The sequence below is a fragment of the Carcharodon carcharias genome, chromosome 14, assembly GCF_017639515.1.
Source record: "Carcharodon carcharias isolate sCarCar2 chromosome 14, sCarCar2.pri, whole genome shotgun sequence".
NCBI classification, from domain to species: domain Eukaryota; kingdom Metazoa; phylum Chordata; class Chondrichthyes; order Lamniformes; family Lamnidae; genus Carcharodon; species Carcharodon carcharias.
In genome coordinates, this window is record NC_054480.1 from 138,021,271 (window position 1) to 138,093,359 (window position 72,089).

Consider the following 72,089-nt stretch of genomic DNA (forward strand, 5'->3'; position numbering starts at 1 on the left):
GCTACAGAATAATGCCAGGGCCAAGTTTATGACCAGAATAAATTATCTTTATATCTTGCCTTTAGCATAGCAAAATTTCCCAAAACACTTCACAAGCTGGGGTTGGAGGGGTGGGTAGGGCAGATTTCAGCAGGAATGAAGAGAATAATTAGGAGACTTGATCTAAGCTGTGATAGATGAGGCAGGTTTTTAAAGAGTATTTTGAAGGTGAAGAAAGATGGAATGAGATAGAGGATTTAGGACAAGAATTCCAGACATCAATGCCATGATAGCAGGGAGTGATATAGGGTATATATTAGGTCAGATTCAGGGTGCATTGTGTTGCTTCACACAAACTTTGTGTAAACACTCGATACAACCTTTGAGCTGAATCTTCATCCCAAGCAGAGGCAGGTTTAGAGGCAGGCGTGCTGGCAATTTCTTGCTGCTGGCCAATGTGCCAGTCTGCTGGTATGTTTCCACCTTTGGATTACTTCCAGGGAGACAGTTTCTAGGAGTGATTACTACCAGTGGCAGGTGGCCTATTAGGCCAATTAAAGTGCCAGTTGAGGGCACTCCATACACTGCTTGTTGAACCCTCTGATGCAGCTAGAGCCTGTAGATTGAAGAATGGCAACCTCTTGGTTGCAGGCCTGGAGAGGCCAGAGGCGCATCCTGCAAAGCAGCCCAGTGTAAACGCATTGGGCCACATCCACAACGATAGTGTGGCAGCTGTGGCCACGGTATATCTTGTTCCATGTCCATCTTGAGGCATCCTCGCGGTCGCCTACCCACAGTGGCAGTATCCATCTCTCCCAGTGAGGCTGCCAGTCGCCCAAAGCCTCAGGTTCTACCATTGGTCCTTTCAGCTGCAGAATTTGCCCACCAACCTGAAGAGATGGCACCTTCTTGAAAATCTCCTTCATCATTCTGTCAGAGGCACTTCTGGGTTCACGACCTGGAATTCAGCTTGGCGTTGGGATTGAGACACTGGAATTAAAATTCAGTCCTTTGCATTCACCATCCTATTTGACCTTGAGTTAAGCTTTCAATCACATATCCTCTACATCACCAAGAATACCCAATTCCTCCTTAAGATTGCTCAATTCCGCCCCTGCCTTTGATTATCGGCTGCTGAAACCCTCATTCATGCCATTGTTGCATCCAGATTTGACTATTTCTTGGCCAGCCTCCAATTTTCCATTCTCAATAAACTTGAGCCCATATTGTAACTAGCACCAAGTCCTGTACACCCATCATTCCTGTGCTTGCTAACCTACACTGGCTCCTAGTCTGGCAATACCTTGATTTTAAAATTTCCATTCTTATCTTCATATCCCACCATGGTCTCACCCCTATCTCTACAACCTTCACCAGTCCTGCAATCCTCCAATATCTCTTTCAATTCTGGTCTCTTGTGTTTACCCAATTTTCATCTCGCCACGATTGGCAGATGTGCCTTTGGCTGCTTAGAACTGTTTGACAATGTTTTTGGTCACTTGTCTTAATATCTTAGGTGGCTCTATGTCAAATAACACTTGTATGAAGGGCCTTTGCACATTTTCACTTTCCTGGAGGGGCGAGTTAAATACAAGTTGTATGTTTATAACCTTCCTGTTCACTATGATGCTGGGTACAACCTTATTTTTTCATTAATGCTTGGTAAACCACTATTCACTGTAATGCTGGTACAACCTTGGGAGTTTAATGATGTTCTGCAGAAGCCTTGGTGGGTGCTGTGATTCTGTGGCCATATCCAGGTCTATGTCTTTTTCACGGGATGGTGTTACTAATGATTGCTTTGATAGTGAAGGCGATCATGAAATTACAAAGCTAAACAAATGATTCATCTACTAAATAAGATGATTAATTTTCAGAAATGCATAAGACATTGACAGGATAGACAATCTTTTTTGTGCAATGTGACAGGATTTCCTAGCCTTCTAAGTAAATCATTGCTGCTTTCTTAATAACTTTGTCTACCATCCTCTTCCTGGTCACCCTATAAATTTGTTAGGTTTGTACCTCTACTTCATATGCTTTTCCTCTTTTATTGTAATTTTCCTTTTCTTTTGCCCTTTTGCGAATTGGCTGTAAGCTTTGTTGCTTGGTATTGAGAGAATTTATTAATTAAGCAATACAAGAATAATGCAGACATGGAAAAAGAAAAGCATTTGTCCTGTGAAATCTGCTCCTTTGAAGGTTGAATGTATCCACTGTCATGGATATAAGTACCAAATAAGTAAAACTGCCTTGAGACTCACCCATATATGTCATGCAACCAGTTTTACAGAGCAAAATATTCTAGGGTAACTTGGAGTGACTTACACCATTATTTGCTCTGCACTAAAATTTCTTGGGACTTTTGCACTGCTCCACTGCTATCCTAGCTGATTCTTTAAGGCAAGTAATATAATTCCAATCCTAATAAAGTCAATGATGATCACTGTTTTCCTTAATTTGCACTAATATTTATGCTGTTGTCACTAATGGATTGAAAAAATATTGGTGTGCCACAGGGATCATTGCTGGGGCCACAACATTTTACAATTTACATAAATGACTTGGATGAAGGGACCGAAGGCATGGTTGCTAAATTTGCTGACGACACAAAGATAGGTAGGAAAATAAATTGTGAAGAGGACATAAGGAGGCTACAAAGGGAATTAGATAGGTTAAGTGAGTGGGCAAAGATCTGGGAAATGACATATAACATGGGCAAATGTGAAATTGTCCATTTTGGCAGGAAGAATAAAAAAAGAAGCATATTATCTAAATGGTGAGAGATTGCAGAGCTCTGAGATGCAGAGAGACCTGGGTGTCGTGGGGCATGAATCGCAAAAGGTTAATATACAGGTACAGCAATTAATTAGGAAAGCTAATAGGATATTATTGTTTATTCGGAGGGGAAATGAATACAGAAGTAGGGAGGTTATGCTTCAGTTGTGCAGGGCGTTGGTGAGATCACATCTGGAGTACTGTGTACAGTATTCGTCTCTTTATTTAAGGAAGGATGTAAATGCGTTGGAAGCAATTCAGAGAAGGCTTACTAGATTAATACCATGAAAGGGCAGGTTGTCTTATGAGGAAAGGTTAGACAGGCTTCGCTTGTATCCACTGGAGTATAAAAGAATAAAAGACGACGTGATTGAAACATATAAGCTCCTGAGAGGTCTTGACAGGGTGGATGTGAAAAGGATGTTTTCTCTTGTGAGAGAATCTAGAACTCAGAGTCACTGTTTAAAAATAAGAGCTTTCCCACTTAAGATAAGAGATGAGGAGAAACTTTTCCTCCCAGAGGGTGTTGGGTCTTTGGAACTCTCTTCCTGAAAAGGGGTGGAAGCAGAGTCTTTGAATATTTTTAAGGCATAGGTGGATAGATTCTTGATGAGCAAGGGGGTGAAAGGTTATTGGCTGTAGGTGGGAATGTGGAGTTGAGGTTACAATCAGATCAGTCATGATCTTCTTGAATGGCGGGTCAGGCTTGTGGAGCCGAGTGGCCAACTCCTGCTCTTAGTTCATATGTTCGTTTGACATTGATAGTTTGGCAAAGGCCTGATTTATGTCCTGGAGGCACTCAAGCTGCTATTTTTAGACCACAGCCACATTTAAAATTAGCAGCATCTGTATTTCCACCTGTTTAAAGGTATAAAGTCCAGCTGTGAGTATGGCTGTGGCATAATGACCTGAATCCAGAAATGTATGTGATTTCACATAAAAGCAGAGACTTTTAAGGTATGGCAGGGAGAGAGAAATCAGCCTAATTGACTCTTTGCTGGGATAGAAATCGACAGGCATTGGTCCTCATTCAAGTGACGATTCTTCACGTATCCATCTGGAAGGGACAGCCAAAGCCTATTAGACGATGGGAGGTGTTATAGCTGAGTCTAATCCTGTTCTGACCCAATATTCATGCATGCATTTCCAGCAGTGGTTAACTAGAAAGGGATCAGAAGAAGATGCTTGGCTACTTTTCCCATAACTCAGTTACATCGTAATCAATTATAGAAAATCTACTGCTGGCTGCCAGAACAATTTGGAAACTTCCTGTTTGGGAGATATACAAGTTAGAGAATATGAAAGGAAACAAAACAAATAACAGGGAAGAAAGAAATTTTTGAGTTTTTTTTTTGAAGCTGTATATTTGTTGCATTAATGTTACAGTAAGAGATGCACCCTTGAAACTGTAATTACTGTAATAATATAGGATTGGTTGGACAAATCGCAATGGCCACAAGATTGCAAAAAAAAAGACATCAAATCTTGGTCCATTTTCAAGCTCTTATGAAGCTTGCCCTTGCTGGTAGAGTGGCCTCAAGAAAGTGTACAAATTTCGACATCGCAAAACACTGCATGCTGTTCATTGGGCCTGTGGATTCAATCACAACCTCCTGTCTCTGTTACTGAGTTTCCATTTCACAAGTGGAGCTTTGTATATTTGATCCTCGCTAAGTACACATATCCATAGCTCCACTTTTCTCAACTGCACTTCATAGCATCATATGCGGCCAGCTCACAACTTCATAAAGAAGGTATTATTGTCAAATTGATACCTGCAAGTATAGAAAAGCATTAGATTGACATTTTTGTTATCAGTTGTGCACCACATATTTCTTTGAATATTTGTATTGTAGGCATGGGAATCACACAATCCCACAGTCCACTATTCCAATCCTGGGATCAAATCATCGTTGAGTGCACAATAGTTGCAAAATTAGGTTGATATTGCTTTTTGAAGAGCCATTTCTGACTTGATCAGCCAAATGCCCTCCTTCTGTGCTGTAGTATTCAATGATTCTACGATGTCTTCAATAATTCCTCCCCTTTCCCCAGAATCTTAAATTGGTTCCAGGCTCCAGAACATGCATATTTCTTCAATACACGAGGAGAAATGAACCAACTGTATCTTGCTGAGTGGTGCTGTTAATTGCATTACATTCAAGGGCCATCTTTCTCCCTTACTAAACTTAGTGAAACAAGACTTTTACAGCAGCCCAATTCTGGCATGACTGATTTAATACCAGGCTTCAGCTCACCTACTTAGATGCACTAGAGTCATATCACTTTATGTTATCATCCAAAGGCCAAGCAATAAGACATTCTGTGAAATTACTGGGACTCCTTGAAAAGTTGTGTTAAGATGTTAACATCTCTACCCTTGTTGATCAGAGGGGTTCTTATCAGATGAACAAACTCTTTTTATTTTCAAATTAAACCAGTGCTGCCTACACATTCTGTGTCATTACTATGATTTTTTTCTAATGTTCAAATCACTAATATAATAATTAAAAATCTCTGCATTGCTTTTAGTATAATTGGATAATAGTATACTTTGTTAAGCATAATTCCCTTTATTTTTGATTCTAGGCAACAGCGCAAACATGTGTAGGACTATTGCATAACAAGGCTACATGCTACATTTGGAATAACTGTATCATCAAGTTGCTTAATTATTTGCAGCAAAAGCTATAAAAACAACACATTGTTTGGTACTTTTCCTTTTAAGATGTTTCTTTCATGTTATGTCCCTTTTCTTATATGAGGCATTCCAAGTTCATGTGTTGTTTGGAAAAGATGGGAGCCTCAGGACATTTAACCAACCAATTTAGCTATACATGTCCAATCCAAGGTGGTCAAAATCAAAAGTCCAAAATGAATAACTTGCAAATATAACTAATAAAAATAATATTTGTTGACTTCTGTTAGAAATGTACAAGAATAATAGGCGAATACACACAGACTAAGAATGTCAACAAATGGCACCTGGTCAAACTGCTCCAGCCTGAGTCACCATGTTCAAGAAAATAGAAAATTGGGAGATGCAGTTAAGCTGATGCTATTAAGTTGACCAAATATATTTAGCTGAAAAAAGTATGCTTTTATTTAATTAAAATACTTAAAAAATATATTCAGAATTAAAATCTGGGATTGTGTGTTGAATTAATCTGGAAGTATTTTACTGTCAGGTTTAAATCCCATTTTGTTTCAAAATAGTATGCGATTATGTTGGTTCCGTTCTCTGTAATTGACACATCTGCATTTATCTGTCATCACAACGACAAATTTTCTGATTACAGGCAATTCGTTTTTTTCCTCCAACATTGAGAAGCTGAAATGAAGGCATATAATCGGAGGAAAGATTAAGTGAATCAAGAAGTAGTGCTTAGTTCATGCTAATTTTACATTGCAAATTGTAAGGAGGAAGAAAACTGAGGGATGGAGTTAAGCACTTCAACTGTTTGGAGATCCTGGAAAGTGTGTTATGGTAGCAGATTGTGCAGTGGGTGTTGATTTTAATACAGTGATGATGCAGAGTATGACAAATGTAGAGGATACCATATTTAGAGCTTGAAAGGAAAGTTTAATGGAGCAGTGAATACTGAAGAAATAGTGGGAATGAGATTTATAACCATAAAGTGTTAACAGGTTACAACACTATGCTTGTTTTAGAAGTGGGGTGGATCAAAATAATTTATTCTTAAATGAGCACACGTTTCACACAAAAAGAGTTTTTTAAAAAATTCATTCATAGGATGTGGGGATTGCTGACAATGCATTATTGCATCCCTGCTTCTTGAACCACAGCAGTCGTGTGTTGTAGGGACACCCACAGAGCAACACTTTCCCTAAGCTGCACAGCCATATGGTATTCCAAAGGTTTCTGTGCAGGCCATACACAAGTCAGTCCCTTCAAGTTATCGCACATGTGAGGCAGCACAAAAAAAAGGGTCCATGCAGTTAAACGAGTTGGGCGTGCCCTACAAAAAACCTGAATATATGTTGGCAGGATTTTGACTGAGAAATGAAAAACTGCAATATATTCCCAAGTCAGGACGGAGTGTGTGATTTTCAGGGGAACTTGTATATGGTGATGTTCCCATGCATCTGCAGTTGTTCTAAGCGGTAGAGCTCACAGGTTTGGAAGATTCCTTCAATGGGTCCCAGTATTGCTGCCCAGGTATCTAGCTTTGAACAGGGAACTGGAAAAACATCTGAAGAAAAAAAGAAATTGCATTGCGGCAGGGATAGGACAGGGCAGTGGGACAAGCTGAGTCACTTTCGCAGAGAACGGACATAGACAATACATGCTGAATGGCCTCCTTCTGCACTATCACTGTTCTATGTTTCCTATATTGCATCAGTGACTATCTCGATCCCTGTCAATCACTCAGGCCCCTCCCTCTTCTGTTAATCACACCACCTCCCTCCCCTCCCCCCAATCCCTCCCTCTCTTGGCAATCACTCCTCCTCCCTGCCCCCTATCGATCCCTCCTCCCCTCCCCCACCTATCAATCCCCGTTCCTCCCCCTTCAAGTCAATCCCTGTTCCTCAACTCCCCTTCCTCTCAATCCCTGCTCCTTCCCACCTTCTGTGAATTCCCCTCCTCTGCCTCCTGACAAACCCCCTCCTCCCTGTCCTGTCAATCTCCTTTCCTCCCTGTTCTGTCAATCCCCCTTCCACGCCTCCCTATCCTGTCAAGCTCCCTCCTGTCAATATCCCCTCCCCACTCTATCCGGTTAAACCCGTCCTCCCTCTCCTGTCACCCCCTACCCCTCCACGTCCTGTCATTCCCCCGTCCCTCTCCCTCCTGTCATCCTCCAGGCATGCTCCCACCCCACCCCCTCCTGCCAATCCCCCACCCCTCCCCCTCCCTGTCAACCCTCCCCTACCTGTCAATCCCACATCCCTCCCGCATATGGCAATCACACACATCCCTTTCCATTCAAATCCCCACCCCTTGCCCTCCTGTCAGTCCTCCACCCTCCCGCCTGAAAAACCCCACCCCTCCCCACCCGTCAATCATCCCCCCTTCCATCTATCTCTCCTCCCCCTCCTGTCAATACACCCCTCCCTTCCATCTCTCCTCCACCTCCTATTAATCCCACTCTCCCGTCTATCTCTCCTCCCCCTCCTGTCAATCCCCCTGTCCCATCTCTCCTCCCCCTCCTGTCAATCTCCCTCTCCTGTCTGTCTCTCCTCCACCTGCAGTCAGTCCCCCCTTCCTGTCTCTCTCTCTCCTCCCCCTCCTGTCAATCTCTCCACCTCTCTCCTCTATCTGTCCTCCCCTGTCTATCTCTCCTCCCCCTCCTGTCAATCTCCCTCTCCTGTCTGTCTCTCCTCCACCTGCAGTCAGTCCCCCCCTCCTGTCTCTCTCTCTCCTCCCCCTCCTGTCAATCTCTCCACCTCTCTCCTCTATCTGTCCTCCCCTGTCTATTTCTCCTCCTCCTCCTGTCTATCTCTCCTCCCCCCCACTGTCTATCCCCCCCCTCCTGTCTATCTCTCCTCCCCCCTCCTGTCAACCCTTCCTCCTGTCTATCTCTCCTCCCCCCCTCCTGTCAACCCTTCCTCCTGTCTATCTCTCCTCCCCCCTCCTGTCTATATCTCCTCCTGTCTATCTCTCCTCCCCCATCCTGTCAACCCCTCCTCCTGTCTATCTCTCCTCCCCCCTCCTGTCTATATCTCCTCCTGTCTATCTCTCCTCCCCCATCCTGTCAACCCCTCCTCCTGTCTATCTCTCCTCCCCCCTCCTGTCTATATCTCCTCCCCCCTCCTGTCAACCCCTCCTCCTGTCTATCTCTCCTTCCCCCCTCCAGTCTATCTCTCCTCCCCCCTCCAGTCTATATCTCCTCCCCCCTCCTGTCAACCCTTCCTCCTGTCTATCTCTCCTCCCCCCCTCCTGTCAACCCTTCCTCCTGTCTATCTCTCCTCCCCCCCTCCTGTCAACCCTTCCTCCTGTCTATCTCTCCTCCCCCCCTCCTGTCAACCCTTCCTCCTGTCTATCTCTCCTCCCCCCCTCCTGTCAACCCCTCCTCCTGTCTATCTCTCCTCCCCCCTCCTGTCTATATCTCCTCCTGTCTATCTCTCCTCCCCCATCCTGTCAACCCCTCCTCCTGTCTATCTCTCCTCCCCCCCTCCTGTCAACCCTTCCTCCTGTCTATCTCTCCTCCCCCCCTCCTGTCAACCCCTCCTCCTGTCTATCTCTCCTCCCCCCTCCTGTCTATATCTCCTCCTGTCTATCTCTCCTCCCCGCCTCCTGTCAACCCCTCCTCCTGTCTATCTCTCCTCCCCCCTCCTGTCTATATCTCCTCCTGTCTATCTCTCCTCCCCCATCCTGTCAACCCCTCCTCCTGTCTATCTCTCCTCCCCCCTCCTGTCTATATCTCCTCCCCCCTCCTGTCAACCCCTCCTCCTGTCTATCTCTCCTCCCCCCTCCTGTCTATATCCCCTCCTGTCTATCTCTCCTCCCCCCTCCTGTCTATCTCTCCTCCCCCCTCCTGTCTATCTCTCCTCCCCCCTCCAGTCTATCTCTCCTCCTGCCTATCTCTCCTCCCCCCTCCTGTCTATATCTCCTCCTGCCTATCTCTCCTCCCCCCTCCTGTCTATATCTCCTCCTATCTCTCCTCTCCTCCCCCGCCCCCCCCCCCCCCCCCCCCACCTCCTGTCTATCTCTCCTCCCCCCCCCCCGCCTCCCTCACGTCTCTCACGTCCTGCTTGCTGGTGACGTGCGGGCTCAGCTCCTGGAGCGGCCAGAGGACACAGCGGGGAAAGGAAGGAGCAGAGTGAGGGGAGCCGCCGGCTCGGAGTGAGAGAGAAAAAGACGCACGGAGAGAAGCAGCGGGAAGGCGCGGACAGGAAGAATGGGAACCAGGACGACGACGACGACGACGACGACCAGCCTGGGCATCCTGATGCTGCTGGTTTACAGCGCGGGCGCCTACACAGGTAAAAGGCTCCGAATTCCCCGCCGAGAGTTATACTCCCCCCTCCCCCCTCCCCCCTCCAAATATAATTCAAATTTAGTTAAAATAAATTGACAAAAAGAAACTGCGATTTTCCTCCGACCTTCTCTTCAGCCGTTGGCCGGACCGCCATCGTCAAATTGGGGGGGGGGAGGGGGCGCCAGTCTCCAGTCTCCAGTCTCTCTCTCTCTCTCTCTCCTTTTCAGTCACGAAAGGGATTTTAACCCATTTCTCATATTCACACGCCGCTTTTTGGTGGCCGCGGTGCCGTCGCCGTTTGGGTCGCTTTGTACCGGACGGACGGAGTATTTCACCGAGCGGCCGCCGCCGCCGCCGCCGTTGGTCTAACTGGTCTGAACCGGTTTCTGTGGGGGGGGGACGGACGGACGGACGGAAACCGGGCGCCGCCAAACCCGCCCTCTCCATTCCCGGCCGCCTTTCGAAATGGTTGGGCCCCCATCACCCCCTCCCCCCCCACCCCTTCACTCATCCCCCTCCACCCCCCCCCTTCACTCATCCCCCTCCACCCCCCCTTCACTCATCCCCCTTCCCCCCTTCACTCATCCCCCTCCCCCCCCTTCACTCATCCCCTCCCCCCCTTCACTCATCCCCCTCCCCCCCTTCACTCATCCCCCTCCCCCCCTTCACTCATCCCCCTCCCCCCCCTTCACTCATCCCCCTCCCCCCCTTCACTCATCCCCCTCCCCCCTTCACTCATCCCCCTCCCCCCTTCACTCATCCCCCTCCCCCCCTTCACTCATCCCCCTCCCCCCCTTCACTCACACCCCCTCCCCCCCTCACTCACACCCCCTCCCCCCCCTCACTCACACCCCCTCCCCCCCTCACTCACACCCCCTCCCCCCCCTCACTCACACCCCCTCCCCCCCTCACTCACACCCCCTCCCCCCCTCACTCACACCCCCTCCCCCCCTCACTCACACCCCCTCCCCCCCTCACTCACACCCCCTCCCCCCCTCACTCACACCCCCTCCCCCCCTCACTCACACCCCCTCCCCCCCTCACTCACACCCCCTCCCCCCCTCACTCACACCCCCTCCCCCCCTCACTCACACCCCCTCCCCCCCTCACTCACACCCCCTCCCCCCCTCACTCACACCCCCTCCCCCCCCCTCACTCACACCCCCTCCCCCCCCTCACTCACACCCCCTCCCCCCCCACTCACACCCCCTCCCCCCCCCACTCACACCCCCTCCCCCCCCCACTCACACCCCCTCCCCCCCTCACTCACACCCCCTCCCCCCCTCACTCACACCCCCTTCCCCCCCTCACTCACACCCCCTTCCCCCCCCTCACTCACACCCCCTTCCCCCCCCTCACTCACACCCCCTTCCCCCCCCTCACTCACACCCCCTCCCCCCCCCTCACTCACACCCCCTCCCCCCCCCTCACTCACACCCCCTCCCCCCCCCCTCACTCACACCCCCTCCCCCCCCCTCACTCACACCCCCTCCCCCCCCCTCACTCACACCCCCTCCCCCCCCTCACTCACACCCCAACCCCACATCCCCCTCACCGCCCCCCCCACATCCCCCACCCCCCCATCACAGGGCGCGAATTACCCGGCGGGGCATCGACACGTGGACCCGGGGGGGGGGTGGGGGCAGCAGCACCACCTGCTGATCGTTTCCTGGCCGGGTTCGAAGGGACCAGCCGTACCGACCGAAATTTGGAGCGCGAGTAGGCCATTCGGCCCCTCGAGAGCCTGCTCCGCCGTTTGATGAGATCGTGGCCTCAACTCGACTTTTTCCTGCCTAACCACCCCCCACCCCCTCCCCTCCCCTCCCCTCCTCTCCCCCACCACCCGGCCACCGCCACAACCACAACCCTTTGACTCCCTTGTTCACTCACATTCGCACTCAGTTTCCTTCTTCCGAGCAAGCTTCGACACCTTCGTTTTAGATTTTCATTTTGTAGGTTCCTATTTTGTGCTTATAGCAAAGCCAACGTGCTATTTCTGTGGACTATTATTTAATGGTAGATTTAAAGGTTTCTGTATAAAGTTAAGTATTTAATATCAATCAGAATCAGATGTTTTCTTGCTAAATTGTGACGGTCTGAAACAAGTGTAATAGCTAATTTCAGATATATTGATATATTTTAATAATGTAATCATCACTACAGAGTTCAGCAGTTTCTTCCTCAATCGTCGTTGAATCAATGTGTGTGTGATCACTTGGCTGGAAAACTTGTCTTAAAATGATCTCAAACAGGAATTGGGTGATTCCATGACTTGAGACTTTGCATGTGAACACACAGGAAATTGTTCTAGTTTGCTTGCTTCAGGGATGTTCAGCCGACGTTTCAGTGGGCTGATGCAATTTGATTTTCCATGGTGATGATTTTCTTTTAATTCAGCATAATTACTGTACTGTGTAGGGAAAGTTTAGCTTCGACTGTTCTGAGTTATAAATCGAAACTAGGTCAATAATAGCTTCAACGCAGCTTTATTTAGTAATCCTTTAGTGCGAAGGTCCACAGATGACAAACTAGTATTTGAATCTCTGTCCCTAGAGTATCTACAGTAAAAGTAGCAAAGGTTTTAGTACAGTACAGTCTATACAAGCAACTACTTACCCTGGTTTTTCTAATTAGCAATTAATTTAGAATGCTCCAAGAACTGGTAAATAATAATTTGGTTGGTAAAATGCTTTATTAGTAGTGAAAGGGGCATTGGAAACAAATGTACACTCACAATCTAATGGACCTCAGAGAAAGAAGTGTTCTATTTTTGTGTTGTGTTGTACTGGATAAGGTCAGTCCATATAAAACTTACTGGATGAGCTGTACTGATCCTGTTGTGAAAAACATTTGCTTGAATTAACTGTACAGACATGAAAATTTTGTGAATAACCATGAAAAATTCTATAATTTATCTTTCTGTGGATGTATCCTGCTGACTTCGCACATTACATGAGTTAGCTAGTATTTGTGGAGTGTTTTATCTTTTTGCCAGCTGACGTGTTTGAGAAATAAAGCTGATAATATCTATAAAAACATATTGAACAATGGAACAGTGTTGGAAACTGTAATGGTGCTTAGCTCTGCTTGTTGAACTTGTCAGCTGAGGGAATGCTTTAATTAGTAGCCCAAGAACAAATCACATCGGGATATTTTTGCATTAGGCTCCAATTATTTGAGGCTTTGACCCTCGTTAGCAGAGCGTTTGGGTCAGAAAGTTTGTGCCCAATTTTCTGGTGTGCAATTTTAGGTTGGAAATGAGGACATGTTGCTAGGGTTTATGGGCCTCATTTTAATGATTTAAAACACATCTGATGTTCAATTTTCTGACTGCATGTTGCCTCACCTATAGTGTGCGCAGTATCCATATATGAACTGGATGCATGGATTTTTAGGACCGTGGCAAGCTTAATAGTGTAATGACATCTGAGATACTGGAGTTTAGAAGAGTAAGAGGTGACTTGATTGAAATATATAAGATCCTGAGGGGTGTTGACAGGGTGGATGTGGAGAGGATGGTTCCCTCTTGTGGAAGAATCTAGAACTAGGGGTCGCTTTAAAAATAAGGAGTTGCCTATTTAAAACAAAAAAGAGGCAAAATGTTTTCGCTTGGTGTCATGAGCCTTTGGGACTCTCTTCCTGAAAAGGTGGTGGAAGTAGAGCCTTTGAATATTTTTTAAGGCAGAAGTGGATAGATTCCTGGTAAGCAAGTGGGTAATAGGTTATCAGGGGTAGTGGGAGGTTTCAGGTTACTATCAGATGAGCCATGATCTTATTAAATGGCAGAGCAGGCTCGAGGGGTTGAATGGCCTACTCCTGCTCGTTGTTTGTATACATGTCTAACTGGATATGTCACAGTAACAACTGCCACTGGTTCTAACTGCTGCAGGGTAGGCTTCAGATGAACACATAAAGACATTCATCCAATAGGAGAGTTTCAACAATTAGGGTTTTGTGCCACCTCAGGCTTGCAAAATATCCCAGGAAACTTGCCTTTTGGTGCATCTCCAATGTCCCACCATCAAGATCAGGAGAGTTGCCCACATATGAAGCTGTACCATTGTCAATAGTACATTTAGTTGTGCACTAGGGAGGAAGAAAGGCTTGTCAAGAGCACTGAGCCTTCATTCTCGGCTCAGAGCAAATACGACTCTGTTGGCACTTCACCGAAACACGTTTATTTCTCAAATAACTAAATAGATTTGTACACTGGCAGCTTAGTCATTGAAGTTGCAGCATAGTGAAAATTATTCCAAGCTCTGTTACAACTGCAGTGCAATGTGTTGTATCATGAAGTGATGCAACATTCCTTTCTGTGACTTCCTCTACTCCCACTGGATGATTCATGTACACTGTAATTGCCTGTGAGAATATTAACTGCCGTATGTTTGACTGTTGAGTGCTGTTAGGTGTTCAAGATTCAACATACGGATCAAAGTCTCCTTTGATCTAGGGTATGAATCTAAGTCAGAATTGTTCCTAAACGGTAGACTTTTAGCAATCAGGAACATTCTTTCTCATTGTTAGGCGTCGGTCTTTACCAGTCCAGCAGCTTCAAAGATCAGAAGCTTCGAAGTCTTGAAGTTGGGGGGTAGGAAGGTTGGAATTTGTAATTTTTGTGTATGCTGTTATTTAATTTTATTTATTGGGGCTTTTATTTCTATATAATCATATGTGGCCTACTCAATGGTTTACATATTTGTAAACCCAGGACCAAGTTCCAGAAGTTAACTGGATTATTTTTCTTTTTTATTGTTTTATGGTTATTGCTCATCCCGAATTGCCCAAGAGAAGGTGGTGGTGAGCTGCCTTTTTGAACTGCTGCAGTATATGCAGTGTTGGTACATCCATAATGTTAGGGAAGGATTCCAGGATTTTGATGCAGCAGCAGTGAAGGAATGACTATATTGTTCCAAGCCAGCATGTGTGTGGCTTGGAGGGAAACTTGCAGGTGGTGGTGTTCCCGTGCAGCTCCTGCCCTTGTCCTTCTTGGTATTAAAGGTCGTGAGTTTGGATGGTGCTGTCGGAGGAGCCTTGGCGAGTTTCTGCTCTGCATCTTGTAGATGGTACATGCTGCTGTCACTGGAAGGAGTGGATATTGAAGGTGATGGTGGGGTGCTGATCAAGCAGCCGTGTTGTCTTGGATGCTGTTAAGCTTAGAGAATTTTTGAAGTTGTATCCACCAAGGCATCCGGTATTCCATCACGCTCCTTACTTGTGCCTTGTAGATGGTGGATGGGCTTTGGGGAGGCAGGAGATGAGTTACTCACTGAAAAATCCTCAGCCTCTGACCTGCTCTTGGAACCACAATATTTGTATGGTTGGCCAGTGATATCCCCCCAGGATGTTGATAGTTGTGGCCATTCAGTGAAAGTAATGCCATTGAATGACAAGGGAGATGGTTAGATTCTCCCTTGTTGGAGATTATCATTGCTAGGCATTTACTTGATGTGAACGTTACTTGCCACCTGTCAGCTCAAGCCTAAACATTGTCCAGGTCTTGCATGGGAACACACTGTTTCAGCATCTAAGCATTTACAAATGGCATTAAACACTGCAATCATCAGCAAAGATCCACCTCTGGCCTTATTTTAGAGGGAAGGCCGTTAATGCAGCAGCGAAAGATGGTTGGGCCAAGGACAGTACTCTGAGGAACTCCAACACTGCACCCTGGGGGTGAGATGATTGGCCTGTAACAGCTGCAACAAGCTTCCTTTGTGTCCAACCAATGAAGAATTTTCCCCTGATTCCCATTGGCTTCAATTTTGTTAGGACTCCTTGACGCCCCACTCATTTAAATGCTGCCTTGATGTCGAGGACAGTTACTTTCACCTCGTCCCTATAATTCAGCGCTTTCCTCCATGTTTGAGTCAAGGCTGTTGTGAAGAGATTGAAAAATATGATATTCTTTACATTATGATTCTTACAGTTTAGAGTTAATAACCTCGAAATTGTATCTATTTTGAAATATAATTTTTGCCATTTAAGTTGTGTTGCCAGTTGTAATGCTGTTGTATCTGCGTCAGATAATCATAGGTTAAAGCCACAGTGCAGATCTTGAGCCATTGAATTGTGTAAATGTGAAGGTATAGAAAGGTTTTATTTTAAAATATGGTTTTCTGTATCTTATTCCTACATCACCCAGTCTGAAATTGCATTTAAGCTAATACTCTATGCAAGAACTTAGGCAGTGTTATATTTGATAATGCACTGTCTGAAAGCATAGTAGAAACAGATTCAGAGTAACCTACAAAAGGCAGTTGGATATAAATTTGAAGTGGAGAAAATTGCAGGGATATGGGGACAGATGAGGGAAATGGGACTAACTGACTAGTTCTCTTAAAGAGCTGGCCTGGGTCCACTAGTCTCCTTCTGTGCTGTACGATTCTATAGCGTAAATCTTGATTGTCATTAGTCAGAAGTTCCTTTGACGTCATGAAGCAACAGTTGGTGGAAAGTAAGATAACCCATCTTAATGTGTCAAGCTACACTAGATAAAATGTTGCAAAATAATTGTATTGTGTAATTTATGTCACGTGTTTTAAGTATCTGCCATCGGTGTCTTGGTGAATTCCAAGCCATATCTGTCCAACAGATTTTTGCTTTGTGATTTGGTATATTTGAAACTATATTTATAATAAACTTCATTTGTATCAAATTCTATCCTGTCATTCATATTTTTACCTTTAGTTCTTTGTACATATTTTCAGTCAAAATTCTTTCAAACGATGGGCTCATGCCCCATATGTGCTGGCAGCTTTCTGCCAGGAACTGCACTTAAGTGACCATTCCTTTGTGTGAGCCTCAACAGCAAACATTGGCTGATGGTGTCTTCAGCTGTGGACCTATCGTAACCAAGCTTATTGATGTCCATGTTCTTGGCAACATAAATGGTTCACTACAGGTTCCGCATGATGTATCCAATTTGGAACTTCTGAATTCTCGCCCTGATTTCTTTTCCATGGCTGTATCAGATTGTAACAACCAATGTTCTTAGGAGTGAAACACATACAAACAAGTGAATTAGGAGCAGGAGTAGGCCACTTGGCCCATCAAGCCTGCTCCGCCATTCAATAAGATCATGGCTGATCTGATTGTAACCTCAACCCCATGTTCTTGCCTACCCCCAATAACTTTTCACCCTCTTGTTAATCAATAATCTATCAGGCTTTGCCTTAAAAATATTCAAAGACTCTGCTTCCACCGCCTTTTGAGGAAAAGAGTTCCGAACACACTCTACCCTCTGAGAGAGAAAATTTCTCCTCATCTCAGTCTTAAATAAGCGACCCCTTATTTTTAAACAGTGATCCCTAGTTCTAGATTCTCCCACAAGAGGAAACATCCTCTCCATGTCCACTCTGTCAAGAGCCCTCAAGATCAGGAAAGATTGATAAAGTTAGTAAACTGAAAGATTAATAAACAAAGGGTCTGAAGGGTATGCTGTATAATTAAACTATAATTAAACCTGGTGCTTCAAGAAGCCTTCCACACAGCATAGGAACAACAGATTTGCAGGATTTGGCCATTTGGTCCTTGAACCTGCTCCACCATTCAATAAGATCATGGCTGATCTGGTTGTAGTCTCAACTCCATTTTCCTGTCTGCCTCCCCATAAACCCCGACTCTCTTGGTTATTAAACGCCCAATAAATTCAATGATCCAGCTCTTCCGGGGAAGAGAATTCTACATTCTAACAGTTCTGAGAGAAAACAAGTTCTCCTTTTCTCCATCTTAAAAGGGAGGCCTCTTATTCTTAAGCTGTGTCCCCTTGCTCTCGTCTCCCACACAATTGGAAACACCCTCCTATGCTATCAAATCCTCTTAGGATCTTATATATTTCAATAAGATCACCTCTCATTCTTCTAAACTCCAATGGGTCAACCTTTCATCATAAGAGAAGCCCTTCATCCCAGAAATAAGTCAAGTGAATCTTCTCTGAATTGCTTCTGAATTTCTGAACTTTGGGGTGTGAAATCCTCTGCCTTAGCTTCTGTACAGTGGTGCTATTAAGATTAGTGTATGCAAATTCAAATAACTGAACAAATTGAATTACTTTTTCCCATTGGATGACTTGGTCTGGTGATACAGTACGGCTATTTGCATATTTTGTCCATGCACTGCCTCTGGCTGCTCACTGTGTGTCAGTATGAGTGGATTCCTGAGGAGCGCTACTTGAGCTAATGTTAAGTTGCAGTTTAAAGAAATCTATGGCGAGAAATAGTCAGACATTTAAAAGTCCCAAATTTTAGAAATCTTGTGGTAGAAATTCAATGTTCTACTGCTATAAGTGTGGATGGATGTGGTGGTACTAACCAAAATATAACTAATAGGCAAATTAAAGCACCCAGAGATTTTATTAAGCATTGATTATAGCCATTTATCAGAATATAATGGAGAAAGTAGTTGAGAAAATTATGCCACAGAGTTTATGCATGCTGTGTAATATTTTTATGTTGGTGCTGTTTCATGCTTATTAAAAGTAAAAATGAAAACCCTCAAAAAAGGTGTTCCTCTAATCCTGATCTGTGGAATACAGTATCCACCTGGACCCTAAATGTTATGAATAGGGAAAAATGGAGCACTGAGACACAGTGGAAATGAAGTGTGAATTCAGAGATCAGAAGAACTACCAATCAGTCATCATGATCAGAGGATCTGGAATATAACTATTTGGAGACACGCAGAATGGAAATTGACAAAAATGGATTTGCCACACAAAGACACTGAGAAGGCAGAGACCACGAGGAAGGCCACAAATTAGTGGCACCAATGACTAAAGGACTGCTGCTACCACCTGGTGGCGAGAAGTCAGCATATTGCAGTTTTCGAAATATGCTAATCACTCACTTAATCTGCTTCCTCCTCATCCTTTTAGAAGTCTCTTTAATTTCTCTCTGGGTGGCAATCATTTTGTTAGCTTTCTTTTGGGATTTGTTTTAGTATAGTAGTAACCTAATCTAACTGGTGCTTTTTAGTCACATTTAAACTTCTCAACTTCTAATAGTTTTAAGATCCATTTTTGCATCACAATAATTCAATTGGATTTTATTCTTGCTTCACTTAGGATCGTAACACTTTTGATGCATAGAGTATTACGTTATATAGATCAATAGCCCAGAATCAAAACAAAACTTTGCTTATGGCTTTTTTGTCAGCAATGGAGTCTGCAGTGCAACAGAGTGGATTTTTAAAATGTCTTCCTGCTTAGCTGAATTATATGCTTTAATAATACCTTGTCTTTTGTTAAATGTTTAAAACCATAAACTTGGTAAAACAAGCCAAATCCTGATATCTCTTTTTGCTAAGACCCTAATGGTGCCAGGCTAATACAAACTGGCTATAAAATATGCACACACATGTAAAATGTTGAATGAGATGTCTTTGCAATCTGTGAATTATCACATTAATCATATCTGTCAGACTCAGTATTAAATTGAAACCTGTTTTTGTGTTTTACACTTGGTAACTTAAATCCTGTATTTTTGATGGACTAAAACCTCCAGTGGAACATAAGAATAGGCCTTTCAGCCCCATCAGGCTGTTTTGGATTCAATTAAATAATGATTGTACTTCAGCTCCATTGGCCTGTCATTGGTCCATATCCCTAACATCTTTACCAAACAATGCTCAAAGAATTGTGACTTTTAGACTGTTATGTACATCTAAGCCTGACTTGAAACTGGAAGTAAATTCCAATAACTCTTTATTCTGGATAGTTTCTGAATTACATAAAATAAATTTAAAGGTCTGCATTTCATAGAGGTTAATAAATTGTTGTGATCTTGCTCCTGCCACGTCAGTATCACAAGAATTCCGTGTTTCTCGTTGCTGTGTTCATTGTCTTTGCACATGACTGTATGAAAAGATTGGAATGGAATATACAATCTTTATGGGTATTGTAGTTATTAAAGTTGCGATTCAAAGATTGTAGGAGTTTTTTTTAGGATCATTAACAATATCTGGATTGCTGGAATTCTTCAACTACGTCCCTATGAGGAAATTGTTGCTTAATATTTGGCTTTGCCAAAAATGATAAATTTTATAGTCTGTGGAGGTAATAGCAAAGTTATGGGAAGATTATTATGACTTGGTTTCCTTGGGTACCCTTGAGTTTTGTTAAGGGCACAAGGTGACTTTCACAGCAACAGAACAAGCTGGTGGGCCAACAAGCAGCTCTAATTTGTGAACAGTGAGAGTTGAGGTTAGACTAAGAGCAAAGAGCATGTATTTATTTCTAATATTTTAGATGGCTTCTCTTGAACAGGCCATTGGTCAATATTTGGAAAAAAATACTGAAACTTATTACAGCAAATTTGGGCTTTGAGTCAGCACTTTTTGGCTGGAGGATTAAATAGTTAGAATTTTGGCGCTTTCATATAAGTAGAACACTTGACACTTTTCAATCACTCATTAAGGCCAAAATATTTAGCCAGTTTTCCCTTGCTTGAGTTGGCTAACCCCACATGAATGATCTTGGTTCTACTGGTTTTACCATCCTTGTTACTGGCTTTATAAAAGCTTTTCTTGCTCACAGGCTTTCTTTGTATTTGTTCATAGGATATAGGCACCACAGACAAGACCAGCATTTGTTGCTCACTCCTAAACGCCTTCACCCTTACAAGGATCAATTTTCTTTGTGATCTCTTTGGTTGTTTTTCCTCCAATAGTACAGAAAGTTGCTTAGCCTGAAGGTTCCCATGAGAATATTTTCCTCTGAATGACACAATGTGAGGCAAGTTACTGGAGCCAATGGTATCTATTAATTCCTGTCATTTTTTTTCCTCTGGTGTGCACTAATGCTTCCAGGTTTTCACTTAGGACTTTTTCTCTTACTAAATTACTTTCCCACACTACCAGCAGCCTGCCAGTGCCCACTTTTGCTTGTGTGCTTTTTCAACACAACTTGTTATCTGATCTCAACTCTGCACTCTTAATCTTGTGATATAAACTCTTTAGCCTTTGACTTCCTAATGACACTGAAGTTCATGGGAAATTTTCAAAGATTACCATCCAACACATTTACCCCTATGCAAATAAAAAAGGAAAGAAAATCAAACTCCAAGTTCTTGAATCTCATACAATTATTGATCAAAATGAGCCACCTTCCAAATCTATATACTCAGTTATGTTTTAATATATATATTTTATATTTCACGGTCTGTATGGTTATTAATTGAATTTATCTTATTGAATGACCATGCAGGCTTGAGGGGCTGAATGACCTCCTCCTATTTCTTATAATCTTATGAATTTCAACTCTCTTTCTATTCATAAACCAATCATCCTTAATTTGTAAATGATCAATATTACTACACACATTCTTTTTTCCAACAACTAAATATCAGGTGACAGCACAGAATTCAGCTAATTTATTCCATCTCCTCAGTTCATGCTTACCAGTTCATAGCATACAGCACCCCCACTTTTGAGATCATAACCACCCATTCATCCAACCCTACCACATCAGGATTAAACATTGCCGCACTCCCTGCATTATCTGAACAGTTTCTAGATCTACAGGTGTTTTTTTAAGGTGTTGTAGATTCTGTTCAGATTAGGTTAGTACATGTGCAAGAATAGAGATTATTTGACTTTTAAACTATAGATTACAGGATAAGACCATCAGAGAAATCTCTTTCCAAGAAATTCCTTTAATTCAAACAAGAATTTTATCAGTGACTGTAAAATAAGGGCAATATAAAGCTTAAACTTCAATCTTGCAAAATAATGACCTGTAGACAAGTAGGTAAAATTCATAGCATATTCTGTATTTTTCTCCCACATGATTACTTAGATGATTTTCTTTTTAAATCTGTTTCTACTTCACATATATGCTTTCTAATTTATGGGGTATTTTTGAATAAATGAGTGGGCCTCTGTCTTATTGTGCATTGGAACGTCCCAAGGACATGAAAGGTGCTATATGAATGCAATTTCCTTCTTTTCTGCTGTAAATAGGTAGAAAGCATTCAGGAAATTTATGGAATGAAAAATCAGATTTATTCTGTGCAGCATTAAAATTATTGTTATACAAGATACGTTGCACTGCAATTATTCTTTATCTTCTTAATATTTGTGTATTAACATCCATTTTATAATTTACTATGGGCGGAATTGTCCCAGAATTACACTGAGTCCAAGAGCATGAAAAATGATGTTTTACCTGCTGGCCACAATAGCGGGTTTTCGCGCCGTATTGTCCCATTCTCACCTCATAAAATATGCAGTCAAGGAAAACACGCCATCTTGCTGGTGGGTGGCCTCCAATTTGCCTGCCACGCCATTACCTCTCTGCTTCCTCACTCTGGGCGCTGTATTTAAACTGCAGCCAGGCACTCTGTTCTCAAAGCTTGAAGCCCAGGGCTGCTCCAGTGAAGACGTGGCCCCAAAAGCCAAGAAGAGTGCAGCCCCCTAATACAGTGACGCATCCCTGGAATGCCTTTTGGATGCCATGGAGGCCTGCTGTAATGTCCTCTACCCCCGCTCTGGTCACAGGAGGCCCATCAGTCTCACCACTCTGGTTTGGGAGGCGGTGGTCAGTGCCATCCAGTGCAAAAAATGGATGAATGATATCATCCATGCTGCCAGGGTAAGTCAACCATCTCGTCAGTCAACTCACTTACTCACAAACCTATCACACATTCACTGGCATCTCACTCACTGCCAGCTCAAGGGAGATCACCACTCTCTCACACACATGCCCTCACATCACCATCTGGAGATCTCCACCTCATTGTGTCCATGGTGTGCACTCCGCACATGCGCATGCCTGGCATCCTTCTCGTTTGACCTGGCATATACCTTGCTCATACCCTCTCCATCTGTCTTGTGCGAGATTTTGACCTGCGTAATCAACAGGAGAGGTCCCAGACCAGCGGGTGGAGTGCCGATCAGCAAGGTCCTCACCCTGTTCGAGTCATATGTTGGAACTGGCTGGAGAGGACGTGGACCATTCCTGTGGCGATGGTGAGATCAGCGGCAAGCATCTACGAGAAGATCCTGCACCAAATCATCCCTCTGTCAAAGCTACTCTTGAGTCCACTGTTCTGTGTAAAATGGCTGCCAAGCACTAATAACTTCCACTTCTCTCCTAGGTACATCTGACATGTCGCCCTCAGGCAACCTTGACCCCAGCTCCAGCGCTGAGAGCATCTCGGATGAGGAACCTGAGGGCAGCACCATTGAAGACCCGTCATGGCGCTCATCCACACCCTCTATCAATGCAGCAACACGCACCTCGGTGCGCCCCTAGAGCAGTCTCGGGATCACAGCCTGGTGAACACAGCACACAGTCTGTTCCACAGCAGTCAGAGGCAGGGGCATCTGAGGCACTCGGAGGACTGCTGAGTCAGATGAATGAGCCTCTGGACACTGTTCTCAATCAGTTAAAAGCAAAATGTTGCGGATACTGGAAATCTGAAACAAAAACAGAAAATGCTGGAAAAACTCAGCAGATCTAACAGCATCTGTGGAGAGAGAAACGGAGTTAACGTTTCAATTCTGTATGGCTCTGAAGAAGTCATACGGTCTTGAAACATTAACTCTTTTTCTCTCCACAGATGCTGTTAGGCCTGCTGAATTTCTCTAACATTTTCTGCTTTTTTTCTTCAATCAGTTGTTGGAGCTGCAAAGACAATCAAGGGAACATCAGAAAGGGATGTCTGATGCACTTCCCAGATTGCCCGGGACGATGGGGTAAGTCTGTCCGTCTTGGGTCCAGGGTGTTCAGGTCATGTCGATGCACCGAGGTCAACACTGACAGGCTGGCAGCTGCCATGGACATCTTGGTCCAGGACATCAGTCCTGCACAGCTCCATGGGCTGAACTCCATCGCTGATGCCATATATGGCCTCCAACAGGGTCAACGCACGAGGAGTGAGGGGAAGCTCGACCTTGCTCCGGCTTCACCTTCTCAAGAAGTCAGTCAGAGGCTGCTGGGCACCAATAGGGAGGAGGACCAGCAGTTTGACACCTGGAGCCATCCACACAGGTGACTACGGGAAGGTCCGGCTGATTGAAATCCCTCCCCCTCCTGTGACTCCAGCATCTCCAGCTCCACAGGCCGAGGAGGGTGCATCTGGCCCACAGCAGGATTCCCAAAGCGGGCCAGGGCCCTCCAGAGGACGCCAGCTAAAGTTGTCAGCAGGCTGTCTCCACTCCACTGGATGTTTTGTTGGAGGGGGGGGGGGGCACACTGAGATGTAGCGGCAGGGTTAGGAAGGTTAAGAAGTAGTAGTTGTGCTGCGTGGCACAGGTGTTAATCACTTGTACACAATGTTCACTGTTATAAATAAACTCCCAAGAATGTCTCCGTCTGTCTGCACTTATTGTGATGAGCAGTGTTTGTGTAGCTCAGGTGTGAAACCTTGGTCCCCACACTAGATAAAAGCAAGTGTCTCAGTCCAAGGCCTATTACCTGTGCAGTGTGTAACCTGCAGAGCAAAGTGATGGCCTGGTTTCATGCCCGCTGGACACATCAGTGATGCCTGCACCTCGATGGTGCTTGTCATTGCTACCAGAATGTTGTGGGTAGGCGTCACAGAGTTCAGTCATTCTCTGTGTGCTCTCAGCACCTTTTTGAGGTGGGGCTGGTCCCCCATCTCTTCAGCATCTGTGTCGGGTGACGGTGTGGCCCTGAAGGGTACAGGTGATGAAGGCTGCCAAAGGTTCAGGTTTACTTAAGTTTCACAGCTGCATCTCCATGATGTGACCCTGATTACAGGGTGCAAGCAAGCTGCCATCAGCCAGACAGGAGTCAGACATCCACAGATAATGTGAAGATCTATGGAGTGTCCACTCTGCATGTTGTCATCGTCCTCCTGGAACCTTGCGACTACCAGGGCTTCCGCTGCATCTCCATAACATAAGCCTGAGCACTGAGGGTATGTGCGCTGCCATCAGCCACACAGAAGTCAAACATTCACAGATGCAAGGTAAGGATGTCAGAACTTTCCTCGCTGCATCTTGTCATCATCCTCCACGAATCTTGCTGCCATTAGGGCCTCAGCTCACCAGACCAGTGCGATGGCCTCATTGCCGGCATTCCCGCCTTCAAGGACCTCATCACCGTTCAACGTTCTCCATCATTGGAGGAGATGTGCAGCTATACCATCTCCCCAGCTAGGTCGTCCCCATGTCGCAGCACCAGGTTGTGTGGCGCGTAAGATGATGCAGTGATATGCGACACCCACTGGGGACAGTATTGCAGTGCTTCACCAGACCTGTTGAGGCACCGGAACTTCATTTTCAATATGCGTGCCTTTTGCTTCCATCAAAATCCGGATCGTGGCATGAGTCTCATTATACCGTCACTCTGCTGCAGTCGGAGGCCCCCGCACAGGCGTCATCAGTCACATCCTCTGCGGGTAGCCCTTGTGCCTGAGGAGCCAACCCTGCAGCCTCTCTGGACCCTGGAAGATGTCAGGGATCTGAGACCTGCTAAGGATATAGGAGTCGTGGATGTTCCCTGGGAATCGTGCACATATCTGCAGGATGGATTTGTGGTGGTTGCAAACCAGGTGAGCATTCAGCAAGTGGAAGCCCTTGCGATTCACATACTGCTTGTTGTTACGAAGATCTAAGTGCCACATGAGTGCAGTCGATGGCACCCTGCACCTGTGGAAAACCACAAATCCCAGTGCTTTTGCTTCCTGGCTTGCCTGATCGTGGTCGAATTGCACAAAGTTCTGTGCCTTCATGGATGCACCTGTGGTTGGAGGCGTGCAAGCTCCTGCAGAGGTCTCCTGTGTACCCCTGGAAGGAACCACTGGTGTAAAAATTGAGTGCTGCAGTCACTTTCACGGCCCCTGGCAGCAGATGCCTCCATGTCCCCGTGGCGCTAAATCCTGCAGCAGGTGGCATGTGCGACCGACCAGTTCCCTGGACATGCTCATTCTTCGATGACACCGGTTCTCGATCATCGACAGGAATGACGAACACCGTCTATAGACCCTGGGTCTAGCGAGGCGTCTGAGTGATGGTTCGCTGTGGATCTTCAACTTCATCCGCGGGATACCCTGCCGCATCTTAATTTTGAGGGTGGTGCTCTTTCGTTGGCGAGCCAGGTGCCTCTGCCACACTTCTTCCCTGCTCCCTGTTAGCAATGAGGCTAAATCACCAGGCTCCATGATATTGATGTCGTCCTCCTACAGGATCAAAGAGAGAGACACATGGGTCAGCATATGTCTCCTAAGGACCTCTCTTGGTTAAGGTACCGGCTGCATCTCAAGACCCCTTCGCGTATGCCTCTTCCCTGATGTACTATGGGCAAAAGGTTGTGTACACTCACCTCTGAGCCTCTGAGTCCCGCTCAAAGTTCAGCTCGCCAGGTGCACACCTTTTAAAGGCAGTCTTAAATCGCACCACTCTGAAATCACGCCGATGTGGGAGGTAAGTTTGACGTGGCGGGATGATTCTAGCATGCCGGCACAATAATGAGATGCAAATGTATTAAAATTAAGTTCCTGATGTTGGACAGTGGGAAACGCAGTCCACCATTGACAGGCAGAGTGGACGATCACAAACTGGTTTCACAATGGCGTAAAACCAATACTTGGCCTTATCACCATATTGTCCGCTCATGGTGCCAAACACGCCTGCTGCCAATGGGAGTGTAAAATTCTACTCTGTCTTTTGCTTCACCACCACCACCACCCCCACCCCACCCCACCCATGCCACTTTTTTTTAGCTTTATGGACTTGAGAAAGGACAAAATAATCTCCTTGGTGTTAAACTATATGAAACCTAAAACAACATTTCTATCTCCAGTTCTCTGATACAGTAAAATCTTTTAGCCTGTGCACAATACTGTGGTGGTTGTTCACTGCTTCAATAGTTATACTTCAGTCTTAGCATGTGGTAATGGTCTTTGTGAAATTTTCATTATTTGTGCACTGAAATCCTTCCGAACTTAGTTTAGATTAGTTGAGTGTTGCACAAGAAGTGTTTGCTGAAAATGTTTTTTTTAAATCATGTACAATATGGATACACATGGCAAATAAGTCCAGTGACAACAGTGAACACTTGAGTGCTGCAAGTGCTGACGATCAACAGAACTCAATATATGAGAGCTGCTGAAGGAAAACAAATTACAAGCTGACGACATCTTTTTTATTAGGAAATTTAAAGGCCAGACTCCTTATATGCTTGTGTGTTTGAGGGAGTGGAGTGTGGTTTATGTGAGTACCTCATTTTGTAGCATTCCTTTTTATATGTTGTATGTTCATCCACTGAAACTTGTGGCTTAAGTTTTTATTCAATTTTCTGTTCTATTGCAAATGATCTTTTTGTTGCAGCTGGCTTTATAAAGTCACCGCTGTCTGAAGTGAAGCTAATGGAAGACAATGTAGAATTGAGCTGTGAGGTAATTGGAAAACCCACCCCTGAAATTCAGTGGTGGGGCGTAGGAGACAACGATTCAGAGGTCATGTCGCAGCTCTATGATGGTGCGCGACAACGGCGAGTCAAAATCAACTCCAGCTATAACATTGATGCCAAGAGTTCTATCAGGATCGTGAATCTAAGTATCGAGGACAGTGGCACTTATGAATGCAGAGCCAGTAATGATCCCTACCGCAATGATTTACAAAAGAGCCCAAAAATCAAGTGGATACGGTCCCAGGCGACATTAATAGTCATTGAACGTGAGTGGTGGTTGCCAAGTTGAGGCAGAGATGTTTACCAGTAGCTTAGTCCAAGTGCCTGGTATGCATTTGGTGCCCTTTTCATCATCCTTCCAAGAAAATCTCCTGGCACCTGCATTGCTGCCCTGTGATCAAAGCCACATCCAACCCTTTTCTACCCTGGCAGTTACCTGTTTTTATCCTGCGACTTGGCGCAAGGTTGTGAGATTGTTTTCCCAACTTTTGGATGTCAAAACAAAAATAATTGCAATTAACATATCATGACTCCCACTACAAAAACTCTGAATTGACGGTGGCCCAGCTGTCTAATTAAACTGATGAAGCACAATATTTTGGAGAACTGATGGATAACTACATGCTTTATATTTGTTTTATTTTACCCATGTGTTAAAAGACTTGTTCAGGCCTCTCCAAATAATCCTGGACCAAATTCTGTGATAAGAGATGTTAAATGTCTGGCTTACCACTTACTTTTCAGCATGGAAAAAAAAAACTTTTTTGTAATGTTGCAATCTCACACTCTTACTGGTCTTGCATTTTACCTTTACAACCAGAAGTTGGCAACTGAACAACTTTCTGGTACTTTAGGAAGGCATTGCATACATAACCTGTGGTTCTTATAAAGCCATGTACTTTCTCAATCACTGCTTTGTGATTGTGACATTTTGATGTGTGTAATGGCTGCTATGTTCTCCCTATCCTCCATGCTCCCACTTTGTGAGCTTCAAAGACTCCTTTATCCTCTCCTTGTCTTGGCCAATGCTGTAGTGCCCTTGCATTTTGCTGATTATGTTATAGTGGCTAAAATATTATAGTGCAAACCTTTTTAGTGGGGGGGGGAAACAGAATAAACAGGACCCTCAACTTCTCAGTGATTGGACATCTTGGTTATAACATTTTCTTTAAGACTTAAGAGCAGCAAACAAAACTTTCCTTAAGATGGAGATATTGTTGACATATTACCAAGGGTGCTTAAACAGTGCTGAAGATACATAACTTCTAAGTTTTACAGAATAGTTTTTAAGTACATTTTTAATAAACTTTGCATAAAGAGTGAATAAAGTGTAACCAGACTACTTTAACAGATACCTAAATGTCCTATTTAATTTGTGCAGGCTGGTCTTCATGGCAGTGGGGAAAATGGTTTTTTATCTCGAGTTTCATTGGCACATAGCTACAATAGTTTGATTGCTGTGATGCTGCAATTATTTTCTATTGGTTTTAAATATAAAGTGAAAATGCCCAGACCCTAATGAGATTTATTTATATATGGTATGAATTATTAAATTAGTTGGTTAACATTCTGGATCTATCTCATACTTTGTGGTCAGTGGAAAAACAACTTTTGATCATTATATAAGATAACGTGATAGATCTCGAAGAAAGAGAGATGCTTATTTCTAATCATGTTAGTGATAAAATATAATTATATGCCATTATATGAACAAAGTTGATTGGGAGTGACTACAATGTTTCCTAAAACTGAGAAATTAGATATCCATTGAATAGGTAGTAGAAGGAAGAGGTTTGCATTTTGCTGCTGTGATGAGCTTTAGTAGTGTACTTTCCACCCTTGAACTGATTAGTGCAAAAGATGTCTCAACAAAGCAATCATGTTTGTAATGCTAAAAAACACTTATCTATTTAGTTATTAGAGCAAGCTTTCACTTGACTATTGTTTTGAATTTTAAGTCATGTACTGAGTTGAAGACTGTTTCTTTATAGTTCATGTTTTTAAATTGTAACATAGTTCACATTACTTTGAGTTTTATTGTTATCTGTGCTTTGTGTAAATACGTTCTTACTATGAAGTGTTTAAATGTGGAAGCATACATTGGGTGAAGTATGGTAGCTTGATTACTCTAATGTTTTTGTGGTTACCCAGTCTCTGCATTCATAAAGTTTTCATTCAAGCCTGAAGCTTGTTCTATCTTTGCAACCAGACCCTATAATAGTTACGGATCCTTCCATCTTGGAGGCAGGGGAAATTTCAACAGAAACAACACTTCGCTGCAACCTGACAAATCCACCGTCTTCAATTGCGGGGCATGTGTGGAAAAAGGATGGCGAGAATATCTCATCCACCCGTGATGAAGAGGCTTCAACAATTATGGAATATAAGTATGTATCAATGCTTCCATTGCTGGCACAGCTCACCCAGCTGTTGAATAATTCCATGATTTAAAATGAAGAATCAGTAACATTTTGTTTCTTTTCCCCTATCATACAGATTCACCAATTAGGGTATTTTCTTCAAATAGTTCACTATTGCAGTGTTTTCCACACCCCCCCCCCCCCCCCCCCCCCCCCCCCCCCCCCCCCCCCCCCATTATTGTTCTCAAATTATCCTCCCTCCTCCCCCTCTTTCTGCCATAGGTGCCCTGAGTTTATCAACCCTCCAGAATTATTAATTGAAGAGTAGAATGTGAAAAGTATAAAACTAGGGACCACTAGTAGATACCCATTGACAAATCCAATAAGGAATGCAAGAGAGACTTGTTTACTCCAGTGGGAATATTGCTATTATGTGCAGTAGTTGAAGCGAATAGCCAAAATGCATTTATCGGGAAGCTAGATAAGTACATGAGGGGTAAAGGAATAAAAGGATATGTTAATAGGGTTAGATGAAGTAAGGTGGGAGGAGACTCATGTGGAACATAAACAAAGGCAGAGAATGATTGAGTTTAATGTCCTGTTTCTGCCCTGTGAATTCTGTACAAAGGGTCTTGTTTGTAACCTTCTGCCCTGTACTTGGTTAATTTTGAGAAGTGGTACCATGGTGATGGTGGATTGAGTCGTGCCATTAGTTCAACCTTTTTTCTGCTTAGCAGTTCTTTCAGTGTTTGCTACTTTTTTTCCTTGAAGTAATAATTTTCAGATAGTAGCATTAGTTCAACTGGTGCAGTGAAAGTAAGACTTGGGCCTGCTAGTAGTTTAGACAAAAGTGTCTTAAGGATTTTTGTCCATGAGCAAAGTCCCACTTTATCAAATATTAAAATTAATATGCAGCATAATCTGTACCAGGACGTTCAGTATAATTGCTCTTACATTTACTGCCACAACTGCTTCAAAATTGAACCGCAGAAATGTAAAATGTACTTACGTTTTGGGGACAGAGAGAAGAGTTTCCTGAATTTCTCTCTTTTCTCCACCCCCCCCCCCCACCCCCCATATTTCAATTCCTTTGTGCCACTTAACCAAAAAGATATTTTCACAGCATTTATAAATATTCTGGGTTTTGATCTAACATTGTACTGATTCTTGTTTTATTTAACAATCATTTGAAATTGTCCATTGGTACATGGTGTGCATTTGGTCCAGTCTAGTGTTACAACCACAGCCGATGTTAATTGCTGCGCAAACCAAATCTCAGAGGGAAACATGGCCTATGGGCCACAACCTTTTTTTGTATTCTGAAACCGAGAAGATGATGATGTACCAGTCTCAGCAGTAAGAGGTCCAGTAACGCTTTTTTACTTTTAATTTTTAAAATCCTAAGCTTTATTCACAAAATAAAAGAGAACTTAAGCACACAAGGTTACATATATACAATTAAGCTTAGTCATACAAAACATTGCCCCAAAAACACTCTACTTGATCAAATCCACAAATAAACACCTTCCAGGCAAGATTTCCTTATCCAGTAATATTACACAAGGCAAACTGCTGCAGCTTCAATAAAGGTGTACCACATGACCTTTACCCTCTTCTAATCTGCAGTAGAATCTATTTCAGAATAAAACTGCTTGCTACAGCCCAAGACTTTTCTGGCTTGACTAGATGGGTGATTCAAACTGCATCCTCTCTCAGCCCCAAAGCTTCAGCTATCTCAGCAGCTCCAGCTATCTCTAGCCATCTCTAGCTCAACAGCTATATCCAGCTGTCCACAGTAACTCTAATATACCTTTTCCCTTTCATCTCCATTCCATTACTCTCATACCTCTTTGGAACTCGAAACCTTCCAAATATAAGATCTTTCATGTTTTCATCTTGTCTTTGCTTTTGGGTCAATAAAATATAATATTCCCACTACTGTTTACTTATGGAACTCCTGCATTATGCAAACATTTTCCTTGATACCTCTGACTCCCCTTTGATATTCAAATAAACTCTCAACTTATCTAAAAACACAAATGTTAGATGTGACCTATTTACTTGTACCTCAAACTTAACACCTCTATCCGTTTCATGTTTCCAAACCCCTCCCCAGACACCCAGCCTTTTTTTCAGAATAACACATTATTAAAAATAACATCCATTCTCATACTAGTTAATATTTCTGTATATATATTTTTTCCCGAACTTGATCATTTGTTTCTATGTCTCCTGCTTTTTGCCTTACACTTTTTTTTTCACATTTTTTTTTGCATGCCTTCACGAGGGGTATGGGGAGAGTGTGGGAGTACAGCATTTAGATGGAGGATCTGCCATGATCATATTAAATGGTGGAGCAGGCTCGAAGGGCTGAATGACCTACTGCTCCTATTTTCTATGTATTGTCTCTGTACCTCCTCTACCTGGTTATTTAATTATTTTCCATACTCCATTCTATAAACCTAACACCAATTTTCCCACTGTTTAAACTCCTCTGTTTCATTGTTGCATGAAGACTTGGGTTCAGACTCTGGCTTCTTCAGCAAGCCTGTGCATTGCCACAAAATATAAATTTTTGGGATGGGGTGTGAAACAGGCCGCTTATTTCTAAATTGGCTTTAGTGACAACATTATGTAATATAACTAATCAAATGTATGCATGTGGATAAACATTATTAATATGGATAACAACTTTATACCATCTCCCAAACCTGTGACCTCTTCTACCTATATGAATAAGGACTGGAAGACACCACCTTCAGGTTCCTCTCCAAGTTCCACAATACCTTGACTCTTGTGCATCAAAATCCTGGGGCTGAATCTTCCCACCATCAGAGGGGTTGTGCGGGGTGGGCAGGAGTGAGCGGGAACCCGATCGGCACCCCGATCAGGTGCGCGCTGCCATTTTACGTGGGCGGGCCAATTAACACCCCCGGAAGAGCTGTGCCGGGTGGGGGGGGTGCGTGGGGAATTCCCTGAGTCGGGCCCTAGAGCGCAGAAATGCCGTGAGGTTAGCTTAAGTTTTGTAAAATGTAATAAAGGTTAAGAAAAAAAAATTTAAGGACATATCCCCTCATGTGAAACTGTCACATGAGCTGGGTCATGTCCAATAATTTTTTCAAAAAATTTTATTTAATTAATGAACCCTTCATGAAACCTCATCCCACCCATGGATGAGGTTTCATGAGAAATACAAAGGCTGCCTGGGCTCTTTCAGCAGTCTTCACAGCTTTAATTACTTTCTTAATGGCCTTTGACAGTTCGGCGGGTGTGCAGCTGAAGATGGCTGTGCGCCAGCCGAACTGACAATCTAAATGATGTGCAGTGACGTCAGGATGTCTGCCTGACATCACCACGCATCATTTTACGTGTCGGCAAGCGGGCCCCGCCTCCGCTCCCTGACGGGAAAATTCTTCCCCTGGAGTTTCCTACCATACAGTGAGAGGGCCTTCACCACATGGGCTGCAGAAGAAGGATCAGTATCACCTTCTCAATGTCCTTGTTAGCAATGCCCATAACCCCAAGAATGAATTTTTTTTTAAATTTGAACAATGTCTTCATTTTTTTTAAAGTCTGAAAGACATCCCTAGAATGTTAATTATTTTGAGCACTCAAGTGGGTTACTTTAAATTGATACATGCATATGTACATAGGTATACAAAAGTGTATCTTTATAAATTAGTATTTAAACATGTTCTCAGAGTAGAGATAGATGGAGAATCTGAAGACTAAAAGATAATTGATCACAATTGCTTAAGAAACCAGTGTTGTGATTAAAATAATGGGAAGTTTAATTCCTATCAATTATGGATTATAAACATTATTTGTAGTAATAAAAAAGAGAAAAACGATGTTTGAGGAGTGAGCTGGATTTTTTAAAAATAGAAAGGCTCAAATAAGATATCCGCTTTGCAGAAAAACCCAATTTCTAAATTTTTCAATTTACAATTTTCTCCATGTAAAATGTTTTATTACTCAAAAATTGAATTAATGGGCAATTTCAGTAGATAAACTTTGAATAAAAAGAAATAAACTGTAGATCTTTACAGCACTGTAGCTAGGACTAGAAATCAGGCCAATGCTAAAGGACGGGAACAGCAGGTGAAGCAATGAGACCTGACAGCAAATGGTCAGTATGGGAAAGCAGGGCCTGCCATCACTTGGAAGTGGATGGCTGAAGGCTTGTTATGGGATGCCATGGGCAGTAGAACCCTAGTTGGTTCCTGAAATGCTGCTAGACGACTTGGAATGTCTGTTGTTAGAGGTGGACATACTTTTGTTAATAGAACCACTGTTGGCAGAGCTAAATAGTGACAGCAAGAGTTTATCAGTAAATCCAGCTGTTCCTTAACCTCTAATGCTTTATTAGTTTGAGGTGCCAAATGTATTTAAACAAAAATGTTACTTAATGTATCTTGGTGAAATAGCAAAAGGCTGAGGAATAAATGGATTAAAAAATCAAATGCTGTTTATGCACAGGAACCATGAGAAATGGATTCTTCTGAACATTTTACATTTTAAAGGTTGATTAAAATCTCCAAAATAGATTTTGTCCCTTGCATTGTTTCTTACTGAAAGAGTTGCATTATGAGTGTTTTATCTGTATTGTAAAACCAAGATACTGTGGATGCTTGAAATCTGAAATAAATACGGAAAGTGCTGGTAAAGTTAGCAGGTCTGACAGCATCTGTGGAGAGAGAGAGAGACTGTGCTTCCTGTAAGAACTCTTATCCCATTCTCTCAGTTCCTTCCCAACCACTGTGGTTCACAGGGTCCTCCAACCCATCTCCCGTGACTCTACCCCCACACCTTCCCCTCCCTCCCGGAACCATGATAGGGTCCCCCTTGTCCTCACTTTTCACCTCACCAGCTTCCACATTCAAAGGATCATCCTCTGCTACTTCTGCCAACTCCAGCATGATGCTACCACCAAACACATCTTCCCCTCACCGCCCCCCTGTCAGCATTCCATAGGGACCGTTCCCTCCGGGACACCCTGGCCCAGTCCTCCAGCAGCCCCACACCTCATCCCCTTCCCGTGCAATCACAGAAGGTGCAAAACACGCCCCTTTTCTTCCTCCCTCCTCACCATCAAAGGGCCCAAACACTCCTTTCAGCTCTGCTTCACTTCTACCTCCTTCAATTTGGTCTACTGCATTCGCTGCTCCCAGTGCAGTATCCTCAATAACAGGGAGACCAAATGCATGCTGGGTGACTGATTTGTGGAACACCTCCGGTTTGTCCGCAGGCAGGAGCCAGACCTTCCTGTCGTTTGCCATTTCAACACACCATCCTGCTGTCTTGCCCACATGTCTGTCCTTGGCCTGCTGCAATGTTCCAGTGAAGCCCAATGTAAACCGGAGGAACAGCAACTCATATTCCGATTAGGCACTTTACAGCCTTCAGGACTTAACATTCAGTTCAATAACTTCAGACCATGAACTCTCTCCTCTATCTTCACCCCTTTTTTAAGATTTATTTTTATTTTTTATTTACTTTATAATTTATTTATTGTTTTATCCCCTTTTTTAACCTTTTTCCCCAACCACTGCCCCTCCCCCCAACCTACCCGAAAGGGCAATCTTTTACTTTTTCCAGGTTGTTATTTCACAGAATGCTTACCCTTGTACTGCTATTCACACATTCTGCTTTCTTACCTTTATGCCACTATTAGCACCTTCTTTAGCTCATACCGCTACCATTAACACTCCCTTTGTCTTGTGTCCATAGCATCTTTGTCAGTCTCTCCTTAGCCCCCACCTATTGCTGACCTTCTATCCTGCTTTACCTGCTCCACCCCCCTTAAACAGTATCAATTTCATCACATTTCTTACTTCTCTTTAGTTCTGAAGAAGAGTCATAAGGACTCTTAGGTTAACTCTGTTTCTCTCTCCACAGATGCTGTCAGACCTGCTGAGTTTTTCCAGCATTTTCTGTTTTTATATCTTCATTGTGTTGCTTGACATCTTCGTTACTTTAACAACATTTCTTGAAATATGCAATGAAACTGCACTCGAGAAGATGCCTTAGAAATTCTGTTTCTGTTATAAGATCTCGTGTATGGAGTAGTCACTTGCCATACAGGCTTCATTAGTTACAACTGGTATGTAGGAAAGTTTTTAGTTGAAACTTGTCCCAGATGGCGAGAGAATCAGCTTTAGATTTTGTTAGAAAATGTTGACATAGAGTTGCCTCCTTAATTGCATAAGCATTTCACCCAGAAAATTCATTATTGTTCTTGGTATATACCAGATTTGTTTGTGCTTTAGATGCAATACCTTCATCTGTAGCACTTTTTTTCTTCAGGCTGACTGCTGTTGATGCAAAACATTCAGGGGTGTACAGCTGCTGTTATTTTACTACACCTCCTGTCAATAATTCCATCCTTGTGAAAGGTAAGAGAATTTTTATACAATTCTTGATTGTTGTATGAATAGGCTAAATAAAAGTACAGGTTTGAGACCTACCCAACTGCTGTAGTAGGTGTGCAAATAATTTTAATGGAAGTGATGGTAAGAGGAGAAGTCTGCTTGTTTATGACTTCATTCTATTCCTGATGGAGTTTGCTCTTTGTAACAGATTGAAGTAGATTTCACCACCTCATGGTTAGCCCGTCTAATTCTACCGCCAGTGTCCTAGGCCAGAATTTTGCCCTGGCTGAGTGGGTGCACAGTGATGTCGGGGGGGGGGGGGCGTCCCAGCGCAGTTGCATTACCTCGCAATATTTCAGTCGCAGGTGCATGCGGAAATCTGAACCGTGCCCGCTGACAATTGAAGAGCCAACTAAACCTATTTAAAGACTAATTAACTCTGATTTTGAGTAGCAGAAAAGGTGGCCGATGATGCCGCTAAGACACCCAAGGACTGTAGCTGAGGAGAGCTATAACCACAGTCATGTCTCCACAGGGACAATAATTGAGAAGACCATCAGGCCTTCTCAAAATGAGGTTTTCCTGCTTGGACTGCAGTATCCTCCTGAATGCGTCGCCCTTATTGTTGTGCAGCGCGTAGCAGACAACAATCTTGCTCTCAAAAGGGGGGACACATTGGAGAAAGAAGACAGCAGTGCTGTTCCAGAGGCCGCAGAGGATGATTCAAGTGTTGAATCTGAGGAGGAGCCTGAGGGGGAAGATGTCGATGTGAGGATGCTTATAGGAGGCAGGGAGGTTTTGATTCAGAGGACTTTGTTAAAAATCCAAAGCAAGGAGTCAAGGTGATGGCAAAGGAAAGGCCACCTAAGTGATCGGTGTTGACGAGGCACTCCTGTTACCCTTTACTCAAGTCTTAACTTCTGAAATAGACTTTTCAGTCCTTCATATATATGACACATGACTGCCAGGCCTCTTCTCTTCCCTAACAAATGCATGAATCACACTAAGGCCATTGCACATTATCTTACTTTTTAATATTGAAGGCAAAGATATACATGCACCCTTACATGCAGGAGAAATTAATCACCTGTGAGAGTCCTTATGTGATCATTGTGACTTAAATTTCCACTTGTGAGTGCTATGTCTTGGTGCTGCCTCCTCACTGGCAGTTGGGTTGGAGACAGGCTGCTGACTCGGATGTCCCGTCTGGGCGGGAGAATACAGCGCCATGCCTGGGCACTCCTCAGTCATCGTGGTCTCCTAAGATTCGACAGTCATTAGCAGAGGAGTGGAGGAGCTGCTGCCGTCAAGAGTGCCCTGAGACGAGCCCCCCGATGTGAGCTGCAGGTCATCTGCCAGCGTGAGGTTGGTTTGAACCTCCCTGCTTACCATAGAATGACAGGGATCTAGCGAGTTATTAAGTGCCTCACCCATCTCTCACATTGGCAGTGATCTGCTGAGGTCACTGCCATGTGTGGGCTTGTAGGTCTGAAAACAACCCCAGAAAATCCTGATCGAGTTCCTGGAGCTGCCTTGTCATGAGAGTCACAACTCTTTCTGGAGGAAGCTGTGGGTTCTGAGCTCTGGGCCAACGCAGTGTTCGCACTCCACATGGACTCCTCCATCACTGAGACCATGGCGCACAGACCCTCAGGGATCTCTGCCAGGTCTTCACGCACATCCCGCTGGACATCCAGCATCTGCTGCTTGATGAATGACTCCAGAGGCTCACATCTGCCTCTGGCTTAGCATCGTCCTTGTCTCCAGCAATCCTCCAGCTGCTAGCGCCCTGGGGACACACTGCCTCTGCCATCTCCTCAGGCGGTTGTGACATGTCTTCACCAGTGTGTACAACCATCTGCTCCGATACACACATGCCCAGTGATGTGTCTGTATCTGCACTGATGTGCATGTTACAGAGGCAGGATATGATGCGGGTGCATCTGACAGCTGGTCATGCTCTGAGGTCAAGGGGGGTGCTCCTTGGGGTCCTTCTGGGGTCGTGATGATGTTCCATCTGAGGGAGAAAGAAAAAAAATATCAGTATTGAACAGTATTACTAAGTCAGAGCGCATGCAGTCTGGTTGCTTCTCAGAATGGACTTCTGGCTAAGCAAAGACTTCTGAATGGATGAGCAATGGGGATTAGTAGATTTCACATGTCAGTCTCACAACCACTGGCCTACATCTCTCATACCCCCCACCAATCTCTTCCCTGTCCACTAGACTGTTCAAGATCCCTGCCTCTCTGCGACCAGTGGATCTGGCTCCATGTTTGCAGGCCATCTCCTTGCTCCTCCGTCTGACAAGAGAAGGTAGTTTGGGACCCACCACTCGTCCATCCTCACTCCACATTGTGACTCATTTTCTCTTACAAGGACAAAATGCTTTCATTAGACCCTCTTTAGATGCCAGAAAATCCCTACTTTCCACCACCACCACTGCCCCCCCCCCCCCGACATACATGCCAGCCATAGTCTATCAAAGGCACAGGATTATGTGCCACTTGATGCTCTGTATTTCACACCCATGACCACCAACAATTGCTGCCACCCACAAAGACACCTACCCAAGGTCCTACCATATGACATCATGCCCGCTGACCCGATCTCTGTCCAGGCTGCCTTTGTCACATGAAGTGGCCTCCTCTTACCGTCTCACAACTGCAGTATGTCTTGTTGGGCATTGACTGCCACCAGCAAAACCCGCAGGCACTCATTGGAAACGTGGGTGGCAGATTGGCTCTGGGCATTCCCATTCCTCCTGGCTTGGGCTGTGGGTATGATTGACATACTGCAGACAAAAACAGCACAATAACTGAAGTGATGAATCAAACAGCTCGATTTTCAAAGCTGCTGCCTGAGGCTCTTGGACACAGACTTCCAGCCTTCAGGGAGCTCCACTTAAAACTCCTGCCTACACCATTACTGGTCCCAACTCCCGCTGCCTTCCTGCTGGCAGGCTGATCCTTTTTCAGCATGTGTTTCATGCTGGCTGGCAGTTAATTGGCCAGCCTATGTGACGTTGATATCGGGAGCCGATTGCAGGAGGAGTAAATTTCTCATCCACTTCCAGCCCCTCTGATCGTGTTCGTCCCTCAAGCTAAAATTTCAGGCCCTAGTATATTGAACAGCTAGGCCTCCGTAATAGGTCCTGTAGACTTTGGGTTGAAAATGAGCAGAAATGGCTGGCATTCTCCATCCCAAAAGATGGTAAATTACAGGGGCATTGGGTAGTGCAGTGTAGCAGGACTCTGGTTAGTTTTGTGGAGCCCAATAAGCACATGTGGCTTCACAAAAATAAATTTTAAAAAACTTAATTTTGGGCTTCTCTGGCTGGACTGCCAGCTGACGCTGGGTGGGGCATGCACAGATCCATCCCAAAATGGCATCGGGAGTATACTGGATGTTATAGGAGCTAATACCTAAATTAGCTCTATGCTATTTTTAATGGCTGTTCTGGCCACCTATTCAGCTGGCAAAATGATAATAGAGGAATGATCTGATAAGTTCTTGCCCTATCACGCAGTTTCTGCCAAGCCGATGGCTTCAGTATCTTCCCCCATTCTTCTATTCTAACTCTAGTTCTTAAGCAACTGATGGTGAAGGCACCAAAGATATAGAATTTTACTTTTAAAATAGAATGGGGAAGTCCACATGATCAATGGCTGCATAGTAGCATGTAGATACGTGTTCTCTATTTTATTCTTATATATTGAACCTAAACACATTCCGAAATGAAAAGCAAGTAATTAACATTTCTCTCTGGCACTGAAGCAATTTGAATTACAGTACTGTGAAATAATAGTTCAAGAATCTAGGAATTTAATGCGTTACAGTACCTGTCACTATTGGTACCATCAAGAAAAATTGGACTTGATTTGAAAATAAGTAAATTGTTTTTTTAACCTAGCTCCACCTGGTGTGAGCAGCGACAAGAAATCTGAACATGGAAATGAAGGAGATGTTGGAGTCCTGACATGCAAGAGTAGTGGGTATCCACCAGTTGAGAGCTGGTTGTGGTCCCGGAATACTAAAGGCGGTAATGAGGTAAACAAGGACCTAATTAAATAACTGTTCCTGGATGTCTAAGATATCCCTGTAGTTTGATCACACCCATCCAATGTTATTTACTCCTTTATCCATCGCTTTTTCTGCTTTGAAACGCAGCACTTCCTTCCAGTGGATGGAACGTTTTTTTTATCAACTATTAAGATAGCTCTTTTATCTTCCTGTTGGGACAAACATGATTGAAGTACGGCCATCGTAGAAGTTTGAGTATTCGTTCTGTTATTGTGATTCTTGTCTTGGGATCACACTTTACAACTTTGTTTATAATGTTAGAATTGGATTCATGAGCACACTATTGCACTTTTTTAATATAATGGAGATTTCCAGTGGGTGAAAGCTGGGAGTAAAATATCATTTTAAGCATATAATTAAGGGAAATTTGTGTAAATATGTTTTTTTACATCTATTATCATTTTTTTGTTGAGCATCAGTCTGAATTGATCAATATTTTTGGTTTGCTCGTCAAACAAAACCCAGATGAGGGAGATGTTGGAGCACTAACATGTAAGAGCAGTGGGTATCCACCAGTTGAGAACATGGCAGATTAAAGCCACTTATGAAGGAAACTTGAGAATCAAGAATGCCTAATTCACATGAAAATGCTTCATTAGAGTTGAGAAAGTTGTGCATATTTGAGTACTTTTGCTGCTTGCGAATTTGAAATGAATATTTTAAGGGAACACTTGTTTCCAATTTAGATAATTGTCAATGGAACAAAGAAATTTCAAATCAAGATTGCAGGAAATAAGACAGAGTTGCGCATCTATCCTCTGAATATTGAAGACGACCAAGGAGATTACTCATGCAATGCAACTAATGAGATTGGTACAAGAGCGGAGATTATTCACCTTCGAGTTCGTGGCCGTTTTGCTGCTCTCTGGCCCTTTTTGGGAATCGTTGCAGAGGTGATTGTGCTCGTTGCAATTATCTTCATTTATGAGAAAAGGAGAAAGCCTGATGAAATTTCAGATGGTAAGTTAACGGCAGACTTTTTAATCGCTTACAGTATGTATGATCAAATGCTAACTAGCAGGTTCAAGAGTATTAGAATAACTTAATCTTAACCAAAATTGACCCAAGAGAAGTGTACCCAAACTCCTTTGTGGACTGAGTTTCCAAACGAGCTGATGTTGAGGATATGCTTGGAGTAACTGTGTTAAGCTTTTGGAGAGGTCCCTCAACCTACATTGAATTTCTCTTGTCTCATTCTTCCCAAATGTCATAATCTCTTAACACCATTTGGTAATCTGTGTAAAGCATGGAACATGCTGGGAATGAACCTGCAATGCTTTGACCATTAAGGAGGTGAACAATGCAGTTTTATAAATTCTGTTTTGGGGCTTAAACGTGTGGAGAAAAAAAGGTCATTTACATTTAATTGGACACATTTCCTTTGACCTTAAAATTAAAATATCAAATGAAATGAAACATATTCTTATTCCTGGGAAAACAAATCCCAGCAGAGTAATTGCTAATGCCAACCAAATAAATGTGCATCATAGATTAGAATGAATAAATCATCTTATAAGACATATTTTCTTAAATTTCTATACTTGTTTTCTTGCATTTAAATTTGTGTTAATAGAAACCTTTCCTCATTCATCTATTTATCATTTATAGTACTTTTTTTGGTGACCTGTTTCTGCATTAACCTTTGCCCTTTCAGTTTCTGCAATACCCTGTTTCAATTGTAGTGAGGTGATTTGTGATGATGCTGGGGAAAGTAGCAAAAAAGATGAAATGTCCCACAGGTTGTGTGTCAAATCCAGCTATCCGAAAACCAGAGTTGTCTAAAAACCGGAAATTTTAACTGTTGTTAAATGAGTCAAATACCTTGGCAGGACAATTCAACTAGTTGCTGTATTGGCAAGGCGACATGCCGGACTAATTATTGATTTCACACGCCGGTCTTTTCCTGTGCTTCGAGTGACCCTTAACCCCACTTATTGATTTGATTTCATGTGTCTCCTATTAATTGAGTTAAGGTTCCAATTTTTTTCTCAAAAAAGCTGGCAAGATCCTAAATCCGGCATGGACTCAGTCCCACGGTTTTGAGGCACTGTACCTGTATTATTTGTGGCATTGTAGGAGACCGGGGTCTGAACCAGACCAACTAGACTTGTTACTTTCCCCAGCATCATCACAAGTCACCTCACTACAATTGAAACAGGGTTTTGCAGAAACTGAAGGGGCAAAGGTTAATGCAGAAACAGGTCACCAAAAAAGTACTGTAAATGATAAATAGATGAATAAGAAAAGGTTTCTATTAACGCAAATGAAAAAGCTGTTAAGTGGAACATTAAGAGGACTCTGGGGTAAAATTTCCCTGGGGGCTCTCTGAAGTGCAGCAAGCTCTCTACTCTATTTCTTCATCAGAGTCCTAGAAAGAAACAACCTCAAAGATTTGATCTTTCACTGAAGTTACAGTGGGTGATTGGGAGAATCTGAAGAAATTGTTATTGCCCTTGTATTTCTATGGAGCAGACAGCAACAGCTGTCTTAGAACAGTCCAAGACTCTTCATGGATGTGTAATTGCAAAAACAAATGAGCCAGGAATGAGGTGTAAGGGTAGGTGACCATAAGCTTGATCAAAGAGGTTGGTTTTAAGGAGCTCCCTAAAGGTTGAGGGGGGGTGACAGAAGAGTTTAGGAAGGGAATTCCAGAAGAACTTGATTTATTCTCAAAAGAAATGTACGTATTGTCATGAAATTGTGGTCATAAGGCTACCCTTGTAAGCCAGTTTATAAATCATAGGGTGGGATTTTCTGTCCTTGCCCACTGCCGGGATTGTCCGGCCCCACCAAAAGTCATTGGACTTCCCATGGCAGGTCCCACCACAATGGGGTCGGAAAATCCTGGCTGTAGTTATTTTTTGCATTACTCTTCTCGCAAAGTTTTGAATTTGCTATGAAAATAAGCTTCATATGAGCTTCAGCAGTAATGAACAAATTCAATGTTGCCTTCTTTGTCTCTATTTTAATCCTGAATGAACTAAGTAATGGGTTTGTCATTTTTATTATGTGCATGTGAGCTGTGTCACTAAGTGGATCAAAATGTTAAATTCTGTTCTATGGGATGTGTCTGTTCACCAGTGACCCAAACTAAAATAAAAAGCAAGCGCTGGACATGCGCACCCAGTTGGTGAGAATCTTAAAGGTAAAAGAAAAGTTAATGATTTGGATATAACCCTTTGTCAGACTCTAGGATACACTAAACATTTATTTGTATTTTCTTTTCTTAGAATCTGCCTGGTGGATTGTGTATTTCCAGCATTTGTTTTTTTTAATTGTGTAGTTGGTTTGCTTGAGAGGGATCATCAGTTCTTATCCTCCATTCTATTTATTGTACATGCAAATGACTGACTTGTGTTTGGTATTCTATTGACTAAGTAGGTGAGAGTAAAGGTATGTGTTTAGGTGTATGCCATGAAGTATTTTCCTAATACTGAATTTGAAACCTAATTTTAAACTCAACTGGTGTAACTATATCTTTTATAGGGAGTTAGAGTTTTATTTTTGTCTTCCGTTGCTGGTTAAAGTTTGATGCGGATAGACTGATCATACTTCACCTGCCTGTCTAGTTGCACAATATCTAGCCTCATAGTAAATGCACCCTCTGATGCGTTGTAAATGGGCAATTAAATTTTTCATTGTTAAATAGTTGCATTGTAATATGTTTTAGAGAGAGACTTTTTGCAAATTAGTACATAGTTACAGTGGGATGGCGTGTTATTTCTGTTGTCGGATTTCTATTGTCTGAAAGTTTAGATTAGCAATTGTAAACAAGGCATGTCACTGCAGGTGCCCATCTGCAGAGTATTCAATTACTGAAACTGGATAAAATGGTCCCAATATTTGCAGAGAGGATGTGGGGGCTCCTGCCAGCTACCAGGAAACCCAGAATAGGGGAAACACAGGGGTCGCTGCTGAATTTAACAGCTAGACCTCATTTGTACTGTTGTACTCCATTTGATGCTTGTCTACTGACCATATTGAGAGGTTGGATGGCTGCCAGGTGGGAAAGGCAGCAGCTCGGGAAGAGAGAGAATGGAGGAGGAGAGATAGCAAGGAGTGAGGGTGCGGGTCAGCCAATCGTGGCAGGTTAACTTGGGGGTAGGGACCGGGGGAAGCACTCCTGCTCCTCCGGGCCCACGAGATGTGCTAGAAAAGCACTTGCTTGTTCCATGCAGCAGTCCTCACATTTAGTTGCTGGATCTCGTAAGCCTTGGGAAATGCTATCCTTGGCCATTAAATCAAAATAACTGTCAAAAACTGAGGCACGGAGCCTCATTATCATTTTCCAATTACAGACCTTACTCTGGAGTTACTTACTACTCACCTGAGCCCATCCCCCGCACCCACCCAACCTGATTAAACTGGAAATAGGTATGGTTGCAGCAGAATGGGTTCGGGCTTCCCGCTCTTGAGAACCTTAACACCCCATCACAGTCCTGTGGATCATGGGGATTTAAAATTCCCCCAAATTTACCATGCCATTCCCCCCACCTCCTGACTGCCCCCAGTTATTAGTGTTCATTCAGGCTGAATAAAAATCAATATTTCCCATAAGGAAGAATAATCTTAACCTGCTTTACCAATTTTAAAATGTAGTCACTTGAAATATGATGCCTATAATCTGCATCTTTATGATTCCACTAAAGGGGGGATTTTACGCACAATTATCTGCATGGGCTGTCTTGACTAAGCTCCATGTTGTTCTAAAATACAGAGAACTGACAAGTGAGAATGTGTTCCTTTTAACATTTGTAATATTATAACATCAAACAATATTTCTCCGTTTTAGTTAAATCTTGAGCAGCATGCGACAAGAGTTATGAGAATATAATTGCCATTCAGTTTGACTTGCTACCGTTGCTTTAGTCAAATCGGTAAGTCGCTGCCAACTTAGGATATGTGGGGCTGTAGTGAAATTGACTTTAGCCAAAAGAGTGAAACAGTCTCAGTGCATCTACAGCCCATTTTACTTAGGCTGCTGTTTTGTTTCCACAGCATTCTGCTTTATTTCCATCAAACTTCAGTAGAAAAGTTAATTGGACACTGTGTAAAATGGGCTGGTTGTTGGTGATGAATCTTTGTGCTACTGGCAAAGACTAATTTCACCCCAAGATATTTGGTTACAGATGGTGTGCGGTGATGTGACCATTAAAAACTATCTGGGAGCGTTGATGTTTTAAGGCTTCTGATCAGCTGCATTCAGGTGTCTCATTACGTAATTGAAGCAAAATGCTATTCCTTGATGAAAAATGTTTTCTTTCTCATTTGCTGCTGGTTCATATCCTGCGGTAAGTGGAATAAAATGCATGTCGTTCTGAAGCGACATACTTCACTACCTGAGTCGCTCAGAATTCAGGTTCCTGCCATCTCTGCACAGCTGTGCTTTTCATGTGTTTAGCATTAAGCTACTGTAAATCGAATAAGTTGCTGGTTCAACAGACCCTTTATCACTAGAATGCCATAAAGCCATTTAGTATGTTTAGCCATGTTTGTTTCTCAGCACACTTCATTCTAAAATTGAAGAACAATTCCTGAATGGACAATATGGAAGATAAAATTAGTATTCAAAGCTGCAATGTCAAGCGTAAGAATACCTGTAAATTCTTTTACATCCTACATTATTTTTACCTACGTTCAAAATGGAACATAATACTGTGTTTTATAGAAGTTTTGTGATTTAAACACATCCCATTAATCTTTCAGTATGCAGGACATTGTACCAAGACCTACAGATAGCAAATATTTACCTTTTTTTGAATTAGGATGTCCTCGGAGGACTTCGATCTTCTTATAATGTTTATCACTTGTTATTCTACCAAGATGATATTAACTCAGGTGATTACTACTAATCTTGATAACCTAAATAATTGCACCATATCATAAATATAAAAATGCTGCTGAAAGATCAGGAAAATTTGATGAGATGGGAGGAAGTTTGGCATAACCTATTGCTGCTGCTACCATTTCCACAGGAATTTTGGAAGGAAAAAGTAATAATGGAATCATAGAATGGTACAGGACAGAAGGAGGTTCTTCAGCCCATTGTGCCTGTGCTTGTTCTTTGGTAAAGATATCCAATTAATCTCATTTCCCTGCTCTTTCCCCATAGCCCTGTAAATACGACCTGACTTGTAGTAGTTTTTGATTCCCCCACCCAAATGATAACCATTTCTATGTGCCTTGTCAAAGGAGTCTGATAAAATAATTTTACATAATTTCTGGCTACTATGGGTTCAAAACAATTTTGACCAACCACATTCTTTTATGAACCAATATTTTGCTAGCCTTATGTTTAGTTATTTCGTAGCTTTTATGTGTAACAATTTTGGTCAGTGACAGCGGTTTTCGATTTACAGTACTGCTAAAATGGAAACAAATGGGATTAGGCGCAAGGTGCACTCCCCTAATCCGAGTTCATGTTTAATAGGTTTTGGCATTCTCAAAATGTCTCCAAACCAAATCTCATTTGGAAATTGGTTTTAAAAAGAACCTTCTGTGTTAAAATTGTAGTTGAAACAAAAAATATTGTTTTACAGGATATCATGATTGAGGGTTTTTGGAGAATTCCAAAGCCTTGAGCCTAAACTTGTCCCATATTTAGGACGAGGAATGCTAAACAGTTTGCTGATAGAACGAAGTTGCTGCTGATCTGCAGCTCTACTCTTGTGCTCGTTTTTAGAGTTCTGCTTACTTTAGTGCTGATTTTAGGAGTAAGAAATCGCTGCTTTTTTGCTTACAGGTTTAAGGTAATAGGTTTGAGAACCACAAATCATAGCCGAAGTGGCAAAACAAACTCCTATGGGAAATCATCTGTTTTTAGGGAATACATCCGTTACCACAGTAAACATGTTTGACGCCTGAAGGTAACTTCTCGAACAGTGCATTTTGAAATTAAGGTGCAGTTTTGCTTCTGGTTTGCTGTGGATCCCTTGAAACAATTTTAAAAAAAAAAACTTCTGCACAGTCATTCCTAGGAAACCTGGCAAAACAAATGGTTTACATATCAGGTTTCAATGTTGTGGTGTATCTCAATATGTGATATGCCACAGTGTAATGACATTGGGCTTTTATTGCGATCGTGGTTAGCAAATTATTCTGTAGTTGTAACACCAGAAAACTGGTTGTGATGACCTGCCACTTCGTGGTGTTAAGGTACTTTTATCTTGGCACTAAAATCTGTAACTTTTCATGGAGGCACTAAAATCTATAACTTATTACAGAATAACATTTGTTACAAAGGTGAACTAAAGGTTTATGCCTTTTATTTTAAGAGGTTGACAAAATGAAATGTCACCTATAAATTCATGAAATATTTTTAATGTACCTTGACATTGTCTGCTTTTTTGTGTTTGCATGGTAATCAGATGATGAACAAGGATCTGCACCCTTGTAAGTTTACCCAAACAATTTCATATTTAAACATTAATTTGTATATTAGCCATTGCAAGCAGCCTGAGTTTCTGAATTTTAACAATTTTATCCCTTCTCCATAGGAAAAGCAATGCATCCATGAATCATAAGGATAAAAATGTCAGACAGCGAAACTCCAACTGATTCAATTTTATCCTTCAGGAAAGGTCAGTAGATATTTTAATTACATGCTTAAATTTTTGCTTAAGAGTTTTGAAATATTTCCTGTTTCACAAAGTTCCTGTTGCTAAATCATTCTCACCATTGCCTTAATTTGCATGGTAATTGTTAACTCTTGATTCTATCATAAAATACCATTGCAGAATTGAAGCTATCGCCTTTTTTTGTTTTAAACATTTTTTCAACTAAACAAAATAAGTGACTCATTCCTCAGGGCAATACCTTGATCAAGCTGCCTGGTTGAAATTTCAAACAATGTTTGGCAGTTAACTGTCAATCACCATCAATTGGAGTATTCTCCATGGCAAGGCCTCTACCAATCAGAGTCCACTTGCCAACCAGTTAGCACTTCCTTCTCATATAGTATAAATTGTTGTTTACCCCTTATATTGGCATTCGTGTGAAGTGTTCTGATGAGTGCAAGATGAAAATCTTTGACATGTCTCTTTTTTCAGCAATACTTAAACATTTTTGCTACATGGATGTCAGGCATAAAAATGTAGATTAGCACTTACTGATCTAAACTGGTATTTGGTGAAATCGTTTAAGGGAACACCACCATATAAATAGAAAAAGGGAAGACTTGGCATTTATATAGTGCCTTACATGAACGCAGGAAGTCTGAAAGCATTTTACAGCCAAGAGTAGTCACCATTTTCAAGAAATGTGGCAGTAATTTGCACATGGCCAGCAATGTAATAATAACCAGATAATCTATATTAGTGATGTTGATTGAGGAATAAACATTGGCTAGGATGACAGGGTTAACTCTCCTTCTCCTCAGAATAGTGTCATGGGACATTTTGTGTCCATTTGAGAGCAGACAGAGCCTCAGTTTAATATCTCACCCGAAAATAAAACTGCATGGTGTCATGTCGGAATTTGTTGACTATTTTACCTCCTTGCTCCATTAGCCAACCGCTTCACATGCATAGTTAACAAATCACCCCTTTACAATGACAGCTAAATAAACCAGTAATACAAATTAAAAATCATGAATCTGGCCCCAATTTGTTGCGTATATGCCTTGCTGCCATTTTTACAGTCAAGTGATTACATTTCAAAAAATAATCATTGACTGTGTAGAGCTTGGGACATCCTAAGGTCATGTAAGGTATTATATGAATGCAAGCCTTTCATGACCGGCATCGGGAGGGCTTTTTTTGTAACCTTTTTATTGCTTTTTCCATTTGCTGTGTTGATAAAATTCCCATGGACTGTAGCTGGAGCTGAAGAGTCTGTAAACTTAAATGTAAAGAGACCTTTTTTAACTCAACACTACGTTATGAAAGTTCCATGATATAGCACTTCATTGAGTCAATGCTGCATATTATAAAGTTATCATATTGTGTTTTTTTTTAGTAACCATGACACAATGGGCAGAAATTTCCTCCCGTTGGGGGGGTGGGGGTTGTGCGGGGGTGAGCACAAACCCGATCAGTGCCATTTTACATGGGCGGGCCAATTAAGGCCTGCCCCGTGTGCGAAAGCGCTGAGCGCTCCCTGTGTGAGGGGGGAGGATTCCCTGAGTCGGGGTCTGCACTTCCTCACATGCACACAAAAGGACGCAGGATTCTGCCTAAGGGACAAAGCTGCCTCAGGGAGATTAAGTTCGGAATGAAAGTTTTTATCAAAGACAGAGAAAAATTATTTAGACATGTCCCCTCGTGACAGCATCACATGAGCTGGGACACGCTTGTCAAATGTCTGAAAATTTTTAATTTAATTATTACACCCTTTATGAAACCTCATCCCACCCTTGGATAAGGTTTCATGATAAATGAGAAGGCTGCCGGAGCTCTTCGCCTGCCCCCCCCCCCCAACCTTAAGTTAGGACGGGCAGCATTCTTATCTACTTTAATTAATTTCTTAATGGCTTTAATGGGCCCTTGACAGTTCGGCGGGCGTGCAACCGAACTGAAAATCTAACTGACGCACAGTGATGTCGGGACGCCCCACCCCCCAACGTCGGTGAGCGAGCCCCACCCCTGCTTGCTGACCCAAAAATTTATATTTATATTTATATTTATATTTATATATTTATATTGAGCTGCTGGGTGCCAAGATCAAATTTTGTTCATTTTTGTAAATAAAATACATAAACCACTTGGGCTGGTTGCTCAAAGCACGAGTGAGAATCTCAAATGAGGTAAGAGCAAGATTTTATCCTGTTGAACATTATATATAGGCCTGCAGTTTCCGTGATAAGTTATGCCATCACAAGTTATCATCCACCTTTAATTCCACTTTTCTTCAGGTGAATTCCAGTTTAATACAGAAACCAAAGAGCAGAAATTGGTTTTCTGTAGCCCCAAAAATCTGAGCAACAGTGACCTGACCTGCTGATATTTCTAGCACTTTGTTTTAATACTGGCATCTGCAGTATTTTGTTAATGATGAAAGCAGTTTAGTCAAGATAACTAAAAAAACTGAAACGTCTTTTGTTCCCCCAGGAGGAGGCCTATACAAGTTTAAGCAAGAATGGACTGATTTTGTAGTTGGTATGGACAATGCCATCTTCAACACAATTAAAGTATTTGATCTATTCAGATCCTAAAGCATTCAGATCTCTACAGAAAAAGATAAAACTTAATAATTTAACTGCTGGTGCCTTTCAACCCACTGTATAATGCCATTGGTACTAGCAGTCAATTGGTTAAAGAGACCGTATATATATATTTTCTAGGCCTATCTCACCTGTATAAACTGGACTAAAATGCTCCTGGTAAAGATTTTCTTTTTCTTAGTTAGACTGAAATCAATTTGTGTTCTATTACGTATAAATGATAGCTAATATGTCATTCTGTTATAAACTACAGATTATCATAATTATTTTCACACGGCTGGAATTTGTGAATGCAAATGCTTCATCCTCCAATTTCTCAGATGTAGACCAATGGGTGTGCTGTCTCAGTTCTGCATGTTTAGAGTGGCATTGGCTTCTGCAGTACGTAGTATGATGCTGGTGAATCGCTGTAATGTATTCAAGTTGTTCCCACCATTATACTGATACATTACTAAGAAAATGTTACTTTGGTATTTAAATGCAGTGATTGCAGGAGTCTTCCATTACCATTCAAAATGACCGGGTAACACTCTAGTCCACAACTTTATCTTTACATTTGATAGAGAAACAAGATGAGGAGTATTATTTCCCTCTGCCGGGAAACTGGGCAGAATGGAAGTTAAAGTTTTAAGCCCCACTGCCACTGGTTTTGTGGTCAGCTGAGGAGATTGCTTGAATTGGGCAGATGCCTTGTGAATATGCATAAAACAAGGCCCTTTTGTGTAAATAGAGCTCAAATGCCATTGACATTGGTTGCTCAGAAAAATCCCTCAGCCAAGAACTTAAGGCTGTCAAAGGTGAAAAATGTACTTTTCTAGGACCAGAACATGCAAGATTGTTCCTCCAGGCCCCATTATAAGCTGGACTTCTGCCACCTTGGACTTGAACCACAGCCTTCCAGGTGTGCCTTGCCCGAATCTAGCAATCTATATTGGATCACCTGTTTTGTGGTCACTTTGCAGCTCTCTGGTTTCCTGTTGAGAAATCACTCAGTAATGGAGGCTCTAAAATGTTAAACATACTTGAGTTATTTGCAAATGCTTTTCATCTTTGAGCTTAAAATTATTGTCATCTGCCCCTCCTTGTATTACTGGTAAGATTGTGTATAGTCTGTTATCTTAAGAGTAAACTATTTTATTGTCTTATAAACTGCAATCCCCAGTAGACTGCAGCTGAATATATTTATGGCAGAGTGTGTTGCTACCGTTCTGTTAGTGGTAATATTGATGGAGCTTGGATTGGCAATATTTTTGTTGTCCTTTTGTCCAGGAAAGAAAAGGCCCAATTAATATGGTGGTCATTTTATTGCTTATGGTTTCCACCTTTTTAACCTTCAAAACGTGTTCCTCTGAAGGGTCAACTTTGATCGGTGTTTGAAATAATTTTGCTCTAGCGACATTGTTAATTTTGTGTTTCGTAATTGATTTTCTTTAAATTTGATAGGCACAATATGATCATTGTCAGTTATACTTGTATTGAAATCCTCGAGTGAGAAACCTTTAGAAATTTATCTGATTTGATTTGAATTGAACCATTTTGTAAAGATGGGGGTTAGTTTATAGCATTGAATCATCACACTGTACTAATGTTTGGTCGTGTTAAGTGTAATGCACTAACTTGTTTGTGCTCTGTACTGCTGAAGTATAATAATTCTTTACAATGAAACTTGATAACTTTTTCATGTTGCCACACCGCCTCACCAATATGCGATACCGATGTCAGAATTCACATCAATAAAAATTCTTTTGATTTTATCAATTTAATCTGTAATTTTTTTTTCAATTTCATAGAACACCCTTTTTCCCAATTCAGATGAAGCGAATAGTAACGTGGTAGTTGAGATCTTATTAAAAATGCATAAATATGTGACCTGGATAACTCTGGGTTGGCCACATTGCCATGCCATTTCTGGGACTTGGATTTGAATCTCTCCTGCATTATTAACATGTTCCTGTTAATAATAGCCTCTGTTTCATTATCTGCATAAACAATGTGCCATAATGCTATGTCGATTAATTGGTTGATTTACTAAATTATGCAGCTTGTTATTAGTAGCTGAGTTCAGTGTTCAGAGCTGTACAATGTTATGACCACAGCAGATGTTAACTGCTGAGCAAACCAAGTCCCAAAGGGAAACTTGGCTTGTGGGCCGTACCCTTTTTTTTGTACTCTGAAAATTAGAAGAAAAAGTACTGAGCTCAACAGCAAGAAGCCCAGTAACACTTTTGGGATTTTAAAAATCAAAAGTAAAAGCTTTATTAATAAAAAGAAAAGAGAATTTAAGCACACAAGATTAGTTAAAATCAGTCTTATAAAACATTCCCCAAAAAGACTTCCTACTTGGTCAGATCCACAAATAAACACTTACCAGGCAACAGTCCCTTACATATGTTTAACTATAAAAATCCAGTAATATTATCCAAGGCAAACTGCTGTAGCCTTAATAAAGGCATACCACATGACCTCTTAAACTCTCTTCCACTCTGCTGTGGAAATCCAAGACTTCAGAACAAGACTGCTTTTTGCAGTCCAAGACTTTTCTGGTTCGACTGGATGGCTGATTCAAACCGCATCTTCTCTCAGCCTAGAGCTGTTTCCAGGGATCTTCCTCAAACAGCCAACACCTGAGCTCTCCACAGTAACTCAAATACCCTTTACCCCTTTCATTTCAGGTTCCATTGTTCTCACACCTCCTTGAAACTCAAATCCTTACAAATATAAAATCTTCCATGTTTCTATTTTGTCTCTACTTTCAGGTCAAAAAAATGTAATATACCCCCTTCTGTTACCCATAGAACTGTAAAATGCAGAAATGTTTCTTGGTACCTCTGGCTTCCTTTTGATATTTGAACAAACTCTCAACTCATCTAAAAAATGCTAATGTTAGATACAACCTATTTACTTGTATCTCAAACCCCTTATAATATTTCATTACAAATGCACAAACCTAACGCCCCAATCCTTTCATGTCTTAAACCTCCCAGGCAACCTAGTAATCTTTCCCCAGCTTAATTAAATCATTTACACACAGACTTCTTCACCGGATACCACAATATTCTCCAAAAATATTTTTTTTTAAAATCCATTCTCACATAAGAAACTGAAGCTCAGCTAAGATTTTCTGATCTGCCTACTTGATCATAGTTTTGGTTTCTGAAGACTGGGAGAAGCCCATGTCTGAAACTAGCAACCACGGTCAGTGCTAAACAATCACTTCACTGAGTGCAGCATTGCTTTCTCAGCATCTCAAAGGTTATCTTCAAAAGTACTGACACCTGAGTGTGAGTGTGTTAACAACTTATAACGTGGACAACTAATCTGTCGAGCTATGGAAAATTTCCTCAGAACTATACTTAACATTACTTCTTTCATCACAAGCCTGAACCTCATTAAGAATGCAGCAGTCTATTTTACAAATGATGTGCAAGGTGAAGTGAATGAAGAGGAAAATTTAATTCATCTGTTGGACGTAATCTTCATTCTCTGGTATCCAATTTTTGTCTCTTTACCTTTTGGACCAGAGTACTGTTTCATTTTAGATACAAGTAAACCTTTTTGTGCTGTTTAGTCCTTTGTTACATTTCTTCTCCTATTTGTATTTATTAATTGTTGATGCATCCATTTCCATAAACTAGAAATTATCTAATGTAACAAGCTCTATTTATATAGCACCTTTAACATATTAAAACATCCCAAGGTGCTTCACAGGACCACTTTAAGAGAAAATAATGAATCCCCAGTCTAACATATTGATCCAGAATTTGTGACTCTAATAATGGCAAAACTGTTGGCACTTGGTGTTATTAAGGCGTAAAATTGACAACACTTTCAAGATTCTGAAAAATCACATAGTTAAACATAGAGAAAAGGATGTTTCTGTCAGTGATTATGCTGCTCTGTGGGTGCAATGTTTGCAGTCTTTGTGTGGATCACATCTGCGACCAATGAGTTGATGTGAAGTTCAGCTTGTTTTTTTACACACAGGTCTATTGAGAAATTGCTAAACCACACTTGTGTTTATATTACTATTTTTTTACAAGAATTCTAGGACACATGCTGCAACCAAACAACTATTTAAACTGGACATGTTTGGATTTAACATCCAGAGTGGCAAAAATGGCATGCAGCTTTGGCATCCCTAGAAATTGTGTGCCTGTTATGACACTGATCCAGCATGATACCAAACTTGAGGTATGGCTGATAACAATTGACTGGGCTAGTAGAATGGGCAGATGTGGCAGATGGAATTTAGTACAGAGAAGTGTAACGTGATGCATTTTGGCTGAAGGGTAGGGAGAGGTGACATAGTCTTAATGGCATATTTCCAAAGAGTGGACAGGGGTCTGGAAGATTATGTACATCGATCTTTGAAAGTGATAGGATTTATTAAGGAGTAGTTGGCAAAGCAAATGGGATCTTGTGCTTCATAAAAAGACGTATTGAATACAAATCCAGGGCATTTATGCTGAACCCATATAAAGCTTTGGTTAGGCCACAACTAGAGTATTGTCTGTTTCTGCCCACCACACTTTAGGAAGGATGTGAAAGTCACAGGGGGAAGTGGGGGGTGTAGAGGAAATTTACCGGAATAGTTCCAGGAATAAGGGATTTTAACTACAAGGTTAGGTTGCAAAGCTGGGTTCATTCTCCTTGGAGCTGATGGTACTAGGACTAGGGGACACAGATTTAAGGTTTTGGCAAGGATTGCTGGGGTGATGCGAGAAGAACTTTATACAGCATGTGAAAATGACTTGGAACTTTGCCTATAAGGTTGGTGGAAACAGAGACAAATGATTTCAAAAGGAAGGATGGGCACATGAGGGAAATAAACTTGCAGGGCTATGGAGATAGAGCTGGGTGAATAGAACTAATGAATTGCTCTACAGAGAGGCGGTATGGGCTGAATGACATCCTTCTGTGCCATAATGACAGTGACCCAATGACTGATTCTCACTGTAAAATCCATTGAAAATATTAAGCCTTGTGAATGAGGTGTAACTGAGATTTTAAATAGTAAAATAAGTCATAATTACTACTGAACAACCTTGCTGGCCCTGAAAATCTAATTTTACAGGTGTGGAGTATCATTCCCTTAAAACATTTTGAGAATTCAATTTTTAAAATAACTAGATATTTTACATTTGTTTATGATTTTTCAGCTTCTACCATAATACTATGCGTATGCCCCGATCTTTATTTCGCTTCCTGAAAGATGATTAAAATGAAATATAATGCTTTTTATTTGGCTTGCTGTCTGTAAGAATTACTCAATCTGATTGGCTTACCAGCCTTCCTGTTGCTGGACACCATGGATCCTCTACAGATGGTGCAGGTTCAAAGTCTTGACCTAATTGTGCTCTGAAGCCTGTTAAACCTTTTATGGCCACCTGTTTTTGAGATCAGCCATCCCTTAACATTGACTGCATATTCAGGGCCCTTGTTTCTTGTGCTGCTCTCTAGTCCACTAAAGGTCACAATTTTATAATGAACTGATAAATGTGTATGATTCTTATTGTACTCCTGTTGTGAGGAGGATGTGATCTATATGTATAAATCTCCCTGCCTAAACATTTATTTCAACCATTTTTTATCTAACAACACCAAGTCATTAGGGTTATAAGCATTATACACAATGTAGTACTTGATCTTATGAGTCAATTCCTGATCAGAAGTAAAACTGGTATCTCTTCCCTATGTTTACTTTCTCATGCACTTGTCTTCCTCTTAGCCCTCTTCCTCCTCCTCTTCCCCCACCCACCCCCCTCTCTCTCTCTACCCCCCCCCCCCCCCCCCCCCCCCCCCCCCCACAAACCAATCTCATTTCTTTGTATGTGTCATCTCTTTTCCTTAAATCTCTTATCTTTTCTGGATTTTGTGTCAGCGTGCTCAGCCATTACTCCTCTGAAACCAAAGAAAACTTCTGGAATCCACACGTGCAGTTAAACATGGAAATCTAGAAGCTAGCGTCAATCATCTTATGCTTACCCATAGGATGTGCTACTGAAATCACCCCGAGAGTGGGATCAATTTAGAAATCACTGAACTGATGGGAATTTACTCTTTCGTTATCAAATTGTGAAATTAAAAAAAAAACACAAAGCTCCATCTTGTTAAATTATTGAGTGATTGAGTTTTTAAGGTCATACTAAGGTAATAATTACTGCTGATCAGTCTCATTAGCCCTGAAATAAACCCAAATACTTTTTTAAAAAGTTGATATTTTAGCTTCTACTTTAATCCAATTTGTATGCCCCAATTATTTAGTTTGTTTTCTGTCATTTTTTTTGTTAAAGAGAAAGACACTGCCTTTTTCTTCCCACTTTGCTGTTGAGTCCTTCAACATGTTTGGCTGCTTGATGTTGATACTAAGACTGGGTGGGTGCTTGGAGATCCCCTTGATGGCTGGCAGATTCAAACTACATTTGGGAAAGTGGAATCCAGCCTTTCTGGGACAGTGGAAAAGGTTTTGCTTTGTTGCCTGGCACAATATGCAGGCTTTTATGTGTTTCATATGTCTCTTTAGGTCTGTCTTGTTCTTTCCGCTCATCACTCAGAACCAGGATAGAAGGGGCAGATATTTCAGGAGAGGTCAATGCGTTGGTTTATGAAGGTTGAAGTTCAGGAGTCTAGCAATGAAAGTATTCAAAAAGTTGATCCTCAAATTGATGATGACTTATTAATGGTTCAGCAGTGATGGGGACGTAGCTGTGGATATTAGCAAGCAATGTTCTGGAAGTTAATCAAAACACTTCATAATAGACTGATTCTGGTCTGGAAACTCCACCCGGCTTAGGCAGATGCAGGGTCTGAATATCTCATGGCTTTTGGCAGGAGGGTAATCAAGAAAGTTGATGAGCTAGGGCAGAGTTTTAAAATAAACTTATGCTGAACTTCATTTAGATGCTTCAAGTTCAGCTTTGTTCCCCCCTGCCAACTCCTCCGCCCCCAACTTCTGCTGTGTGCGAAATTAAAGTGGTGTGATACAACACCACCTAGATGGTCTCCTGCAAATAACATCAAACTGGCTTCAATTGGACAATGCAATGCTGCTGGTTTTCTCATACAGTGTGATACCAAAAACCTTTCACATCAATTCAAAATGTGCAGTCTATTTGCCTCATTAAGTATGTGGAAAACCAAACTCAAGTTTTTGAATATTTGATACCAAATTTCCTCTTGGAATCTGCAGAGATGTGAACTAGTGCAAGGAGGATAAACTATTAGTCAATACAATCTAATTAGTCCTAGTTGAGAAAACAAACTAAACTGCTGGAATTTTTAAGATGCCTCCTCTGCATTTCAATTATTCCAAGTGTATCCTGAGATTCTTTTATAACCTGAGCTTTCTTAAAACCATTGTTTTACAGGTAAATGTCATCGTTTTGGGGGAAAGAACTTAGTTTTAACTTATCCAAGTAGCTTTTGGATATTCCAACACACTGGAATATCCAGTGCTACATGCTGACAATTCCTTCTCTGTCTTGCTGAGAAATAATTTTAAAATATTGTTTGGACACATTCCCTGATCGGCTCTGGCCAATTACTCCTTGCAACTTTCTGCACAACATAATTGTAATGGACTGGATAACCTCAAGAAAAGTGTAAAACCTTGAAGAGGTTTAAGATACAGCCAAATTCTAATGTAGGGAATAGCACAATTCAGGGCACTGCCAATAGTAAACAGCAGGCTGCATCAACATGACAGACAAATTTTAGAAGATATCCTCATCTGTCAGCATTATAAATGTACTGTGCCAATTCAGTGTGCCAGTTTGTAGTGAGAAGAGTTACAGGGAGGCTTATCCGTTTCCTGTGCGGTGCTCAAAACTTCATGGCACCAGCAGAAAGAACCTACACACGCAGATCAGTAGGGGTTTTGTTTCAAGAGCTAGCCTATATGGAGTCCATTTTGTAAACTTGGGGGAACAGTGTTCTCCTGATCCCTGGACCATCCTCGACAGAAGGACTGAAGCAGTTCAGGGCGGACGCCCATCACCACCTTCACCGGGCAACTAGCGACTGGCAATAAACGGCCTTTCAAGTCTTACCACGTCCCAAAAACAAATTTTAAAAGCATGCCCCGAGGCCTAAAGAAAGGAAACGTGCCACTGAGGTCTCTGAAATCCCAATCCATGCACTTATCACCTCACCGGGATTTTTTCATTGATTATTGCTTCCATGTGTACAAGGTCTGTGTCCTCGATCATTCCTGCACTGTGGTGTCACATAAAACGGTGTGAAGCTGAGACAGATGCATTCTGGCGATCTGGTCAGCCTGAATCTTGGCTTTAATATTGAGGATCAAATTGAGGAGTGCAAAAGAAGAGGGTTGTCAAGAACTTTCAAGGAGCGTGAGGATTGATGTCAATGCTCCAAAAGTAGATTCGCTTAATGGAAAAGTAGAAAAAAAGAATTGGCCATTATAATGGTATCACAGGAGTGATTCTAGGATCTGACTGCTCCCTAGTTACATAGAACTGAGGCACCTTTGGATTCTTAACCTGGACTATCATTTCCGGTTTTAGAATCTGATGATGGGTAGGACTCTCTACTGCACTCACACGTACACAGGGCAGAATCTTCTGCCCGTCGGGCGGGCTGGTCAGGAGCTGAGCCGATTGCCGACGTTTTACGTGGGCGGGCCAATTAAGGCCCATCCAGCGTGACGCACGGCCGGTCAGCGCTCCCTGTGCGGGCGGGGGAGGAGGGAACTCGCGCAGAAATCTCCCTGAGGCAAGGAGCTGCCTCAGGGAGATTAAGTTCAACGTGAAACTTCAAAATAAAGAAAGTTAAAAATCATATACACGTGTCCCCTTCACGTGACAGCTTCACAGGAGCCGGGACATCTTTAAGATATGTTTTAAAAAAAATATTTATTAATTTAATAAACCCTTGGTGAAACTTCATCCCACCCGTGGATGAGGTTTCGTGAAAAACGCGAGGGCCGTTTGGGATCTTTGTCTGCCCCCCCCCCCCGCCAACCTTAAGGTTGGACAGTCAGTTTGGTTAATTGGTTTATTAATGGCCTTAACAGGCCTTTGACCATTCAGCGGGCGCGCTGCCGAGCGACAGATCAGAATGCGCCCGACATCACCCACGTGTCATTTTACACATCGGCACGCAGGGCCTGACCTCCACAGGCTGAAGAGAAAATTCTGCCCCTAAAAACCGAGCCATGTAAAAAGATACCTTGAGCACTGCTGCCCTCTTGTGGCTTTATAATGTAAAAAACCAGGCACCCATAACACAATGGCTATGCTGCCTGGCAAATTAAAGAATAAATTCTTTATCCTACTGCCCCCTTTCATTGGTTGTACAGCTGGTGATTCAGCTGCTTCTTTTGTGGCTCCTCAGTCCCAAAGCCAAGATTCAGGCTGGTCAGACCGCCAGATCTCATCAGCTAACTCCCGGGGTGGAATTTTCTGTCCCTGTTGGCGTGGCGGGCGTGAGCGGACTTTATGGCGGGAAGGTCAAAAATCGGTTTCGCGGCATCGTGAAATCAGTTTTTAATCGTCCACTCCGCCTGTCAATGGTGAGCTGTTTCGCGCCGCTGCATGTCAGGGACTTAATTTTTAATACATCCGTATATTATAAAGCCCTGCTCACCGGAATCATCCCTCCACGTTGGATCATCCAAGCATGCTGACGTGTTTCTCAACGGCATTTATAAGGCGTGCACCCGGCGGGCTGCACTTGGAGGGGAACTCGGAGGTGAGGGCACGGTAACGTTGCGCGGCCCTCACGAGGGTCGCCTGTTGGACCTCAGGCTTGAGGCGCTGCACCTTCGGGCCAGGGCACAGGCAAGTCGCTTTTTCCCGGCTGGCCAGTGTGGTGCCGGGGCAAATGCTGCCCCGGGGCTGAGGCGAGTTAGCAGGGTTGGTGCAAGGGCTGCACCGCGGTTGACTGTAGTGCACGAGCATGTGTGGGGGAGCGGTGGGAGGGGAGGGGACACACACGGGGGGAAACCTTGCACAAAGCGACCATTCCTCCGCAGCTGAGACAGTTCAGGTGCAGCCACATTGACATGTGTGAGTCTGGCCTCCAGCTTATTTGCAGAGGACTGGAAGTCCTCCACCAAATGCTCCAGACCTTTTCACCTCTCGGGCACAGACTGCAAAGTAATGAGCATTTTAGTGGACTGCAGAACAGTTGGATGACTGGGCGCATTGTACAATCTCCTTGTGGGAGTTGGCCATGGAGCAGTCACTGGTGGAGGTGCTCACAGCCCTTGGCAATGTCATTATCCCTGTTTGGACCAGTCTCCCCCATGGTTCAAGCTAGCAGTGCAGATTAGGAGAATGCCTATCTCTGAGCTGAGAGCACAGCATGTAGTCTAATGGCTGAAGCTGCCTCCAACCGGTTGGGTGGAGTGGGGTGGATGTGGGCGGGATTTTGGGCAGCACAAAACTCTGGCCATCCATAGGCCGGCCAGCACTCTCCGGGATGCGTTAAGCGGCCTTCAGACTTAACCAAGAGAGGTTCTTAGTACACCCAAGCTAACCCGTCTGTCTCTCTTTCATCCTGCAGGAGGAGTACATCAGGAACATGGAGCTTGGTTACCTAGCTGTGTGCCTCATGGCTTACAGAGAGCGGAGACAAAGAAGAGAGTGACGGAGGCGCATGGATGTGCAGAGGGAGGAGCTGCACCCTCAGGAAGAAGGGACAACTGGGGCTCCCGTACATGTCACTGAAGAGCCGTCGCTGTTTGGCACCTCGCTACACCCAGGGTCTAGGGACGCCACTTGTCGCTCCTGCAGATGACCGAGAACTAGTGTCACCGAAGACTGTGCGTGTCCAGGGAACTGGTCAGTCACATCCGCCACCTGCTGCTGCAGGATTTGGTGCCACAGGGACATGGAGGGCATCCGTTGCCACTGGCCACGAAAGTGACTGCGGCGCTCAAGTTCTACATCAGTGGCTCCTTTTAGGGCTCCACAGGTGACCTCTGTAGGATATCACAAGCCTCCACCAGCAAATGCATCCATGAGGTCACGGACACCATCTTCAGGAAGGCACACAGCTCTGAGCATTTCGCCCGGGATCAGGAAAGCCAGGAAGCAAGAGCGCTGGGATTTGTCCGGATCTCAGGTTTCCCACAGGTGCAGGGTGCCATCGACTGCACTCACCTGGCGCTCGGATCTCTGTCACAACAAGCGGTCAACTACATCAACCACAAGGGCTTCCACTCGCTGAACGTGCAGCTGGTGTGTGACCATCGCAAACGCATCCTGCAGGTCTGTGCACAATCCCCAGGGACTGTCCGCAACTCCCACATTCTCGGTAGGTCTTAGACCCCTGATGTCTTCCAGGGTCCACGGAGGCTGATGGCTCCTTGGGGACAAGGGCCACCCACAGAGGCCGTGGCTGATGACACCCATGTGGCAGCCTCAGACTGCAGCAGAGCGATGGTATAATGAGGCTCATGCTGCAGCTCGCAACTTGGTGGAGCTAAACATTGGAATGTTGAAAATGAGGTTCCAGTGCTTGGACCGGTCTGTCAGAGCCCTGCAACATAGTCCACAGAGGGTGTCACGTATCGTCATCGCCTGCTGCACCCTTCACAACCGGGCGCTGCAATGGGGGGAGGAGCTGGCTGAGGAGGAGATGGAGGAGCTGCTCGTCTTTTCCTATGAGGTGGACGTTGACGAGGATGAGGGTGAGGAGATCCTTGAATGTGAGGATGATGGCGATGAAGCCATCACACTGGCCATCTCCTTCACATTCCTAACCCTGCCGCTACGTCTTGGTGCTCCCCCAACATCCACAGAGGAGGTGGAGGCAGCCTGCTGACTGCTGCGCCCCGGCTGTCATGACACCATTGATCTTCATGTTGCATCTGCGAATGTTTGACGTCTGTCTGGCTAATGGCAGCGCACATAGCCTCTGTGATAAGGCTCCTGTCATGGAGATGCAGCAGATGCTCATTCATCTGTACATTCCAGGAGGATGATGACAACGTGCGGTGGGGACATTCCATAGATCTTCACGTAGTTTATGTGAGTGTCTGACTACTCTCTGGCTGATGGCAGCTCGCTTGTGAACAGGGTCATATCCTGGAGATGCAGCAGGGAAACTTTAACTTCTCCTGATCCTATGCCACCCTCTGTGAGCTAAGCTCTTCAGGACCACACTGTCAACTGGACACAGATGCTGGTGAGATGTGGGGCCAGCCCCACCTCAAAAGGTGCAGAGAGCCACACAGAGAGAATGACGGACTCCGTGCCACCAGCCCAGGACATTCTGGCAGCAATGATAAGCCCCACCGAGGTGCAGGCATGACTGATGTGTCCAGTGACAGTGAAGGCGCACCATCAGTGTGCTGGGAAGGTTGCACAAAGCACAGGGAGGAGGCCCTGGACTGAGACACCTGCCTTTATCTTGTGCAGGGATCAAGGTTTCAAATCCAAGTGACACGAACACTGCTCATCAGAACAAGGAGCCATAGGTAAGGAGACATTGTTAGGAGTTTATTAACAAAGTGAACATTATGCACTGGGTGGCTGTCCGCTTTTGCAGGGCATTGGCACTGACCACCGCTGCCACTGCCTCTCATGCTGGAGTTATCACCTTGCTTGCTGGCATCTGCCCAGAGCAGGGATAGATGACCTCCAAGGCATCCAAAAGGCATTCCAGGGACGCATCACTAAATCGGGGGGGTGATGGAGCCTTCTTGCTTTTCGGGGCCATGTCTTCTGTGCAGCAGTCCTGGGCTGGAAGTACTAAGAGGTATACGCAACGGCTGCACTTTAAATGTGGCGCCCAGCGTGAGGAAGCGGCGAATCAGAGCGCGCCTGCCAGCAAAACGGCGTGTTTCCCAGGAGTGCATGATAAACGAGGCAGGATTGGGATGATACGGCGTGAAAAGTCGCCATTGTGGCCAGTGGGTAAAACGTTCTCTTTCCCACCCGCTCCCACACTTAGTGCAAATCTGGGACAATTCTGCCCACTGTCTCAGCTTCACACCGTTTTATGTGACACCACATTGTAGAAATGATGGGGGACACTAACCTTGTGCACACGGAAGCAATATCAGTGAAAAATCCCCGTGAGGTGCTAAGCGCATGGATTGGGTTTGAGAAACCTCAGGGGCATTTTTCCTTTCTTAAGACCTCAGGACATGATTTTAAAATTTGTTTTTGGGACATGGTAAGACTTGAAAGGCTGTTTATTGCCTATCACTAGTTGCCTGGTGAAGCTAGTTGCGTGTGTTTATCTATCCACAGTCGCTAGTTGCCTGGTGAAGCTAGTTGCGTGTGTTTATCTATCCATTTCTAAAACCTAGAATATTGACAATTGTAATGACAGAGAGATCCAACATTCTCCTAGAGTCTAAGATTGCAGTCATCTGCAGTAACCAATTGCTACCCCTTTGAAGATCTCTCTTAAGGCTCTTAGAGCCAAGACAGTACATAGCATTGCTCCAAAACACAGGGGTACGATGAAGTTCTGGCTCTAACTCAGTATTAAAAATGATAAATAAGAACGTAATGAAAACAAATTAAATAGGAGCAGGAGAAGGCCATTCATTCCTTTGAGCTTGCTCCACTATTCAATAAGATCATGACTGATCTTCCACCTCAGCTCCACTTTTCCACACTATCTCCATATCCTTTGATTTCCTTGGTGTCTAATAATCTATGATCTCTGTCTTGAATGTACTCAATGACTGAGCATCTACAGCTTTCTGGGGTACAGAAGTGCAAAGGTTCATAACGCTTGCAGTGAAGGAATGTCTCTTCATCTCAGTCCCAAATGGCCAGCCCCTTTATTCTGAGACTGTGACCCTTTGTTCTAGAGTCCCCAACCCAAGGAAAACAGCCTCCCATATCAACCCTGCCAAGCCCCTTAAGAATTTACATGTTGCAGTGAGATCACATCTCATTCTTCTCGGGAGTACATATAGCCTATATATCTATATATAGTGGAGACTACATCTCAGGGCAAAGTTAGCACTCAGTCTCTGAAAAGACTAGAGTGACAGAGAGGGGTTAAGGAAGTTAAAAGGAATGACTAATCAGATAGAGGCAACTGTTAACTGTTAAATTAAGTCACTTAGATATATGAGAGTTTCCCTGAGACTAAGGGAAGTGAGACTCAAGCCAGTAGCCCAAATACAGCTGCCAACACATAAGGTGGATCTACCTAGTAGCAGATGATCTGAGAGAATGGATATTACATCTCCAGACACAGTGCATCGCTCTCCAGGAAGCTAACACCATCATCCCAGACGAAGGTGAGTTAACCAACTCCACTATTTCGACATCGAAGAACAAGGTTGTGTAAGTTTGAGAAATCATTGATAAAGGGCGTGAGCATATTAGTAAGTATCAATTTTTAAAAATTTGTTTATTTTCATCACTTTATTGCCCATCCTCAATTGCCCTTGTTCAGGGGGCATTTAAGGCGTCTGGGTCTGGAGTTACACGTAGGCCAGACCCGGTATCAGCAGCAGATTTCCTTCCCTAAAGGACATTATGAACCAGATGAGTTTTTTTACAACAATCAGCAAATGGTTTTGTGGTCAGATTTTTATCGAATTAAAATTTCACCATCTGCTGTGGTGGGATTTAAACCCGGGTCCCCAGAGCATTACCATGAGTCTCTAGAATACTAGTCCAGTGACAGTACCACTATGCCACCACCTCCCCCCATAACCAATAAACATGTTAAGACTATTAATTTGTTAACAGAGTCTAATTATAAATTTATAACATGGTCAGAGCTTAAATATCAACATATAATTATCAAACTTGTTAATGCTGAATTCCTTTGAGCTAACTTAACTGTATTTGTAACTTCTGCTAATCATCCTGCTTTGTTAATCATATCTACTGTTACAATCCCTGTGGTGGATTCCGTAAACCAAAATAACCAGATTTACCAAACGCCCCCAAAATGAATTCCCAACAAGATTTCACCTTTGTAACTTTTACTTTAACACAAATCAGAACCAATGCAAATTAAACATGATTTAACAGGCAAATTATAGTTGGCACAAACTATAAATTACAAATGTAATAGCAGATACAAAAATACTATCATGAGATTATGAGCATTTGCATCTGTCTGCACAGACATGAAGCACCACAAGCAATTTCACAGTGTTTTCAATTCAATATCCAGAACATTGATCTCTCACTTTTCTCACTTAATGGATTTGACCCTCTAGCCACCTATAACAGATTCTGAAGTGCAGAGTTTGTTTATTCAGTTGTCCTGGGGAATGTGTGTTTGATGACCTTGATAGATTTATGAGCTTCTGAAGAGGCTATTTTTAAGTGCTTCCTCATATGATGTTTGTTTATTTAGACAGGTTTGTGAGGTTCTGGAGATGTAAGTGCCTATTCAAGTGATAATTGTTTATTTTGTTAAATATATGAGCTTTTCAACGACTTCCAAATGTTATTATGAACAGAAGTAACAAGGCCTATAAAGTGTATGAAAGGTGAGTGATGAGTGAAGGTGTAGGGGGTTAAGGGGGTTGTTGGGGGGTTTAAATGGGGGTTTTGGGGATTGTCTATTCTCCCAAAGTATGCTGCTCGAATCTAGTCTCTAAAATATTTACCGCAGGTATTTACACATTCAGATCTCTACACAAGGTTAGAGCTTCTCCTCCTTCCAGATCTCTCTCACTGCTCACTCATGTGATCTGACATCATCATTACATCAGCAGCATGGATGCTTCTAATGTTAACCTTTTACTCTACATCTCCCTCCAAGCCTTTATCCCTATCTTATTTACATCCACCTACCTCTCACCCGAAAGTCTCAGCTTTACAGGGTTATTCCCTGAGGTGCCTTGACCAATCTCCTTGATCTCGTTCTGATCTACTTTTGAGGTTGAGGGTATTCCGTGCTCTCCCTTCTGTCAGTGTGAATGTTCATCCCCTGGGTGGCTGTAGAACTTGTAGCAAATCTTTCACCTTCATCATCAGGATCTGAGCAGTAAGCCCCAGGTTCGATTGGCTTTCTCACCATTGATATTAAGGCATTTTGGTTCCTCCTTGTCATACCCTGGTCTGTCTCAACCCTGCATGATCTTGGTTGTAGAGCTTTTCCAAAGATTGTGCCTTCCTTCTTTTGGTTTCAGACCCATACTCTATCCCTGCGCTTCAGCACTGATAACTCACGTGTTCAATGCCTGTGATTAAAGTTCCCAGTTTGGGTGCTTCTCTGTTCTTCCTCATGTTGTTTTACCCTCTTGTGGTCATTTGCGGTGATATTGGGTTTGAGATTTTGTTTGTAGCTGCTTACGGCACAAGAAAGACAATTAGAAATCATTTCTTCTAATGAGCGAGTAATGCCTGGTCACCAGACTCATTGCTGTGCTCTCGCACAACAATTTGCTGTTCCTAGGTGACCTTGGTGAAGCTGTTGAAGAATATCAAGCTGAAGTATTCTGGGTATGACTGTTGAAGGCTCTTGTTGAAGACTAGTATGTCAGCAATGATGTGAGGTGCTTGCACTGTTCAAAGTGATGCCATTATATTGGATTAGTGGGGATAGAGTCTGGCCATCCTTCCAGGCAATATTCTCAGACTTGGAGACGTTCTTCATCTTATTGCTAGGCTTGTTTTATTTCCTGCAACTTTTTTGCAGTAGCTGGTAAGTGCTGAGTGATTAAGTATATATATGCTTCAACCTCCTCGATGAAGTGTAAATCCTATTGTTTGTTTCTTGCTGATGGTATTCATGACAGTGTGTCTGCCGTTGTTTGATACTTCCCTTGCACATAATCCGTGATGGAATCATATTTCACCAATCTTAATCTAAGCTGCTGGATTCTAGGTGGCATCTTTGCAATTTCCTTCATGTTCAGAAGGCTGTCTAGTAGCTTATGGTCTGTTTTGATTTTGAAATGGAATCTCACACATTGTCTGAAAATTTTTCACATGCCCACATTACTGCCAGTGCTTTTTTCTATCACTGCGTATCATTGCTCTGTTTCTGTCAGTAACCTAGAGGCATAGTAGACTGGTCGACGCATTGCCATCTCTCTGCATATGAAATAAACAATCTATTGAAGCAATAATGACCGAATGGCATTTTAAATGTGGTCAGCAAACTGGATTCTTTGTCCACAGGCAACTGCCAAAATCCACTGTTCGCATCCAATTTGGTAAATAAAGTGCTCTTGGCTGGTTTGGCAAGGCTCTCATCCACTGAGGCCATTGGGTGGATCTCACGTTCCATTGATTTGTTTAATTGAGTTAATTCCACACAGATTCTGATAGATCATTTGGCCTTGGGACAGTAACCATTCCTGAACACCATTTTGTTGGCATAGTGACTGGTGAGATGACTGCTTGCTGCTGCACCCTTTCAATTTCACCCTTGACTTTGTCCAAGAATGGGTGAGAGACTTTCCTTGGTGTAAAGAGGCAAACTGGTTTCGCATCAGCTCGCAGGTACTCAGTCTTTAACTTCCCTAGTCCTGTGAACAATTTCGGAAATTCGTTTCGAAATGTACTGCTGTAGTTCTCATCAGCAACTTGGTCCAATTTATAGATCAATTTCAGTTTTAGGCCTGCCTTTCAGCTAAGTAGAGAGCACTCTTGATTTTGAATGACATAGAGAGAGGTTCAAGGATCTCTCAATCTTTATATTTCAGCTTTGCCATGAGTTGGCCTTTGACTTTTAAAGCTGTCTCACCAGGACCTTGTAATTTTATAGGTGAGGCTTGCAGCGTAATCTGTTTGACCGATCTTACTTCATCTGATAAAACAGAAACCCCTGCTCCTGTGTCTGGATTATACTCTGTGGGGTGTCCATCCACTGTGAGTTTAATACTCCAATACTTGTTCTCAGTATCATTTACCTCCCCCAACCGAGCCCCGGAAGGTTAGTACCTTTGCTTGTGGTTCTTCAACTTCCAGTATGTGAACCTGTTTATAATTTTTCTCCCTTTTTTTTTACAGATTGTCAGCGTTTTCGAGCAGCAGTTTTGAAATGGTCTATTTTTTCATAGTTGTGGCACTCTGCCCCAACACCCCCCCCTCCCCCCCACCCCACCCAACACCCACTGTTGGACATTCTTCGTGCTTGTACAGCTTGTTCCCGCCATGCTGAAGAAATTTCAAAATGGCTGATGGTGCGCTTTTCCCTATTTCAGTGGGCTGAGGCTGTGGTGCAGTCTCTCTCTTATGGCCTACAAACTGAATTGTCTCACTCTGTCCTCTCCATGGGGCCTCTCCTTCCCTGTGAACAAATGCTCAATTCTGTCTCCTGAGTTCTGTTTGTTAATGTTAAGTAGCATGTCATAAATGATCAGCTGTCCTTTTTTACTAACAGAATCTTCATTGCTTTCAATTGTTTTAAATGCTCTCTTGTCTGTAAAAGATCTTTTAAAAAAAATGGGCTTCGTCTAGGATCCACAACTACAATTCTGTCATGAATCAGCTCACCCTTTAAGATTCTGTAACTGCAGTTCCCTGCCACCCTATAGAGATTGCTGACGAATAAATCAATGCTTTCACCTGGTCTTTGTTTTCTTTTATGAAACTTAGCACTCTTTATTATTAAATTCCAATGGACACTGAAATAAGGCTTGCAGGATTGCAAGCTCATCAATTAGAGTCTCATCAACCTCCTGCGTTGTTATGTCATCAGTGATAGATCCTATTTCATAAAGTAGTGTACTGACCTTGTCTTTTTGATCTTTTTTGTGTAATCCTGAAGCAGTTCTGTACCTTGTGAAACTTTTTCTCCAGTTTTCCCAGCTCTGGGCTGTTGCGAGCCTTCTGAAATGATTCTGGGAGTGATAGTGTGGATTCCATGCTTCTGCTAAGCCCTGGGATTGTTCCTGTTTTTGTGCTGCTGCTTTGGACTGATGCTCATTGCTCCAGGTCTGCAATTCAGCTTTTATCTGCTGCTCCTGCGATGTTCCAACGTCTTGGTGAGTCTTAATTTTTTTTCTTTTGTCCTTCTTTCGAGGATCTCTTTTTTTTGTTAGCACTGTATCTTTTTAAGCTCTGCCGGGCCTTTTACTCACTGCCACCATTTTTTTTTGTGTGAGTCGGTGTCTAGACAAGGGTTTTAGGAATTGTCTGTTCCTCCGAAATATGCTGCTCGAGTCTGTAGTTTCTCAAAACCATTACTCTTTATTTAGTGAGTTTTTACACATTCGGATCTCTACACAAGGTTGGAGCTTCTCCTCCTTCCAGGACTCTCTCACTTCTCAATCATGTGAGCTGACATCATTATTACATCAGCATCATGCATGCTTCTAACGTTAACCCTTTACTCTACAGAGATGAGGGTGAGGGGGGCATTACACTAATCTGCAGATTCAACTTTATTTGGACAGGCCACTGATGGCCATGAAGAACTGGGCTGAGGTTTCTAGGAATGGATTTAGGTCTTTTACTCTTGCTGCTTCAGCACCAGCCCATCTCTGTCTTTGTCTTGGGCCTGCTGACCCAGCAACAGCCTGGACCCTTGAAGATCCCACCTGCTGGCATTGCCAGGATGGAAGCGGGATTGCAATATTGGGATTAACCCAAATCCCGATTCCCGCCTCCAATGGAAAAACTTAGGCCCCATTGTTTTATTGAATGGTGTCAATTGGCATCAATCTTCTAATCTCCATGGTTTCATACACTGCATATTTGACTTGGAAAGCTTAAATCACTGGGATTAGGAATGGCCATACATTTGAGGCTTGCAGACTTCAGTGCAGATTAATTACACAAATTGTGAAATACAGAGAATGAAGGAACTTTAAACAGTGTTGATTAGAAGAACACAACTGTGCTACCGGTAATTGATGTTATCACACTTCCCATGGACCATCACATCAGTTAAGAGATGATGCAGCAATGCTATTGATTTCATTGTAACATCAGTTATGCCTATGCATAAAACCAGTCACTGTGCTGCAAAATAATGCATTCTCATACATTTCTGAAAGACTTGATAGGGTGATGTATAAATGCAAGTCTTTTTTATCTTTTTTTAAAAATCTGCAAGTAAGTAACATCTCAAATTTCACTTTAAGTGAAACTAATCTATTTTTTCCTAGCATTTTACACCTTTTCCCAGCAAGCAGTTCAGAAGGAATGTTCTTCCGTTCTCTTTCTGTGCTTCCAATCTCCTCTTATTTTAAACACACAACTTTAAAAACAAATCAGAATATTTTGGATAAGAAGTGTAAAATGCTGGTTTGCATGCCTAACACATCTGTGTTGATGAATTACATTACTCACCATGCATCCAATCTGACCCGCAACTTTAATCATTTGCTATGCAAATTGTATCTATTTATTTAGCAGTTTCATTCACGATAAACATGAGTCATCAGCACATCAAGTGGATATACCGAATCCACAAATCTATAGTTGAATGAAATTAGGAATGAGCTTTATTCAAACTGTTGCAGTGAGCTAGTCCATCACCCTGGTGTAACGAGCACAAGTGCACTACTTAGGTTTTCCACATTGGTAACTTGAAATTTTGGGCAGGTTACCCTGACCCTAGGACTGCCATTTACTGGCATCTAGCACTTTCCTACAGAGGAATGGAACCAGCAGGCCAAAATTCTTTTCATATATGCACCAGAATCAATAAGACCAAGAATCGATGAAGATATAAAGAAAAAGAAAATCAACTTGCAAAAAATCTGTAGCAAAATATAGAAAATGCTCAGAACGTACACAGGAGGCCTAAGTATCTGGAAAAACAAAGATAGTTTTGTGGATATACCCTCTCTTGGGTGGGTAAATAGGGGAACCAAAACGGTGGGAAGAAAGGCAGAATAAATACAAATGGGAGTTTGCTGCACATGCAGAAGGTAAAGCATCAACTTACATTTGACACATGGGTCTGTGATAAATTAAGGATCAGTGCCTGGGAACATGACAGTATTGAGGTCATATGCTTTAAAAGAGTGATGTAATGGATCTGCCCTAGATGTAAAACTTAATAATATAGATGTTGCTGAGAAGAGACATGTCTAAGCTTTTCATTTTGCACTCATCAGGAGACTTCACAGGAATGCCAATATAAGGGGAAAACAACAATTTATACTGTATGTGAAGAGAGTGCTGATTGGTTGGTGAGTGGACTCTGGTGGAGACATTGCCATGGAGAATGCACCAGTGATGATGATTGACAGTTAACTGTCAAGCTTTCATGTTTTGACCCATTATGTCAGGGTCTATGAGATATCAATTGCTATTTAACTTCCTGTGTACAGGGCCCTGTTCTTTGCAGACAGAAAGGACATGTATACACATTGTACCTGTTTCAGCTAAACAAAATAAGCGACAGCTATTCGCTGATTCATTCCTCAGGGCAATGTTTTGACCAATCGGGGTCAAGCTGCCTGGTTTAAATTTCAAATAATGTTTGGCTGTTAACTGTCAGTCATCATTTCTCCATGGCAATGCCTCTACCAATCAGTGTCCACTTGCCAACCAATCAGCACTCTCTTCACATATAATATAAATTGTTGTTTTCTCCTTATATTGGTATTCTTGCAAAGTGTCCTGATGACTGCAGGATGAAAAGCTTTGACATGTCTCTTTTTTCAGCAAAACTACGAATGCCTTTTTCTCAACTTAAGTAATGTTGCTCTGACTTTGTATAAGTATGTGAAGCATATGCTACAGTCTTGGCCACAGCATCTTACATGATACGAAAAAACACCACACCCTAATCCCTGTGGTGAAGCATCGCATGCTAAAACCAAATGTTTCATAGGATCATTGTGGGTCAAGACAGCATCACTAGTCAGTATCTTCTTCACTACTTCAAATGCTTTCTGACATTCCACAGACTACTACCAATCTATTCCATTATTGGAGCGAGTGTGTTAGCTAGGTCAGGGTGAACTTAGAATAATACACAACAACCCCTCTGAATGCCCTAAGTTCTTTGTTCTCTGGTCTTTTTGCGTTCAAAATCCCTTCAATCTTCACTATCAATTGGTGACCCAGGTATGTTACACTTGACACCATGTAACAATACTTGTGCTTTTCAGCTTCGATGCTTACTCGAAGTCGATCTAGGTCTTCATTCAACCTTACAATGTGTCTCTCTGTCTT

General features: G+C 42.8%; 1 protein-coding gene across 1 annotated transcript; it reads left to right on the forward strand.

Annotated features, from left to right (window-relative positions):
* The first annotated feature begins 9,469 nt into the window (after positions 1-9,469).
* bsg (basigin) lies at positions 9,470-51,800 on the forward strand. The gene is made up of 8 exons (XM_041204002.1): positions 9,470-9,702; positions 29,285-29,462; positions 35,742-35,830; positions 39,718-39,854; positions 40,574-40,847; positions 47,255-47,279; positions 47,384-47,467; positions 49,934-51,800. Exons 1-7 carry the CDS (start codon positions 9,618-9,620, stop codon positions 47,442-47,444), a joined length of 849 nt encoding a protein of 282 aa, XP_041059936.1. The 5' UTR covers positions 9,470-9,617; the 3' UTR covers positions 47,445-47,467; positions 49,934-51,800.
* The last annotated feature ends 20,289 nt before the right edge of the window (positions 51,801-72,089 follow it).

Coding starts and splice junctions, on each gene's coding strand:
- bsg (XM_041204002.1), top strand. CDS start 9,618: ATGGGAACCAGGACGACGACGACGACGACGACGACCAGCCTGGGCATC. Junction 35,831..39,717: donor TAATTCCATCCTTGTGAAAG/GTAAGAGAATTT, acceptor TTTTTAACCTAG/CTCCACCTGGTGTGAGCAGC. Junction 40,848..47,254: donor GCCTGATGAAATTTCAGATG/GTAAGTTAACGG, acceptor CATGGTAATCAG/ATGATGAACAAGGATCTGCA.